The sequence below is a fragment of the Helianthus annuus genome, chromosome 9 (assembly GCF_002127325.2).
Source record: "Helianthus annuus cultivar XRQ/B chromosome 9, HanXRQr2.0-SUNRISE, whole genome shotgun sequence".
Lineage (NCBI taxonomy): Eukaryota > Viridiplantae > Streptophyta > Magnoliopsida > Asterales > Asteraceae > Helianthus > Helianthus annuus.
The window spans coordinates 46,305,590-46,377,678 of NC_035441.2; the positions used below are offsets into that span (position 1 = coordinate 46,305,590).

The 72,089-nt window shown below is 40.8% G+C and overlaps 2 protein-coding genes and 1 long non-coding RNA gene across 3 annotated transcripts; 2 read left to right on the plus strand and 1 right to left on the minus strand.

The window, feature by feature from the left end:
• Nucleotides 1–38,299: 38,299 nt before the first annotated feature.
• Nucleotides 38,300–41,725, minus strand: LOC110875573. Its single transcript, XM_022123769.1, has 3 exons — nucleotides 40,364–41,725; nucleotides 39,008–40,171; nucleotides 38,300–38,635 (listed from the first exon to the last, which is right to left on the minus strand). Exons 1-3 carry the CDS (start codon nucleotides 41,723–41,725, stop codon nucleotides 38,300–38,302), a joined length of 2,862 nt encoding a protein of 953 aa, XP_021979461.1.
• Nucleotides 41,726–68,802: 27,077 nt separating this feature from the next.
• On the plus strand, nucleotides 68,803–70,438 carry LOC110875574. Its single transcript, XM_022123770.2, has 4 exons — nucleotides 68,803–68,959; nucleotides 69,752–70,053; nucleotides 70,144–70,365; nucleotides 70,412–70,438. The coding sequence occupies exons 1-4, from the start codon at nucleotides 68,803–68,805 to the stop codon at nucleotides 70,436–70,438; spliced, it is 708 nt and encodes a 235-aa protein (XP_021979462.2).
• Nucleotides 70,439–70,460: 22 nt separating this feature from the next.
• LOC118481964 lies at nucleotides 70,461–71,241 on the plus strand. The gene is made up of 3 exons (XR_004866463.1): nucleotides 70,461–70,556; nucleotides 70,736–70,850; nucleotides 70,957–71,241. It is a non-coding gene; the product is annotated as an uncharacterized LOC118481964 (long non-coding RNA).
• Nucleotides 71,242–72,089: the final 848 nt, after the last annotated feature.

A 72,089-nucleotide genomic window follows, 5' to 3' on the forward strand; every position in this document is an offset into this window, starting at 1 on the left:
GGATATACCAGTTGTGCGTGATTTTCCTCAAGTGTTTCCTGAAGATTTACCTGGTTTACCTCCTCATCGTCAAGTCGAGTTTCAGATTGAGTTAGCTCCTGGAGCAGCACCAATAGCCCGCGCACCGTATCGTTTAGCTCCAACCGAACTGGAAGAACTGTCGAAGCAGCTACAAGAGCTCTTGGAAAAGGGCTTTATTCGTCCAAGCTCTTCGCCTTGGGGAGCTCCAGTGTTATTTGTGAAGAAGAAAGACGGTACGTTCAGGATGTGCATCGACTACCGTGAACTTAACAAGGTGACGGTGAAGAACCGTTATCCTCTTCCACGCATAGATGACTTATTCGATCAGTTGCAAGGGTCGTGTTATTATTCCAAGATTGATTTAAGGTCAGGGTATCATCAGCTGAGAGTCCGGGATGAGGACGTCTCCAAAACCGCTTTCAGAACTCGCTACGGTCATTACGAGTTTCTTGTCATGCCATTTGGGCTTACGAACGCGCCTGCAGTCTTCATGGATCTTATGAACAGAGTGTGCAAACCCTATCTCGACAAGTTCGTCATAGTTTTCATCGACGACATTTTGATTTACTCCAAGAGTCAGGAGGAGCATGAGCAGCATCTACGTATTATCTTGGAACTTCTTCGAAAAGAGCAACTGTACGCAAAGTTTTCAAAATGCGACTTCTGGCTTCGTGAAGTCCACTTCTTAGGCCATGTGGTGAACAAGGATGGGATTCATGTCGATCCATCCAAGGTTGATTCGATCAGAAACTGGCCAGTACCGCGTACACCGACAGAAATACGCCAATTCTTGGGTTTGGCAGGTTACTACAGGCGATTTATTAAAGACTTCTCCAAGATCGCGCAACCACTCACCATGCTTACGCAGAAAGGTGTCGTTTACAGATGGGGTAATACGCAAGAGACCGCTTTCCAGTACTTAAAGGATAGGCTTTGCAGCGCACCTATTCTTTCATTGCCAGAGGGCACGGATGACTTCGTGGTCTATTGTGACGCATCGATACAGGGGCTTGGTTGTGTATTGATGCAACGTGATAAAGTGATAGCCTACGCTTCTCGGCAACTCAAGGTTCATGAACGGAACTACACGACGCACGATTTAGAGCTGGGAGCTGTTGTTTTCGCGCTTAAGATATGGCGACACTACCTGTACGGTACCAGGTGCACGATTTACACCGATCACAGGAGTCTCGAGCATATCCTTAAGCAAAAAGATTTGAATATGCGTCAACGAAGATGGGTTGAACTACTGAACGACTACGAATGTGCCATCAAGTATCATCCAGGGAAGGCCAATGTTGTGGCTGATGCCCTCAGTCGGAAAGACACTTTACCTAAGCGCGTGCGAGCGCTACAGCTTACCATTCAGTCCAGTCTTCCTGCACAGATACGAGCTGCTCAGATAGAAGCACTAAAACCCGAAAACGTCAAGGCTGAAGCCTTGCGCGGTTCAAGGCAACAAATGGAACAAAAGGAAGACGGCGCCTACTATGTAACGGGGCGTATTTGGGTCCCACTTTATGGCGGTTTACGCGAACTCGTAATGGATGAAGCTCACAAGTCTCGCTATTCGGTACATCCAGGGTCGGATAAAATGTACCACGACATCAGTACTACTTATTGGTGGCCTAGTATGAAGGCCCACATCGCCACCTATGTTGGCAAATGCTTAACCTGTGCGAGAGTCAAGGTTGAATATCAGAAACCATCAGGCCTACTTCAACAGCCCAAGATACCTCAATGGAAATGGGAAGAAATTTCCATGGATTTTGTTACAGGCCTACCTAGATCTCAGCGTGGAAACGATACAATATGGGTCATAGTTGATCGACTCACCAAGTCTGCACACTTCCTGCCGATCAAAGAAACGGATAAGTTTTCTACCCTAGCAGACATTTACTTGAAAGAAGTTGTTTCGAGGCACGGAGTGCCCACCTCTATTATTTCGGATCGCGATGCACGATTCACGTCAGAGCTTTGGCAAGCGATGCACAAATCCTTCGGCTCACGATTAGACATGAGCACAGCATATCACCCTCAGACGGATGGGCAGTCTGAGCGCACGATTCAAACTCTAGAAGACATGCTTCGAGCGTGTGTTATCGATTTCGGCAACGGCTGGGAAAAGCACCTCCCTTTGGTGGAGTTCTCGTACAATAACAGTTACCATACCAGCATTCAAGCCGCTCCATTTGAGGCATTGTACGGACGTAAATGCCGGTCACCTCTCTGTTGGGCAGAGGTGGGGGATAGTCAAATTACGGGTCCAGACATTGTAGTGGACGCCACAGAAAAGATTGCACAGATACGACAACGCATGGCGGCAGCACGCGACCGTCAGAAAGCCTACGCGGACAAGCGTAGAAAACCATTGGAATTTGAGGTCGGGGACCGGGTTTTATTGAAAGTTTCACCCTGGAAGGGTGTGGTTCGATTTGGTAAACGAGGCAAACTGAATCCGCGGTACGTCGGACCATTCGAAATCTTAGAAAAGATTGGTAAAGTAGCCTACAGATTAAAACTACCAGCTGAACTCGGTGCAGTTCACAATGTATTTCACGTGTCGAATCTGAAGAAATGCCTATCAGATGAGACCCTTATAGTTCCTTTTAAGGAACTCACTATCGACGAGCGGTTGCAGTTCGTCGAGGAACCAGTTGAAATCACGGACCGGGATGTTAAGGTCCTCAAACACAAGAGAATCCCTCTTGTTCGAGTTCGTTGGAACTCCCAGCGTGGCCCAGAGTATACCTGGGAACGCGAAGATCAGATGAAAGAAAAGTATCCCCAGTTATTCGAAACCAATGCATCCACTTCTGAGGCTGAAGCTACTACTACTGAATTTCGGGACGAAATTCCAAATCAACGGGGGGATGATGTGACACCCCAGGAAAACCAGTGAACGATGTAACTTACCTAGCTTCCTCAGTGAGTGCGTACCAAATTTCGGGACGAAATTTCTTTTAAGTTGGGGATAATGTGACAACTCGAGTTTCTGACTTTCACTTTCGCATTAAATGCGCGTTGACTTTGACTGTTTAGTAGTTGACTTGTTGGATTTGTAATTGTACGCGTTGTGTTTTAATGAAACGTGTTGTCATTGTGCATACATGTAACTACTTGTGGTTGTAAAAGATAATATTGGAATTATTATTTATTACACTTAGTCTAGATCACGAAACATGGCATACTGTTCGTAGGATTCGAAGGACCACGAAAGATATCCTTCGATTCGAAGGATCAGCTTTCGGTTCGAAGGATCTCGAAACATATCCTTCGACCAAGGACCCTATCCTTCGACATCTTTCGGCCCAGCCTTTCTGATGGGCTTGGCCCATTTCTGTGATACGTTTATATACGTGATACATGCAAACCGGCAGTTATTTTTCAAAACCCTGGTGCTATTGTGTGTGTGTGACGGCATATAGCAAACCTACTCTCTGTTCGAAGGATTTCCATACCGTAATCCAGATTTCCGGTTAGTGTGATGTTGTTTATGATGCTTTGATTTCATGATTTATAAATTGTCTTGCAATATATTGTTAGTATGTTAATCGGATCTGTTTTGATGATGTTCAATGATGATGTCTTGTGGATTGGCCATGATAACCGGATATGTATGTTGGTATTGCAATATGTCGTTTGCGTGTTCACCGGAATATGTATGTTAATCGGATGTAGGTTAATCGAATTGATCATATTGTAATCGGACATGTTTATGTAATCGGCACCTATGTGTAAATCGGATAGTTTGAATGATTTTGTTATTCAGATTAGGGTTCTTAATAAACATGGGAATCATGCTTGTTTGATCTTGTTGATGCTAATTGATTTGTGAAATTGGTGTTAATTGATAATCAGTTAGGAAAAACTTGGAAACTTTGAGAAAAACGTGACTGACATTCCGTAACTGATGTTCATCGAAAGATATTAGTAATCGAAACATAGCTGTGACCGAAAGATACCTGTCCTTCGAAACATAGGTGTTGACCGAAGGATAGCATTGACCGAACCATAGTAGTGTTGACCGAAGGATAGCTTTGACCGAAAGATAGTGTGTTGACCGAAACATAATCTGTGTGCCGAAGGATAACTATGTCGAAACATAGCTGATGTGTCGAAAGATAACCATGAATCGTAAGATGCTAACTGTGTATCGATAGATGTGTCGAAACATATTTGTGATGGTTGTGATAATTGTTAGACCGAAGGATGAGCAATATATCGAAGGATGGGTAAATGTGAATCGAATGATAGTTAATGATTAAATGCGAAATGATACGTGATGTGCCGATATGCAAACTGACTGTTATGTGAACATTAAATTGCATGCGTATCATTGTGAACATGAACTGATTTGTTATACGTGCATACAATAGGACGTGATTAATCACTTGTGAGTGCATAACCTAGCATACCGAGCAAACCAAGGTGAGTTCACACAGCCAAGGCATGGGTTCCCAGGGTGGGAATGGGTTGGATGATTATTTGTGCATACTTTGATATTATAACGAACGATTAAACTGTTGATGCTTACGAACTGCCTTCGCACACACCCTGGTCGGTAAAGACTATGGTCGCGAACGAACTACTCAACTGCCTTCGCACACACCCTGGTCGGTAAAGACTATGGTCGCGAATTGATTAACCGCCTTCGCACACACCCTGGTCGGTAAAGACTATGGTCGCGAACTATACGAACCCAATCTTCGCACACCTGCCTGGGAGGCCGCGATGGAACTAATCATATGGAACGTAACGATTAAACCATTACTCACACAATACGATATTGAACTTTAAACTGTGAACTCGCTCAACTAGTTTGTTGATTATCTGCTGCATGCCTTGCAGGACCTTAGGTACTTATGGAGCTTGCACTGGAGGAGCGGGACGTTGTGGGCAGTGGATTATGAACGCTATGTTTAAACATTTCGAATAATTGAACTTATGGTTTACTTGGGTTATTCACTTATGCTTCCGCTACTGATACTATGTTTGTTTTGAAACATCAATTGTATTGAATGAGGTTTTACGAACTACTTTATTTATGATATGCTATGTTCAATATGATTGATGGCTTGATCCTGGTCAGTCACGCTCCCAAGCGGTGATACTCCGCAGGTGGATTTTGGGGGTGTGACAGTCGTCCTCTGCCATAATGCTTCCTATGTCGTCCTCTGAACTCTCGCTGTCAGAAAGTATCACTACTTCTTCGCTTGTGGCCGCAATCCTTTGTGCAACGACAAGTGATCTTTCGCGAAGCCGCCTACTTCTTCTTAAGTTATTTTCTGGTTCGTTGGCTAGCTCAGCGTTAGCGGGTGCAGGGAGCGTGGACATTAGCCTACACGTAAAAAGGGAGGCATTATACAGAAAAGAGAACATAATATTAATATAAGAAATAAATAATACTAATAATACTACTAAAACATAACAAACAATATATATACAAGTAACGAAACAAAACTATTTAAGTATTTACTGGATTATTTACTTATTTACTTATTTACATCCGAAAACTGTTTTTGTTTGTTTACCAGAATTCTGATGACAATTATCAGAAATCTTAGGAAACTCCATTTTTATATATATATCATAAAATCTGATATATCTAATAAAATTCTGATAAGATCTGATGAAAATTTGCGTTCCATCAGAATTTCTCATAAATCCATCATAATTACCAGAAAATCTGGTAAATGCATCAGGAATGAAAATTGTTGTTTTTAGAATATCTAATGGGTTTATCAGAATCTATCAGAAAATCTGATAAATTCATTGGAATTCATCAGAAAATCTGATGATTTTATCAGAAAGTTATATTTTATTTTTGTGGAATAATTAAATAAACAAATGAGTACAATAATTAACTAAATGAACGGTTAAAATAAATAAATGAATGGACAGAAATAAATAATTGAATAACAGAACGTAAATAAATAAATGCAGAAATGAAATAAATATATATAAGTGGTTCGACGAGCTAACACGATCATAAAAATAAACATCAACAGAAATGAAAATACTGAAATGAAAATAAATGAAATACTGAATTAGAAATACTGAAATTAAATAAATAAATGAATGAAGTACATAAATGAAATGACTTAATTAAAATAACTTAATTAAATAAATAAAAGTAAATGGTTCGATTCCGAACACATAACTGAATTGAATAAAATGGAATAAATGTTAACTTGAATAATAAAATAGGAAGTTAGGATATTAGTAAGGTTAGTTGGTTAGCAAAGTTAGTAAAGTTAGTTGGTTAGTCAAAAGTTAGTCCTAGTGGGCGTATCAGGCTAGGTATTCACAAGTTAGTAAACTTACAAGTATTAACAGGTATTAACAGTTTGTACACCGGTAAAATACTAACTCGAATTCTTTTTATATTAATTTCGTCATGTCCCCGGCAACGGCGCCAAAAACTTGACGCGAGCGCGACTATACACAATTATTTACAGTATTTACAATCGCACCCGGCGTAACTTGGTGTTTTAAATTTATAAAAATGGTTTATACCTTAACATTAAAACACACACAACAAAGGACAAGTGTATCCCGTCATATATGCAGTAAAGTATTGGTAAGAGCCAGATATCGATCCATGGAACACGGGCGTTACAACGTACTAAATCTTTGTCATTAGATTACCAGATAAAAGGAAAGGTGAGTGGTTGTTTAACTAAGATTATCTAGATTATATCTAAAACATAAATATACTGCTATTATCTTGTTTCACAAACAACCTAAACATGTTATCTATCAGATATGTCACAAAAGCACTTAATCAATTTTCCAATTTCGAGACAACTAGTTACCGGGTCTGGATTTCTAGCATTATGATTCTTCGGAAAGTTAACGCGATGGTCACACGTTAACTACCTAAAATCATTCATTAGCGAGCTATTGATATTTACTCATGCGAACCTTTAAAGATAGGTTATTTACCGGGTCTGGATTCCTAACCTCACTTATCAAAGAAAGCAATACCGATGGTCACAATACAGCCACGAGGATAAGCAATTATGTAGATCATATAACAAAAAGTTTCACCTTTACAAGTCTTGAACACAAATCTACCATGTCAGCAATTTCAGACCAAAACTACTAAACAAGGATCATAAACCGCATTCAAGAACATGTAATCAACACCATATAATTCGTTAGAACCCTTACGTGCAAGAAAGTATTCCTAATCACAATAAGATATATCTTGTATAAAACCAATACCCTGGTCTGGTTTCATGTTGTAAACAAAGTCTACAGATAAGTGATTAATCAAGAAATAGTTACCATCCCACTAACCACGGATTCATTACCCAAGATAATCAAACATAATTAGGAACTCAACATCAATGAAACATTCATTATATAGTTGTCACACCCCCAAAATCCACCCGCGGAGTACCACCGCTTGGGAGCGTGACTGACCAGGATCAAGCCATCAATCATATCAAACACAGCATTTAATATAAAAGTAATTAACGTAAGTCACCATGACATGATTGATGTTTCAAAACCAAATACTGTTTTAAGTAGCGGAAGCAATGTAAAGTAAGCCCAAATAAAGTTATAAGTTCAATAACGTTTATGATCCATCTGCCCACAACGACCTGCTCCTTCCTTGTGCAAGCTCCATAAATTACCTAAGGTCCTGCAAGGCATGCAGCAAATAATCAACAAACTAGTTGAGCGAGTTCACAGAAAGTAAGTTCATAACGTAATGCATAAGTATAGCTAGTGGGGGCTTCCCATACTAGTGTGTAATAAAGGTGGGGGCTTCCCATGTATTTCCTGGCTAATGAGGGCTTCTCATTAACGGTACTTACTAGACTAACTTCCGACCATGTGTTCTTCTTTACCGAGAACAGGAAAACGTACAGGGTCACGTAGGCTTTACGTGACGTGCCCTTCCCCGAGGACAGTGGTACGCGTGGGGGCTACGTAGGCTTTACGCAGCGTGGCCTTCCGACCTGGAAGCCAGTGGATGGTATTGGGTTACGTAGGCTTTACGTAACGTGTCCTCCCGACCCGGGAGACAAATGGCAAACATACTGGGTTACGTAGGCTTTACGTAACGTGTCCTGACTATCCTGAGGACGATGGTCTATAGTCTAGAGTATGCGTAAGTACGAGTAATCATTCAACATATCCAACCCAATTCCCAACCCGGGAATCCCATGCCTTGGCTGTGTGAACTCACCTTGGTTTGCTCGGCAGATACACAGAAAGTACAAGTAGCAAGTGAATGGTCACTCACGTCCTATCATGGTTATTATACGAGTCAGGTTCGTATATAGCACGTATATAGTAATCACGTATAGTCATGGCAAACATGCACGCAAGTAAGCAGATAAGACATAGCATGTGAGGATCCGATTGTCTAAGTCCAACAATACCCGGCCCAATAGCATAACAGCCCAATATCATAATCAGTTAAACAAATAGCCAAGTGTCTGGCCCAAATCAGTTGAGCCTGTAATAGTCCAATAGCAACAGTCCACAAATTAAATCATTGGGCCCGTGACAGTGAAGGCCCAAGACAGTGAATGTGCAACGGTGGTCTCGACTCGCAACGGGGTTTCGAGTCGCAACGAGGATCTCGAGTCGTAACAGCTGGATACGAGTCGCAATGACTGGTTACGAGTCGCAATGGACAGTCTCGGTTCATCATGGTCTGGTTACGAGTCGTAATCTGACTCGCAACCGTGGTTGCGGTTCGTGCGGTTTGGTCTCGAGTGGGGTTCCGACCCGCAACAAGCGATGCCGAGTCGCAACCGTGTGTGTGTAACCGGTTTCCATACTTTAGTCAATTAAATCCCGTGATTTCAGCTAACAGTTTGGTCAGTTTCGGTAACCAGATCAATTAACATAATTTTCAACAAATCATTAGCATGATATCGATCAAATAGGATAATTGCAACACAAATTCATAAGAACCCTAATTAATTCCATATGAACAACATTAACAATTCGCATGATCCGGTCCGATTACTAGCATACACATTAACTTAACAATTTAGCATAACATCCATACATGAACACACATCAGTCGATTAGCACACGTACAATCTGATATCATCATCCAAATTATCCGATTCACAACAAACATGAAGCCGATTACATTTATCAACATTTAACCCGATTCCTAACATATTATCTTGTAACCACTATTGTTCATCATACAATTCCAACCGGATAACATCAAGTAACACGTATAGCACAACAGAAATCACAAATCCAAAGGTAATACACTAACCGATTACAAGTGAGGTGTGTGATCCGGGCAAGAGTGCTCCTTGTTGCCGTCGGGTTCAAGCAGCCGAGAGAGAGAGGTAGAGAGCAACGCTTCTAGGGTTTGTGTGTGAGTGCTTGTGATTTGCAACAGTGGTAAAACAAAACCCCTAACTCGGTTTTGTGTGTTGCGAGTGGGGAGTGGGCCGAGCCCACTCGGTTACATAATGGACCGAATGTAAGGTGTAAAGCCCAAAGGCTTGTGTGACCGGTTTATCGTGTGCAGTTTAGGTTCAGTTCAATTAACATACAACGTATATCACACAATACACATAACGACATCACGTAATATTCATTAGCTCAAAGTGTCACATAAACACGTAACGTTACATCAAAGCAAGTCGAAAGTTCGAGTTGTCACATTATCCCCAACTAATTGGAAATTTCGTCCCGAAATTTGGTATGCACTCACTGAGGAAGCTAGGTAAACTGTACTGTTCACTGATTTTCCTGGGGTGTCACATCCTCCCCCCGTTGATCTGGAATTTCGTCCCGAAATTCCGAAGTAGTAGCTTCAGCCTCAGTAGTGGTTGCCTTGTTCCCGAATAACTGGGGGTACTTTTCTGTCATCCTGTCTTCGCGTTCCCAGGTGTACTCTGGGCCACGTTTGGAGTTCCAACGAACTCGAACAAGAGGGATTCTCTTGTGTTTGAGGACCTTCACATCCCGGTCCGTGATTTCAACAGGTTCCTCGACGAACTGCAACCGCTCGTCGATAGTAAGTTCCTTAAAAGGAATGATGAGGTTTTCATCTGATAGGCACTTCTTTAAGTTCGATACGTGAAAGACATTGTGAACTGCCCCGAGTTCAGCTGGTAAATTCAACTTGTAGGCTACCTTGCCAATCTTTTCTATAATTTCGAATGGTCCGACGTACCGCGGATTTAGTTTGCCCCGTTTGCCAAAACGAACCACACCCTTCCAGGGTGAGACTTTCAATAAAACCCGGTCCCCGACCTCAAATTCCAATGGCTTTCTACGCTTGTCCGCGTAGGCTTTCTGACGGTCTCGTGCTGCCGCCATGCGTTGTCGTATCTGTGCAATCTTTTCTGTGGCGTCCACTACAATCTCTGGACCCGTGATCTGACTATCCCCCACCTCTGCCCAACAGAGAGGTGACCGGCATTTACGCCCGTACAATGCCTCGAATGGAGCGGCTTGAATGCTGGTATGGTAACTGTTATTGTATGAGAACTCCACCAAAGGGAGGTGCTTTTCCCAGCCGTTGCCGAAATCGATAACGCATGCCCTAAGCATGTCTTCGAGTGTTTGAATCGTTCGCTCAGACTGCCCATCCGTCTGAGGATGATATGCTGTGCTCATGTCTAATCGTGAGCCAAAAGACTTGTGCATCGCTTGCCAAAGCTCTGACGTGAATCGTGCATCGCGGTCCGAAATGATAGATGTGGGCACCCCGTGCCTTGAGACAACTTCTTTAAGATAGACGTCTGCGAGAGTGGAGAACTTGTCCGTTTCCTTAATCGGCAGGAAGTGTGCAGACTTAGTGAGTCGATCAACTATGACCCATATTGTATCGTTCCCACGCTGGGATCTAGGTAGGCCTGTAACGAAATCCATGGAAATTTCTTCCCATTTCCACTGAGGTATCTTAGGCTGCTGAAGCAGGCCAGCTGGTTTCTGATATTCGACCTTGACTCTTGCACAGGTCAAGCATTTTCCAACGTACGTAGCAATGTGGGCCTTCATACTAGGCCACCAATAAGTAGTGCTGATATCGTGGTACATTTTATCCGACCCTGGATGTACCGAGTAGCGAGACTTGTGAGCTTCATCCATTACAAGTTCGCGTAAACCGCCATAAAGAGGGACCCAAATCCGGCCCGTTACATAGTAGGCGCCGTCTGCCTTCTGTTCCATTTGCTGTCGTGAGCCGCGTAAGGCTTCAGCCTTGACGTTTTCGGGCTTCAATGCTTCTATCTGAGCAGCTCGTATCTGAGCAGGAAGACTAGACTGAATCGTAAGCTGTAGCGCTCGCACGCGCCGTGGTAGAGTGTCTTTCCGACTGAGGGCATCAGCCACAACATTGGCTTTGCCTGGATGATACTTAATAGCGCATTCGTAATCGTTAAGTAACTCGACCCATCGTCGTTGACGCATGTTCAAATCCTTCTGCTTAAGGATATGCTCGAGACTCCTGTGATCGGTGTAAATCGTGCATCTGGTACCGTACAGGTAGTGTCGCCATATCTTAAGCGCGAAAACAACAGCTCCCAGCTCTAAATCGTGCGTCGTGTAGTTGCGTTCATGAACCTTGAGTTGCCGAGAAGCGTAGGCTATCACTTTATCACGTTGCATCAATACACAACCCAGACCCTGTATTGATGCGTCACAGTATACCACGAAGTCATCTGTGCCCTCTGGCAATGAAAGAATAGGTGCGCTGCAGAGCCTATCCTTTAGATACTGAAAAGCAGTTTCTTGCGTGTTGCCCCAACGGTAGGTGACACCCTTCTGTGTCAGTAGCGTAAGTGGTTGCGCGATCTTCGAGAAATCCTTGATAAACCGTCTGTAGTAACCTGCCAGACCCAAGAATTGGCGTATTTCTGTCGGTGTACGCGGTGCAGGCCAGTTCCTGATCGAATCTACCTTGGATGGATCGACATGGATCCCACCCTTGTTCACTACGTGGCCTAAGAAGTGGACTTCACGAAGCCAGAAGTCGCATTTAGAAAGCTTGGCGTACAACTGTTCCTTCCGAAGGAGTTCCAATATCAAGCGAAGATGCTGCTCGTGTTCCTCCTGACTCTTGGAATAAATCAGAATGTCGTCGATGAAAACTATGACGAACTTGTCAAGATAGGGTTTGCACACCCTGTTCATAAGATCCATAAATACAGCAGGCGCGTTCGTTAACCCGAATGGCATGACAAGAAACTCGTAGTGACCGTAACGAGTTCTGAAGGCTGTCTTGGAGACGTCCTCATCCCGGACTCTCAGCTGATGGTACCCCGACCTCAAATCTATTTTCGAATAGTAGCACGACCCTTGCAACTGGTCGAATAAGTCGTCTATGCGTGGAAGAGGATAACGGTTCTTCACCGTCACCTTGTTCAGTTCCCTGTAGTCTATACCCATCCTGAACGTACCATCCTTCTTTTTCACGAAAAGTACTGGAGCTCCCCAAGGCGAAGAGCTTGGTCGTATGAAACCCTTTTCCAAGAGTTCTTGTAGTTGCTTTGACAGTTCCTCCAATTCTGATGGAGCTAGACGATATGGTGCGCGAGCTATGGGTGCTGCTCCTGGAACGAGCTCGATTTGAAATTCGACCTGACGACGAGGCGGTAAGGCAGGTAAGTCTTCAGGAAACACCTGAGGGTAATCACGTACAATTGGAATATCCTCCAATTTCTTTTCCGTTGCTGATGCATCTGAAACAAGAGCCAAGATGGCTGTGTGACCCTTACGTAAGCATTTCTGAGCCTTCAAGAAAGAGATGATGCCGACCACAGCACCACTCTTGTCGCCTTGAACTTCGAGGGGTTCCTGACCAGAACGTGGAATGCGAATGACCTTCTCGCTGCATAAGATTTCTGCCTGGTGTTGGGATAACCAATCCATCCCAATCACGACGTCGAAGCTACCCAAAACTATGGGAATAAGATCGATAGAGAAAGCTTGGCCAGCTAAGATAAGATTACAACCCTGAACTACGTGCGTGGCTTCTAGACTTTTACCGTTAGCTAACTCTACTACATGTTTGGTGGGTAAAAGTGTTGGTGCACGTTTTAGCAGTTGACACATTTTCACAGACATATAGCTTGTATCCGCACCCGAATCAAACAAAACAGTAACGTAAATATTGTCGAGGAGAAACTTACCCATAACAACGTTGGGATCGTTCACTGCGTCGCCCCGACCTAGTACGAATGCACGACCACGAGCTTCATTGCCGTTGTGGTTGTTGTTTCCACCGTTGTTGTTGCCGTTGCCCTGGTTGTTGTTGTTGCGGTTCTGGTTCAACTGAGGGCAATCGCGTTTGAAGTGACCTTCAGCCCCACACTGGAAACACCCCCGGTTTCCACGCTGTGGCTGCTGCTGTTGCTGCTGGTTCTGTGGAGCTGGTTGCTGAGGCTGCTGATTCTGATTCGCAGGCCGTGGACTCCTACAGTCTTTGGCCTCGTGACCCATCTTAAGACACCTTTGACAACGACCCTTGTTACATGGGCCGTGGTGATGCCTGTTGCAGTTGTGGCACCTGGGTTGACTACCCTGATATCTCCTCTGTCTGTGACCACCAGAGGATTGCTGACTGGGACTCTGATAGTGATCAACCTTCTGCTGCTGAGCTTGTGGCTGAACAATCGCTGAACCTTTACTAGAATCTCCATCCCATTTTCTTTTACTATCACCAGATGTAGCAGGAGTAACTGAGGTGGTGACATTAGCAGTAGCATTAACACGCTTGGGCAGTTTATTCTGATCCACTGCCTGATCAGTGATACGGTGAGCAAGGCGCTGGATTTCCTGGATGTTTTCGAGGTTAGCTGACGTCACGTGGCTCTGAATTTCTGGCGCCAATCCCTTGAGATACAACTCAATGCGCTTGTATGGAGGGTCCACCATAGTTGGACACAGAACGGCCAGCTCATTAGACCGTTTAGTATACGCCTCGATTTCCGATCCAACCATTTTCAAGTTATACAGCTCGTCTTCTAGCTTGTGGATATCTTCACGCGTACAGTATTCACGCTTGATGAGTTCCTTGAAATCGTTCCATGGGGTGGCGTTAGCAGCTGCCAACCCTAAGATTTGGACTTGGGCGTTCCACCAAGTCAGTGCTATTCCTTCCAAAGTACCGGTGGCAAACTTGACCTTGCGAGCCTCAGGGCACTCGCACATTTCGAATACTGATTCTAGCTTCTCGAACCAGTGGAGGAGTCCAACTGCTCCTTCTGTGCCACTGAAAGAGTTTGGACGACAGTCCATGAAGTTCTTGAAAGTGCAGACAGGCTGCTGCGCGTGTTGACCTATTGTGTACGAATAGGACGAAGTTAAATACGAGAGTTAATGTAGGATCTAAAGATCCTAGTGTGTGCCTATACTGCAGGATATACTACCTGCTTGAGCTGCTGCAACTGCCGCAGCAACTTGAGCTTGAACAAGAGCCTCTAACTGGGCTTGTGTCATGTTGATTCTTCCAGACATGATCTTCATAGTAACAAGTAGCATACGTAAGAATGGTTCGCGAGTATGGCGATGACAGAAAAGCGTAGGCATATAGGTGTTCTCATGTAATCAAAGCATGTGTATCTAAGCGTAATGCGAGCAAAGTTCTAAGCAGTTCTAGCAAACAGGCAATAAACATAAACTTTATTACCTAAGATGTCGAGTCTTGCACGTGGAGCGAAGCGTCGTTGTGGATCATTGAGAGCACTGTACTGGTTATAGTCCGGTTTTAATAAAAACGTTTTCCCATATTAAAACCAAGTTCTCTATAACCAATGGCTCTGATACCAATCTGTCACACCCCCAAAATCCACCCGCGGAGTACCACCGCTTGGGAGCGTGACTGACCAGGATCAAGCCATCAATCATATCAAACACAGCATTTAATATAAAAGTAATTAACGTAAGTCACCATGACATGATTGATGTTTCAAAACCAAATACTGTTTTAAGTAGCGGAAGCAATGTAAAGTAAGCCCAAATAAAGTTATAAGTTCAATAACGTTTATGATCCATCTGCCCACAACGACCTGCTCCTTCCTTGTGCAAGCTCCATAAATTACCTAAGGTCCTGCAAGGCATGCAGCAAATAATCAACAAACTAGTTGAGCGAGTTCACAGAAAGTAAGTTCATAACGTAATGCATAAGTATAGCTAGTGGGGGCTTCCCATACTAGTGTGTAATAAAGGTGGGGGCTTCCCATGTATTTCCTGGCTAATGAGGGCTTCTCATTAACGGTACTTACTAGACTAACTTCCGACCATGTGTTCTTCTTTACCGAGAACAGGAAAACGTACAGGGTCACGTAGGCTTTACGTGACGTGCCCTTCCCCGAGGACAGTGGTACGCGTGGGGGCTACGTAGGCTTTACGCAGCGTGGCCTTCCGACCTGGAAGCCAGTGGATGGTATTGGGTTACGTAGGCTTTACGTAACGTGTCCTCCCGACCCGGGAGACAAATGGCAAACATACTGGGTTACGTAGGCTTTACGTAACGTGTCCTGACTATCCTGAGGACGATGGTCTATAGTCTAGAGTATGCGTAAGTACGAGTAATCATTCAACATATCCAACCCAATTCCCAACCCGGGAATCCCATGCCTTGGCTGTGTGAACTCACCTTGGTTTGCTCGGCAGATACACAGAAAGTACAAGTAGCAAGTGAATGGTCACTCACGTCCTATCATGGTTATTATACGAGTCAGGTTCGTATATAGCACGTATATAGTAATCACGTATAGTCATGGCAAACATGCACGCAAGTAAGCAGATAAGACATAGCATGTGAGGATCCGATTGTCTAAGTCCAACAATACCCGGCCCAATAGCATAACAGCCCAATATCATAATCAGTTAAACAAATAGCCAAGTGTCTGGCCCAAATCAGTTGAGCCTGTAATAGTCCAATAGCAACAGTCCACAAATTAAATCATTGGGCCCGTGACAGTGAAGGCCCAAGACAGTGAATGTGCAACGGTGGTCTCGACTCGCAACGGGGTTTCGAGTCGCAACGAGGATCTCGAGTCGTAACAGCTGGATACGAGTCGCAATGACTGGTTACGAGTCGCAATGGACAGTCTCGGTTCATCATGGTCTGGTTACGAGTCGTAATCTGACTCGCAACCGTGGTTGCGGTTCGTGCGGTTTGGTCTCGAGTGGGGTTCCGACCCGCAACAAGCGATGCCGAGTCGCAACCGTGTGTGTGTAACCGGTTTCCATACTTTAGTCAATTAAATCCCGTGATTTCAGCTAACAGTTTGGTCAGTTTCGGTAACCAGATCAATTAACATAATTTTCAACAAATCATTAGCATGATATCGATCAAATAGGATAATTGCAACACAAATTCATAAGAACCCTAATTAATTCCATATGAACAACATTAACAATTCGCATGATCCGGTCCGATTACTAGCATACACATTAACTTAACAATTTAGCATAACATCCATACATGAACACACATCAGTCGATTAGCACACGTACAATCTGATATCATCATCCAAATTATCCGATTCACAACAAACATGAAGCCGATTACATTTATCAACATTTAACCCGATTCCTAACATATTATCTTGTAACCACTATTGTTCATCATACAATTCCAACCGGATAACATCAAGTAACACGTATAGCACAACAGAAATCACAAATCCAAAGGTAATACACTAACCGATTACAAGTGAGGTGTGTGATCCGGGCAAGAGTGCTCCTTGTTGCCGTCGGGTTCAAGCAGCCGAGAGAGAGAGGTAGAGAGCAACGCTTCTAGGGTTTGTGTGTGAGTGCTTGTGATTTGCAACAGTGGTAAAACAAAACCCCTAACTCGGTTTTGTGTGTTGCGAGTGGGGAGTAGGCCGAGCCCACTCGGTTACATAATGGACCGAATGTAAGGTGTAAAGCCCAAAGGCTTGTGTGACCGGTTTATCGTGTGCAGTTTAGGTTCAGTTCAATTAACATACAACGTATATCACACAATACACATAACGACATCACGTAATATTCATTAGCTCAAAGTGTCACATAAACACGTAACGTTACATCAAAGCAAGTCGAAAGTTCGAGTTGTCACAATAGTCATGAAGATTCAACATGAAAAAGTACTAAAGATTCATACAAACAAGATCACAACATAAAGATTATTCAAGAAACAAGTTCATTACTACTATTACATAACACTAACATAAACATAAACTAACATCAGCTCATAACTTGCAAAATGATCAGAATACATGTTCAAGAACAAGGAATCGAACCATAAACAAGCAAGGAATTGATGGGTTGGATCGGTTAAGCTTGCATTCGGTCTTGAAGCTTCAAAGTGGTCTGATCAGGACTGCTTCGGAACCCAGAAATCGCCCAGAAACATGGAGAAAAACCCAACATCCGAACCAGTAGCGAATGGCTGTATTTATAGGATATTTTCTGATCAGAACGGTCGTGCCACCAGTCGCACGGTCGTGCGACTGGTGTTGTCAGATGATGTCATTTTGCCCAATCCGATGTCAGCCAAGTGGACTAGTGGACAAGTTGCATTGGTCTTCAGATCGGCACGGTTGTGCGGCTGGTCGCACGGTAGTGCGGCGTCATCATATTGTTGATCAGAAATGTTGGTCAAGCTGTGGCACGATCATGCGTCGGGTCGCATGGAAGTGCGGCCCGAGAAAAGGTTGGCACTCCTGATCGCACTGGCAGCGCTTCCGAGATCGGAGCGGTAGTGCCGTCAGATGGCACGGTCGTGCCACACCTGGCAGTCGTCAGAATTTTGTTCTTTTCATCATAAATGCGTTAGAATTTGTCCGTTTTCATCAGAATTTTCTTTTGTGCTCTGTTTAAGACCTGAAAATATAGAAGTACCAAGTTTGGCACCTAAACATCGTGTTTTCGGTCAAAAATGCTTAAAACGGAAGTGTTTTGGGGTATAAAAACATGTATAATTTAACGTATATCACAATGTAACTGTGGTCGGTAATTAATGAAAGCTCAATCATCATGCTCTCACTAAACACATTGTTGGGTTAAAAATTTATACTATGATTGTGTTGTTGCATGATTGTTTGGTATGATAATTGTTTATATATGTACATACGACCTCTAGACAATTACTTAATTATTTAACGAATATGACCTGACCGATCCAATCTTCTTATTAGAAGGAGAATGCCTCCTCGAAGGAACAATCAACTGCCCACGACCGTGGCAGAATTACAAGAGTGCATCTCACAGGCCATCGCACAGCACGAGGCCCTTCGCTCCAAACACAACGGAGGTACCTCAGGGAATAACCCACCTAGCGGTAATGTTTAAGTCACCTAAGACACATTACAATACGTTTGGACATTTCCAAGTGTGCTTTGCTAATGCTTTCCGTGAATGATGCTGCTTGTGTTGCAGGTTGTACCTATAAGCAGTTTTTGGACTGCAAGCCTCTGAACTTCGATGGCACCGAGGGTGCCGTAGCTTTTGTGAGATGGGTTGAGAAGACGGATTCTGTTTTGCGGATGAGTAAATGTGCTCCAGAGCATCAGGTCACGTACATTTCTGGATTGTTTCTAGATGGGGCTCTGTTATGGTGGAACCTTCAGGTTCAGCCTTTGGGTGAGGCTGCTGCGTATGCATTGTCATGGGATGAATTGAAAGAACTAATGCGAAAGAAGTATTGTTCCCGAGCCGAAATCCAGAAGTTGGAAACTGAATTCTGGAATCTGAAAATGGAAGGTCCAAAGGTAGCTGAGTATGTGCAGAGATTTCATGATTTGTCTCGCGTGGTTCCTTACTTGGTAGAACCGGAGTTTAAGAGGATAGAGCGTTTCATCTGGGGTTTGGCACCTCAGATTCTGAGCATGGTGACTGCTTCCAAGCCACCAACAATTACTGAGGCAATTGACTTGAGTGTGGCACTGACTGAGGAAGCCGTTAGATTGGGAAAGTTCTTGATTTCTGAGGGAAAGAAGAAAGAGACTCATGTGGAGTCGTCTGGAGAAAACAAGAGAAAATTCACAAACTTCAAGAAAGGTACTCAGGCGAACCACAACCATGCCAATAAGCGCAGAGACGCTAATCCGCCAGTTGAGGCACAAACTGGCACTGCAAATGCTGACAACAAAGGAAAAGGGTACATGGGTACTCTACCAAAGTGTGATGTATGTCAGTTTCATCATGCCGGTCAGTGCAGGTTTAGGAAGTGTGGTAACTGTGGAAGGAATGGTCATTCTAAGGAAACGTGTTGGTTTGGAGCTGGTCGTGGAAATGGTGGGCAAGGAGGAAATGGTAATGGCAATGGTAACCGTGGTGGTAACGGGAATCAGAATGGTAATTAGAACCGCGGTGGAAACGGAAACCAGGCCGGAAATGGAAACCCGAACAGAAATGGAATCTGAGGAGGACACAACCAAAACAATAATCAGGGTGGTACTAAAAATGGACGCGGTCAAGGTTGCTTTGGTTGCGGTGATGTCGGGCATTTTAAGCGGGATTGCCCAAAGAATAACCAAGCTTGCGGAAGAGTGTTTAACATTGGAGCTAGGGAAGCCCGCAAGGATCCGAACGTGGTTACTGGTACGTTCCCTATTAATCAACATTTTGCATCTGTGTTATTTGATACTGGTGCCGATTATAGCTTCGTATCTCTAGAGTTTAAGAATATACTTGGGTTAGTAGCAAGTAAGTTAGACGTGCTGTACTCAATAGAATTGGCTAATGGAAAGCTGGTAGAGGCTAATGAGGTGATTAGAGGTTGTGTTATAGAGCTTGGTGAGCGTGAGTTTTCGATAGATCTTCTACCAGTTGAGTTAGGAAGCTTCGACGTTGTTGTTGGAATGGATTGGTTGTCGAGTAACCGTGCTGAGATTGTGTGCCATGAGAAGATTATCCGCATCCCGATGGCGAATGAAGAGACGATTGTGATACACGGGGAGAAGCATGATACGCCTCTGCGGATTATTAGTTGTTTGAAGGCACGGAAGTTTTTGCGTAAAGGATGTGTTGCCTTCTTGGCTCACGTTATGGATAAGGAAGCCAAAGCGCTGAAGCTCGAAGATATCCCAGTGGTTAGGGAATATCCTGAAGTCTTCCCCGAAGACTTGCCAGGACTACCTCCTCAATAACAAGTCGAGTTCCACATTGACTTGGTTCCAGGCGCCGCGCTGTAGCCAAGGCACCTTATTGACTTGTGCCTTCAGAGATGCAAGAGTTATCAACGCAGCTTCAGGAGTTGCTAGATAAGGGATTCATAAGGCCAAGCATCTCGCCTTGGGGAGCTCCAGTGCTGTTCGTCAAGAAGAAGGATGGTAGTTTTCATATGTGCATTGACTACCGGGAGCTGAACAAGTTAACCATCAAGAATCGGTATCGCTTGCCGAGGATTGATGATTTATTCGACCAACTTTAGGGATCAAGTTACTATTCCAAGATTGATCTTCGATCAGGTTATCATCAGCTGCGGATTCAAGAAGAAAGTATACCGAAGACTGCCTTCAGAACTCGTTATGGACATTACGAATTTCTAGTGATGTTGTTTGGGTTGACAAATACACTGGCAGTATTTATGGATTTGATGAATCGGGTTTGCAAGCCATATCTCGATAAATTCGTGATCGTATTTATCGATGATATTTTGATCTATTCGCGGACAAAGGAAGACCATGAGCAATACCTCAGAGCCATCTTAGAGCTGTTAAAGAAGGAAAAGCTCTACGCAAAGTTTTCAAAGTGCGAGTTTTGGATACGCGAAGTACAGTTCCTCGGTCACGTGGTAAATGAGAATGGTATTCATGTGGATCCCACCAAGATTGAGGCAATCAAGAATTGGGTAACTCCGAAGACGCCAACCGAGATCCGACAGTTTTTGGGCTTAGTAGGGTATTATCGCAGATTCATAGAGGATTTCTCCAAGATAGCTCAACCATTGACCTCCCTCACTCAGAAGGATAAGAAGTACGAATGGGGAGATAAACAAGAAGAAGCTTTTCAGTTGCTTAAGAATAAGCTATGCGATGCACCTATATTATCCCTACCCGAAGGCACCGACGACTTCGTGGTATACTGTGACGCCTCGCGTCAGGGATTGGGTTGTGTGCTAATGCAACGCCAGAAGGTTATCGCTTACGCTTCATGACAACTGAAGGTCCATGAGAAGAACTATACCACGCATGATTTGGAATTAGGCGCAGTGGTACTTGCTTTGAAGATTTGGCGACATTATCTGCATGGTACTCGATGTACTATTTTTACGGATCACAAGAGCCTTCAGCACATATTCGACCAGAAATAGCTTAATATGAGACAGCGTCGTTGGGTTGAGTTGTTAAATTATTATGACTGCGAGATCAAGTATCATCCAGGAAAGGCGAATGTGGTAGCAGACGCCTTAAGTCAAAAGGAAAGCATTAAGCCCATAAGGGTTAGTGCTTTAGAGATGATAATTCAGACAGATCTCACGTTGCGTATTCGTGCTGCACAAAGGGAACTCTTAAGAAAGAGAACGTTAAGGCTGAATATCTCCGAGGAATTGAGAAGAAGTTGGTACCCAATGAGGAAGGAACCTCGTATTTCATGGGACGTATTTGGGTTCCGCTTTTCGGTGGTATTAGAGAGGTTATTTTCCATGAAGCTCATAAATCGAGGTACTCGATCCATCCAGGATTGGACAAGATGTACCAAGATCCAAAAGGACTACTATTGGTGGCCAAGACTTAAAAGTGATGTTGCTATTTATGTTGGGAAGTGCTTAACTTGTGCCAAGGTGAAGGCTGAGTATCAGAAGCCTTCAGGTCTTCTGCAACAGCCAGAAATACCCACATGGAAGTGGGAACAGATTTCTATGGACTTCATCACAAAGTTACCCAGGACTCCTAGAGGTCATGATACGATTTGGGTAATAATCAACTGATTGACAAAGTCTACGCACTTCTTACCGATTAGAGAAAAGGATAACACTGGTAAGCTAGCTAAGCTTTACCTAAGGGAGATAGTAGCGCGTCATGGAGTGCCTATCTCGATTATATTAGATAGAGATGGACGGTTTGTGTCAAGGATTTGGCAATCCTTTTAGGAAGCTTTTGGTTCTCAGTTGAATCTGAGTACAGCTTTTCACCCTTAGACGGACGGAAAAAGCGAGAGAACTATTCAGATGCTAGAAGATATGCTACGTGCTTGTGTAATGGATATGGGTGGCAGTTGGGATACTCATCTGCCTCTGGTTGAGTTTTCCTATAACAACAGCTACCATACAAGCATCCAAGCTGCACCGTTCGAGGCTCTCTACGGACGTAAGTGCCGATCGCCATTATGCTGGACAGATGCAGGTGACAGACAGATGGTTGGTCCCGAACTGGTCCAAGAAACGACTGATAAGATCATGCAGATCCGAGAGCGATCTAGGCGGCTCGTGATCGACAGAAGAGTTACACGGATCAAAGATGAAAACCCTTGGAATTTGAAGTGGGTGATATGGTTTTGTTAAAAGTCTCACCTTGGAAAGGTGTAGCACGCTTTGGGAAGCGTGGTAAGTTAAACCCACGTTATATCGGACCATTCAAGATTCTGGGAAGGGTAGGTACAGTAGCGTATAAGTTGGAGCTATCGGCGGAACTAAATGGTGTTCACGATACATTTCATGTATCTAATCTGAAGAAAAGTCCAACTCAAGAGACAGTGGTCATCCCTGCGGATGAAGTGCATATAGACGATACACTCCACTTCACAGAAAAACCCATTGAGGTTACAGATTGGAAGGTTAACAAGACTCGGGGGAGTAGTGTTAAGCTTGTCAAGGTCCGTTGGAATGCACGTCATGGCCTAAAGTTTACCTGGGAGCGTGAATATCGTATGAAAGCAAAATATCCACATTTATTCCCTAACTCCCCTGCAGCTAATAACACAACTTAAAATTTTAGGACGAAATTTTCTTAGCAGGGGGAGAATGTGACAATTGTCAAAATTGCATGTATCCGTACAATAATTAGACAATGATTAATGCTTTAATGACTGTGCTGATTTAAAGTTTATGACATGAATGTTTTCTGATTATTGTTATCATACATACATGTCCATCATATATTGCAAAATGTCATATCATTATTGCATGCAACACTTATTGATTCAATTGATGCACGAAACAAAGTTAGCACAGTTATCGGACAAATCAGAGAAATGCTGACGAAGTTCAGTACATAGGCAGACATGGTATTGAGACATAGAATGAGCCAGAAACCAAGAGTTACACTAGTATAGTGTGTAGGAAAGTAAGGATCATAAAACTGGCTTCCTAGAGATAGTTTAAGTGCCGGAAAGGGCCCAAAACTCACATAAATTGCTGAATTCAGCAAAATTCAGCTTTTAAACAACTTAATATTATGCAGAATTATGGTTAAATGGTCCAGAATGCTTTCCTAAGTGTCGGGAACCACAACTGTCACAAAAGGTAACATAAAGTACACTAACTGCATAGTTTAGCACCCTAACGAACCGGTAACCAACCGAACAACCGGACACTACCCGAAACACCAAATTTTCACTAGAAGCATTGTTTTATCATTTCCGAGCTAGTTATGGTCCCCGAACATCATAACACCCTATGTAGCATCATAACAACTAAATTCCCTAACTAGACACTTAGAAACTAACTTGATAATCTAACTAATCTTTACAACCTAATCTATACTCCCCTCCTATTTACGGCCACCAAAGGTGGCCCACACTTTGAATTTCTTTGCATTTTTATTGGATCTTGTCTACTACTTTTGTGAACATATTAACCCTTAGACTAAAACATGTTGGAAGATTATAAACACTAACCACTAGTTCATCATCTCATTCTCATTTTTAACACACCAACACACTCACTCCCCCTCTCCTTCTCTACCCTCGGCCGAGAACAAGGCCACACACCACCCCCATCTTCACTTCATTTCCATCCAATCTCAAGTAATCACAAGGTGCTAGGAGCTTGTTTAAGGAGCTTGGAGCCTTTGGGGATTGAAGGACCTATTGCAAGTGCTTTTAACCACCACATTCATCATCATCTTCATCTTGTGTTCATCCCTAGCCTTGTGCAAGTAGTAAGACCATCTTAATCCCATTTTACATCTTGTTTAGTTGGTTAAAAGGTGATACAAGTAACTAATCTTGAAGAACACTAAAGATCAAGATCATAATCTTTAACATAAGACTAATAATCATGATGATCTATGTTATTTAAGTGTTATTATGCTTCTTGATTGTTGATTGTTTGTGTTAATGATGTTAAACATCATATGAACTTGCTAGATGGTGATTAAAGACATAATCTAGCAAGATAAGAGGATGATCTTATGAAAGATCAAGATGATCATCCTTATGTGAAAGCATGAACTTGAAGTATGAAATGTTTTCTTGAAAAATGATGATCAAAGTGTAAAATAAATCATGTAAGTGGATGATTTCAAAACTAGTTTTCTCAAGAAACTAAGTTAAAATACAAGATTTACATAAACTTGGTTCTTAAAGAAACTAACCACATTTTTAGTGGTTAATCAAGTGTAGAAACATGTATTTAACAAGAAAAATTCAAGAAGAAATATTTTTAGAATTTTTTTTTACAAGTTGTAAACACATAAAATCTTCAAGAATGATGTTTTTAAATAGACAACCATACTTTAGAGGGTAACTAAGCTTACTAAACATACTACCAAGTTACTACAATTTTTTATAAATTTTCAAGTTCATGAAGTTGTGTAAATAGCTTGATTGTGGCACTTGGTAAGTATTGTTTGATTTGTAGTTGACTGTGAAGATTTATAAAAGAAAATGATATGCTTTGAAAGCATGGAAACCTCCATTTTTAAGGGGAAACTATGGCAAAAGTTTTCCAGAAATTAAACACTTAGAAAAATATTTTTAAACAAATATTTACAAGTATATTTTAACCATGAATTTTCATGTAAAGTTTGCCATAATTTTTGTTACAAAAATTATAAACATTGGAGGTTGGTTTTTGATAATAAAAGGGACTAAATATGTATTTAGGAGAATATATATTTAATCATGTGTGTGATTACTTGTATATTATGTGTATTAGTTATATTATTTTAGGACTTGAAATAATACAACTCACCAAAATACCAAAAATTATAATACAAAATATTACCAAAATTCCAAGAAAATTAAATATACAATTTATATCCCAAAATAGGAGAAACCAAACAAGGAATATAACATACAAAATATTCCGGAATTTAATTCATTATATTTTGGTAAACAGTATTTTGGACACCAAGAGAACAAAAATATGATTTTTACAATTGTTACAAAATTATATCATATTTTTTACAAGAAGAAATCATATTATTTTTGGGTAAAGAAAAATATATATGTTTCCTTAAATTACTAGAAAATATACCATTTTTGGAGAAAATATATATTTTCTTAAATAAACTTAGAATATATTATTTTTGGGTGAAAAATAGATTCATAAATATTTTCTAAGATAATCTTGAAAATATATTATTTTTGAGGTTTATATGAAAATATAAATATTTTTGCCAAGAAGAAGTATAAATAAAGTTCCATAAATGATTTCTTAAAAATATATATTTTAAGAGTATATACTGGTGAATTTTTATTAGAAATATTATTCCGGGAAAATTTAATACAAAAATTAAGTATAAGAATACTTAATAAATACAGTAAAATACGTATTATCGTACGTATAAATATACACCATACACCGGAATACGCCACCGATACTTGGCAAAAATATACAAGTTTAAGAATACAAGTATGAATACACTCATCCTTGGGGAAGTTATACAAGTGCAAATCCATAAATGTGGCAAGTTAAAATATATTATTTTAACTAATATTCCAAGATTTAATAAATTAATTTAAGTTAAAATATTTTTTATTTTAACAAATAATTATATATTTTGGAAAAATATTAAGACACAAGGAAACGCAACTCAAAGATGTTAATTAAGACTAAAATTCAAGGCACTACCTATCCGTCTAATAAACCATAGTACATTTGTAGGTAGTCGTGTGAACAAGTAGCCGCTTTGAGTTACACCGGATTCGAGACGCAAGACAGTGAGTTCATGCCCCCCTTTTCTTTTAACTGTTTTCAGTTTTATAACTTCGGGGATGAAGTACATGTTACAAATTGTTTACAAACGTTTACATAAGGTATGGTTAGCTAAGGAATGAACTGTTAGATCATGTGAGTGGTGGGTACAACGCTTAAGACCATTAATCCTCGTAGTATGACCGAGTGACATGAATGATAGATCTATTTGGGTGTTGCGAGCCCCACCCATGAGGACCGAGATTTGGCCCATGAGGTGACTATGTCTTCCAGCCGGAAGCCCGGTACAAAATCAGCTAAGATTGAGCCTTCCTGCATCACGTCACACATATTAATGGCCTTGCAAACCATTAATTGATCTGTTTCCCTGTTTGCTTTCATACCGGTTTACAAATACATACATACTTACAATGATTACAAAGTTTATTCGTGCACACATACAAAACACATGAACTCGCTCAACTTTTGTTGATGTTTTCAAACTACATGTATTTCAGGGAACTGAAATAGATCTGGCAGTTGTTGGAAGTTTTCAAGTATTGTCTGAAATAAAATATGTCATCCTGTGTCGAAGGGTTTGGGTTGTGTATCTTATCCTGGATAAGATACATAGTTCAAAGCCTAGCTTTTAGTAGTGTCATTTGTTAAGTCCTTATGGAACTTTAAACCATTTGGATGGTTTGTAATATGAAGTTGAAGTCTCGGATTCTGTTAAACAATGATGGTTGTAACATTTTAATTTGAAACTTAAATTATGGATGAACATCTTGGTTTATCATATAGTTGTTTGTTATGGTTGAATGCAATGATATAAGAAAGTCACACATAATCACGCTTCCGCAAAAGTCAGGGTGTGACATTAAGGATAAACCCTAATTTATTGAAATAAAACTTCTTCTTTATTTAGGTAACTTTTAAAGCCACTTTTCCAAGCCTTCAGTGCTCTCCAGCTGGCTTCTAATTGGCTTTCACATTTTGTTACCTGAAACGCATTTAAAAACATTTTATCAGCAAGAAATACTGGCGAGTGAATCCCAGTTTAATCAAAACATGTTTTATCATTTTACAGCATTGAGGACAATCTAGCAATTACATTTGTTTATATCTACTTTAATTCCCACCCACGGTACTGTTAATCCTGACTGGTGGTAATGTGATTACTCACAGTGTAGTAACAAATTTTGTATACAAAACCCCAACATACCGACGAAAATTGTAGAATACAAATACTCAATCACTGTTAATTATAAGGTAAAAACAATTGAGGTTTTGTAAAAACAATTTACAAAAAGAGGAATTACTCACAAAAGGGTTTACAAAAAGAAGGATTAACTCACATTGCTAATTTAGGTATTTCCTTGTGACTTCCTGGTTATAATCTAATAAATTAAATAATGCACACGCATTAGTATAATAACCCAAATTTACACTAGCTATACCCTCCCCGAGACAGAACTCCAACGACTGAGTCAGGCAGAGCCTTGACATGCATTACGGAGCACTAGATCGATCGGGCAGCGTATCTAATACGTAACCGGGGGTTATAATCCTTACAACGAGGCAGAGCTTCGCTAATTAGGGGGTATTATACCCGATAATTATTTTTTATATTCAGAATTTGAGAGAGAGATCGAAATTTTGAACGATTTAGAAACTGAAGCCGATGGCCTCTATTTATAGGGATGTTCGGCTGCTTTCTTGCGCCCCGCGACGAAAACAAGAGGGGCCGTTGTGCCCCTCTAGAGCCACTAGGGTAGGCCCTAGCTTGGCTGACTCAAGGGGTAGCTTCGACACGAGTGGGACGCGTGGCGGCTCAGGGTTACACGTGGCGACAGCTCCTGCTGTCTGCATCGCGCCCCGCGAGCGAGCAGGAAACTTTGTTTTTATTAAATTTTTGTAAACATAAAAGTATTTCGGGCCTATTTTTCGTATACGGGGTGTATTTTAGGACATATAGGGGTGTTTTAGGGATTTTAGCAGGGTTGTTATATTCTAGCCCTAGTCGTCGACAAGCAAACTGAAGATAGGAAAATTGAAGACTTTCCTATCATTCATGACTTTCCCGAAGTTTTTCCTGAAGAGTTTCCAGGTCTTCCACCGCACAGGCAAGTCGAATTCCAGATTGATCTAACACCTGGAGCAGCGCCTATAGCTCGTGCACCATATAGGCTAGCGCCAGCCAAACTGCAAGAGTTAAGAAGAAAGACGTGACTTTTCATATGTGCGCTGACTATCAAGAGTTGAACAAAGTGACCGTTAAGAATCGTTATCCTCTTCCGCGTATCGATGACTTGTTTGACCAGCTACAAGGGTCTAGTTACTACTCCAAAATCGATTTGAGATCGGGCTATCATTAGCTGAGAGTCCGAGACGAAGATATCTCAAAGATTACCTTTAGGACTCGGTACGACCATTACGAGATTCTTGTCATGTCGTTCGGGTTAACCAATGCACCTCTAGTTTTCATGGATCTTATGAACCGTGTGTGCAAACCCTATCTCGACAAGTTTGTCATCTTCTTTATAGACGATATCCTTATCAACTCTAAGACTCAGGAGGAGCACGCAGAGCATTTACAACTTATCTTGGAGCTTCTGATGAACGAGCAGCTTTATGCAAAACTATCGAAGTGTGACTTCTGGATTCGGGAAGTGCATTTCCTTGGGCATGTAGTTAATGAAGTTGGAATACATGTCGAGCCAGTTAAAATCAAATCCATTCAAAATTGGCCTGCGCCTAAAACTCCAACCGAAATCCGTCAAATCCTTGGCCTGGCAGGTTATTATCGTAGATTCATCGAAGGATTCTCCAAGATTGCCCAACCTCTCACTACTCTGACGCAGAAGGGTACCACTTACAGGTGGGGTGATGCCCACGAGTCTACTTTCCGATTGTTAAAACAGAAACTCTGCAGTGCACCCATCTTATCCTTACAAGAAGGTACTGACGATTTTTTCGTGTATTGTGACGCATCTATCCAAGGTATCGGTTGCGTTCTGATGCAACATGAGAAAGTAATCACCTACGCATCTCGTCAGCTCAAGGTTCATGAAAAGAACTACACTACCCACGATTTAGAATTGGGAGTCGTAGTTTTTGCCCTCAAAATCTGGAGACACTATTTATATGGTACTAAGTGTACGATCTACACCGATCACAAGAGTCTTCAACATATTCTCGACCAAAAGGAGCTCAACATGCGTCAACGTCGTTGGGTTGAACTCCTAAATGACTACGACTGTGCGATCAGGTACCATTCATGTAAGGCTAACGTGGTAACCAATGCCCTCAGTCGAAGGAAACCAGACCCAAGCAAGTTCGAGCCTTGCAACTTACCATTCATTCTAACCTTCCTGATCAGATCCATGCTGCACAAACCGAAGCGTTGAAGAAGGAAAACCTTCAAGTTGAGTCCATGCGGGGCATGGAAAAGCAACTTGAAACCAACTCGGATGGTATTCGCTATTTCATGGAATGGATATGGGTTCCATTGCACGGAAATTTGAGGGATCTCGTTATGGATGAGGCTCATAAATCTCACTACTCTGTTCATCTTGGCTCTGATAAGATGTATCACGAGCTAAAGACCCTATACTGGTGGTCAAATATGAAAGCTAACATAGCCACCTACGTGAGCAAATGCTTGACTTGTGCTAGGGTCAAGATAGAATACCAAAAGCCATCAGGGTTACTGCAATAACCAGAGCTATCAATGTGGAAATGGGAGCAAATTTTCATGGATTTCATTACCGGTTTACCTAGTACTCAAAACGGGAATGACACCATTTGGGTGTGATGTGCTGAAAATGGGTCAAATAAAACTAACTAAATTACCCTAATTCTAGACTCTCTAAGCTTTAAATTTATAAAACTAAGACTCGACCTAAACCCTAAAACACACAACCGGCAAGTGAACCGGTCGATGTAGTAAAGCTAAAGTAAGTCCGAGTATCGAACCCACGAGACTCTACTGATTACGCTACGACTCTATCTAGACTAAGACTGACACGACATACTAAATTGTTTATTAATTTGGGGGGGGGGGGGGGTTTCTAAAAATCCTAAATGGAAATAATAAAAGAATGCTAGAAAGCTAGACACGAACTCGAACGAAGGGTTTGACCAGTGACGATGAAGACTACCTAGGCTAGACGCAGGCTAAATCAGAATGGATTCCTATTTGATAATTTTGTGGTGTGGAACCGGGATCTTCTAATGCTAAACCTATTAAGACACCACTAAGCCCCTCAAACACTCTCGAGGCGATTCTTGCGGCACTACCTAGGATGTTAAGCTCACCGGTTTTCTAGATTTCTTTTCCGTCCTCTAGTTTCCTGAAAGTGCTTATGTAAGACGCTCTACTTTGCCACGCGAACGTCTAAAGCAACTATGGGTTTAATCTTGGCTTAATAGACAATGGGTTGTTAATTCCTTATAACTACTCCGAGACCTATTAATATCCTCGAGCCTTTCCGCGACGAGTCTAGCAGCACACTTGATTTTAATTAATTACCGAATATTGTTTCTAAGGTTACTAACGTGTTTTCACCCTAAAGGATTAATGACCTATTACGTGATATAGACACTCACCTGAACCAAGAACCCTAATCCGACTCTATTATGTGATAAAGACCGTCACCAAGAATCGAATGAAGCAATAAACAATAATCAAATAATCACAAGCACGCATACGTACCAAGATAAACTACCATAGCGTTTACAATACAAGAAAGATCCACAACCACGACAAAAATCAAATAAAAATCCAAACTTTATTATGCCATAGTCATTAGCCTAGGTAGTTAACGGTTTTTAGCCGGAAAACATAATCAAGAATGCAAATAAAGTCGTATTAAATTCTGAATTCATCATGTTACACATAAAAAACGAACAAAGAACGAAAGATTAGGATGGTAAAACCCGTGGTCTTCACTCCCGAACGCTTCTAAAGTGTACCCGAATGATTCCAAGCTTCCAGGATGCTCCAAACCCTTCAACAGCCTTCAATCAGCAGTCAAAACTTGCCCAAGGTTGTCCAATTTCGTAGATGATCCGCTGTAGACGTTTTTCAATCAATATATAACCCAAAAACCCTAAATTTTCATGCACGCAACTTCTGTTGCCGACACAGGATCTTCAGGCGGCCCGCCTAAAGGAATCTGATGAGTTAACGCGGGTCGCCTAGGGTTTAAAAGATCAGAACCATTCTCCATGTCTCTCGCGGCCCGCGTAGATATGTTGCTTAAGTTGACGCGGGGCGCGAGACATTCAAATTTCCAGAATTCTCTTTTAAGTTCATGCGGGGCGCGTAAAGGGTGATTATAAGTCCACGCGGCCCGCCTGGGAACTCCAAAACTGTAATTTTTGCTTCGTTTCAGCTCCCGACTCCTCGGTTTCTGTGCCAGCCTTCCGCCTTTCCAGATTTATGCTCGTTTTCGCTCCTTTTGGCTGTAAAGACCTGGAAACACAAATAAATCAAAAGTATGTACATTCTAAACTAAACCGACACTGAAACTAACTAACTAACGACTAAAACCGACGCGAATACCGATGTATTTTGCAATACATCAAATATCCCCACACTTATCTTTTTTTTCGTCCTCGAAAAAGAATTATGCAAACGGAATCATAGTCAGGGTAGTCGATCGGGACAAAAGCTTAAGTTATTTTATTAAATCGATACCCGTGTTAGTCGCGATTGCAAGTATAATGATCCTCTTAAACCCAACCCGGTTTCAAGCCCTTATCATGCAATTTAGGTTCAAGTTCGGTCAATCCACCTAGGGTCTCACGCTAAGGATTGCAAGTCCACCTACTCCCCCCTCAAGCTTATAGGACAAAAGGAACCACCACTGGGTTATTTCCTAACCGCCTTATACCAAGATCAAGAGAGTTTAAAATCAAATCTATTCTTCCCATTTTTTTTCTTTTTTTTTTCATTTACGAGCGTAGACGTTGCTTTCCCTAATCCCAGAGGTATTCCGGCTGTAGAGTCGCTATCCCCAACCACAGATTACATAGGCCTCGGTACTTTTTATTTATTTTGCAAGGTCGATTTCACACATTCTAGCGGTATTCCGGCTGTAGAGTCGCTATCCCCAACCACAGATTACATAGAATGGCTACTTTCATTTAGTTTCTAGCTCGCTTATTTATTTATTTATATTTTTTTTTCTTTTTCCAACGAGATAATGACCAAAAACTCTAACGATCTTAGCTTATAACGGCATCCCTTATACTATTATTGGCGGTTTCAATTTCCCCACTTTCCCTAGATGAGAACCCACTAGTAGACCGACAATTAGGTATAATTAATATCAAAGGAACCCGAAACCGAATCAAGCCTACCCGCGCATCCCAAACTAGACACAAGCACGATTATTTTATCTCATATTATTATTATTAGACCCCGATCAAAAACCTGACTTTTCTATCATTTTCCGTTTTTATTTTGCAAACTTCTTATTTCAAAAGACATTTTTCTATTTTTTTCAATTTTTTTGGATTTTTCAATTTTTTAATTTTTTTGTATTTTTTCCATTTTTTTCGACTCAAGACTCACTAACTACAAGTTCCCATCCCCACACTTGAATGTTGCATTGTCCCTAATGCAAGGATGTAAACCTGACTCCTAAAACCTAAAAGCAAAAATAAATATACAAGTGTACAAGTGGAACGACTTAGCTGAATCATATGTGAGACTGTCAGTATGTCAGTCGATACCACACATGCCCTCCAATCCAAAACGCGCTCAGCAAACTGTACTAACTCGGACACGCGAACGGAAGCGGCACCAAAATCAACCTAACACTCAAACATACCAAACCAAAATAATATATACTATCAAAGTATCATCAAACAAGTATCAACCAACCCAAAACCCGACCAACCAATATATCATATCAATACAGACCGAGATATAAGGATCAAAAACAGCATAAAATAAAACAAAAGATATAAACGCCACGAACACCGCTGCACATCCTCATATATCTCCTGCCTAACCCTGCTCTCCACCAGCAGGCTCCTCCTGACCACCAGCTGGACTCTCCTGCTGTGGCTGCCTCGATGATGGTGGCTGTATGTGGAAATGATCATAAATAGCCTGAAACCCCTCATGCATCTCCTGCCTAACCTGCTCCACTCTGTCATATAAACCCTCCAATGTCAGCGGCACTGGCCGCGGCTGCCTGACAGGGCGCTCACGTGCAGGTAACTGATGCCTCTGCAGTAGCGCCCGAATACGCTGTGGGGTGGCGGTGTGTGATGCCTCCTCGGTAGTCGGATCCGGTGACGGCGGCGCTGGCAAAACCTCTGTCCATGCTGGCGGATCAGTAACCGTGACTATCCTAGCCAGCTGTAAACTCCTCAGCTCCATGAGAGATGGAGCTGGTCCCTCAGTCATCCTCTCAGCTGGAAAATCAGTAAACACACCCAGATTGGCCGCCAGCATCGTAATATACGGCCCACCATACAATCTGGCCGTACCTCCCCCCTTCTTCGGCCTCGCTAGGGACCATGCCAAAATACTCGCCAAGTTGGCTGGCCGCCTCTCTACCATGCACATCAAACAGAACAGACTGTGCTGATTCACTTTATCTCCCTCGTGCTTTCCTATCAAAGTAGATGCCAAAATCTTGTGCACGAACCTATACACAGGATCCCTGATGTCTGACGCCACCAAATTGGTCGAAAATGGTGAGATAGCAATGGTGCGTCAGAACCGCTCTAAATCCTCCTTCAGCACACACGACTCTGCCTCGTCTCTCACAACCTGCCTCAACAACCCTCTAAACTCATCTGAACCAACCTCCTCAGCCGAATAGAACCCCGTTGCCTCTGCAAACTATATCAAACTCATATTAAAAACCTGTTTGCCCAACGCAAACGAGACCACATCCGGCTCTTCGAAACCCCCTGGTGCCTATAGATGAATATGGAGTGAAACTCCATAGTAAGCTCAAGATACTGAGGGATCTCGCACTCTAACACCCACCTGAACTTCTCTCCTAGAAGCTCCTGAATCCTCTCGACCTGTCCCAACCGACCAACCAAGTCCCAATCAATCCTCCTAAACTCTAACAACTTCAACTTTTTTATCGCATTGAATTTCATGTACTCGAACGACCCGATAGTGAAACGCAGCAATGGGCTCTCTACCAACCTGTCACTCTGCCCGTGTGGGACCCCAGCATCCCTGTATATGATCTCCCGAAGTATCGGAGCACCCGACTGCTCCTGTGCAGCCGCCTGAGCTCGAGTATTGCGCCTTTTGCGCTTCATACCAGAAGAAGATCCTGCACCTGACATCCTGTTCACAACAGATCAAACAAACATGCAAAACAGGTGAACAGTTAGTAACCACAAGCTATTTTTGGTATTTTTGAATTTTTTTTAACTTTTTTGGAATTTTTCTGTTTTTTTTTTTAATCAAATAAAAATCCAGTAATATAAAAATGTGCAATCGGACGACGGCCGTATAGCATTTCATTCGCGGCCGTTGTCCGATACAAGTGCTTATCACATAAACAACTCGAAAATAGGCCAAACCTCGCCCGAATGGAGATTGAGTACGAGCGAAGCGGCCTAAAATCAAGCGATGCAATAGTACGCGCAAAATGACACTCACAAGACTCAACATGACTCGATACGCACAAGACACACTGAACGACCCTACACGACGCAAAGACTAGACTAATGACGCAAACTTGACACATCGACTCTAAAATCGACACTTTTTAACGCAAAAATACATAACTCTACGCTTTACCCCCTCCCGGCACCTTGCTCGCCCTCGAGCAATCCTAAGTGCCGAAAAACCAAAACACTCCGAAGCGTGGAAGCAATGGAGGCAAACGCGCGCAAAGCATGTGAAAATGGTGATTTTATGTGAAAATCGCGCGAAATGCCTCCCCACACTTAATGCTTATTACACCGAAAATTTTCGCCCACGACATAACTCATTTAAACCAAAACCAACTGCCCAAAAATTTAATTCGCGTTCAAAAGTTCCCCCTTGTATTTCTATCACAATCCCAACATCACGCCTCTCAAATCATGCAACAATCAAAACAAGCCACCCCGAGCTGCCCGCACCCTTGCAAATATTCAACTAAAACAGATTTAGAGTGATGCGACCTAAAGAAGACGGGAACTGACCCAGTAGTAACACATATTAATTCAACCAAAACACTACAGACCCGACTACTCTCGACTGACCCAGCCAACAAACAGACCCAACAGACTAGCGACCCTACTAGAGACTCTACAAAAACTGACCTGCAATTAATGACGACTAATAAACTGACTCGACGACAGAACTGACTCGACACTAACTGGACACGGACAGACTCGATGATAATTAACACATAACGAACCACTGACTCGACTCAACAACGAGAACCATATATGACTACAGAAATGTTTTGCAGGAAACATACCTTACACGCGACGACTCGAACAGTGGTGAGATAGTGTATGGCTACAGTGGTGCAAGGTGTGTTAATGGTGATGGTCGGTGGTGTTGGTGATGGTGGTCGGTGGGTGGTGAGTGAAGAATGGAGATGGTTATTAATGGTGGTGATCGGTGGGTTTAGTGTTTGACTGTGAAGGGGAAAAAGGGTGGTAACAGGTGGTCGGCGAAGGTTAGAGGCGGTGGTCAGCGGTGTTGTAAATGGTGGGGGTGTAACCGGAGGTATGGATGGAATGGATGGGTGGTGGTTTCGCCGGTCTTTGAGGTGGTGAGTGTATAATCGCCGGTCGGGAGGGGTAATATGTTATTAGGGTTGGAAATGGATCAGATTTGGGGGTTTTCATGAGGCTGCCGACTTATGTTAATCACGCGGCCCGCTTAAAGATTACAAATAGATGATACGGGCCGCGAGCTATTAATTAATTTTTTTTCAAAATCTTTTGAATTCCAGCGGCCCGCGTAAAGATTAATGTCAAGTTGATGCGGGCCGCGAGCCTTTGTTTCTTTTAACTGATTTTTAAGTCCAAACGGGCCGTGAAGAGTGTAAGAAAACCCCCACGCGGGCCGCATGGACAGCATAAAACTGCTGTTTGGATGACAGCAGCAGCAGTTTGGATGCTTTTCAAATTCATTTAATTCCCATTTTGCCCCTGGCCTTTTTTTATGCCGTTTTTAACAGTAAACGTACTTGGAGTGCAGCTCCCATGTCGACGTCAGCCACGTGAAGGCAATGAAACCTGCAAAAATACTCACGACACACACAGGACGCAAAAACACGCAAAACGACATAAAAGACGCGAAACCACACGACACTAAACTAAAGACGCGACACGGACAAGGACTCAATGTACAAACTCTACACTTGAGTTTTCACTCAAGACCCTATGTGGTGGTGCTAGGTGGGTCCAAAAGAGGAACGGTTTCCTCTTCGGCGGTATCGATGGGACCCCCTATGTAATGTTTCAACCTATGCCCGTTTACCTTCCACACATGCGAACTCGCTTCATCAAACAACTCGACGGTGCCGTACGGGAAAACCTCCTTCACGACGTATGGTCCGGACCATCTCGACTTCAACTTTCCGGCAATCAATTTCAACCTCGAGTTGAACAATAGCACTTGATCGCCCACTTTAAACTCCTTCAACTTTCGCAACTTCCTATCATGCAAAGCCTTTGACTTTTCCTTTATACTCCAAGAACGATCATACGCGGCGTCACGAAGCGCCTCTAACTCATGAATTTGGAAAAATCGTCTCCTAGCGGCCTCGGTCAAATCTAAATTCACCGTTTTGAGCGCCCAAAGAGCCCGATGCTCTAACTCGACCGGTAAATGGCACGCTTTCCCATAAACGATCATAAACGGTGTCATCCCTAATGGCGTCTTGTAGGCGGTTCGGAAAGCCCACAACGCATCGTCCAACTTGTCGGACCAATCCTGCCGACTCTTCCCTACCGTCTTCTCTAAAATTCTCTTCACTCCTCGATTCGCGTTCTCCACTTGACCGCTCGTTTGCGGGTGATACGCGATAGACAAGCGGTGCGTAACTCCATACCTCTCCAACGCCTTCTCCATAACCGCATTGCAAAAATGCGTGCCGCGATCACTAATAATGGCTCTAGGCGTACCAAATCGCGTAAACAACTTCTTCAAGAACCTCACCACCACTCGTGCATCGTTCGTAGGCGAAGCTTGAGCTTCCACCCACTTCGAAACGTAGTCAATCGCAACGAGGATGTACCGATTTCCACTCGAAGATGGAAATGGTCCCATGAAATCGATGCCCCAAACGTCAAAGACTTCCAACACTTGAATAGGATTCTGGGGCATCTCATCCTTGGATGAGATGTTGCCGGTCCGCTGGCATTGGTCACACTTTCTCACAAACTCGGCCGCATCGTCTACTACTGTCGGCCAATAGAAACCACAATCAAACACCTTCTGTGCGGTCACATGCGCACCATGGTGTCCTCCAGTCAATCCCTCATGCACGTGCCTCAGGATCCCCGCACCTTCTTCTCTACTAACACACCTCCTCAGAACTCGATCACCGCCTATCCTAAAGAGATAGGGATCGTCCCAAATGTACTTCCTAGCGTCCCTCGTCAGCTTCCGCTTCTCCTGCAAACTCAAACTCTCCATCACAAACCCGTCGGCCAAATAATTGGCTATATCGCTATACCACGGGAGGTCCACGGCTCCTACCGTGACAGCATCAATAGACTCGTGAGGGAATCTATCTCCTATCGCCTCCTCACGAATCTCCTCACGCTTCGGGTCCTCTAAGCGGGACAAGTGGTCTGCCGCCACATTCTCTGCCCCCTTCTTATCCTTAATTTCGATGTCGAACTCGGAAAGAAGCAGAATCCATCGTATAAGACGCGGCTTCGTGTCCTTCTTCTGAAACAAGTGACGCAGAGCAGAATGATCAGTGAACACGACGGTTTTCGAAAGAACGATATATTATCGGAATTTATCGAACGCGAATACCACCGCCAACAACTCCTTCTCCGTGGTGGTGTAATTCTCCTGGGCATCATTCAGCGTTTTACTTGCGTAGTAAATCGGGTGAAAATGCTTCTCCCGTCTCTGCCCTAACACCGCACCAACTGCGTAGTCACTCGCATCGCACATTAGCTCGAATGGTAAGCTCCAATCAGGCGACACGAGGATCGGCGCACTCACTAACCTCTCCTTCAGAAACTCAAACGATCGAAGGCACTCCTCATCAAAGACGAAAGGAACGTCCTTCTCCAACAATCGCGTCATGGGGCGAGTGATTTTGGAAAATCCCTAATGAAGCGCCTATAAAATCCCGCATGACCGAGAAAACTACGAACCGACTTGACACTAGTCGGCGGAGGGAGCTGGCTAATCGTATCTATCTTCGCCCTATCAACCTCAATACCAGCTCTCGAAATCTTGTGCCCTAGCACAATCCCCTCAGTCACCATAAAGTGACACTTCTCCCGGTTCAGCATCAACTTCGTCTCCACACATCTCTTCAACATCCTCTCAAGATTCGTCAAGCACTGATCGAAAGAACTACCATACACTGAGAAGTCATCCATAAAAACCTCCATCGAACTCTCGACCATATCCTGAAAGATCGCAATCATACAACGCTGGAATGTAGCAGGAGCGTTACATAATCCAAATGGCATGCATCGGTACGCGTATGTGCCATATGGACATGTAAAAGTGGTTTTCTCCTGATCCTCTGGTGCAATAGGAATCTGGAAATAACCCGAAAACCCGTCGAGAAAGCAATAGAACTGCTGACCCGCGAGACGCTCAAGCATCTGATCAATGAATGGGAGCGGAAAATGATCTTTACGAGTGGCGTCATTTAACTTTCGATAGTCAATGCACACACGCCAACCCGTAACAGTACGAGACGGAATAAGCTCATTCTTCGAATTCAGAACAACCGTCATCCCCCCTTTCTTCAGGACGACCTGCGTAGGACTCACCCAAGCTGAATCAGAAATAGGATAGATCAAACCAGACTCCAACAACTTCATCACCTCCTTCTTCACTACCTCCTGCATATTCGGATTCAACCGACGCTGCGGCTGCACTACAGGCTTGAAGACATCCTCCATCAGAATGCGAGGCGTGCAAAAAGTAGGGCTAATGCCCTTGATATCGGATAGCCTCCATGCAATCGCATCAGTGTGCTCTCTAAGCACCTCAATCAACCTCGCCTTCTCCTCCTCTGTCAACTTTGAAGAAATGATGACAGGCATACTCGGCTTCTCTCCTAGAAACGCGTACTCGAGATGTGAAGGAAGAACCTTAAGTTCTAAAGGCGGTGGAATCTCTACAGGAGTACTCTCATCACTAATCGCATCGAGCTCTAACGGCTGAGCACTGAACTCGTCACTCTCATCAAATTGCTCCTCCTCTACCTCATCTACCTCATCCTCAGAATGCTCGTCAACCACTCCCTCACCTACCAGATCGGCTCCACTAATGTACTCAAGACACGTGTCGACGCAAGATATGAATGAATTGAGAAAGTAAACGGAATGACACGGCCCAACATCATCATCACGGCCGCTAGGATGCTGCATCGCTCGGTCGATCTCGAATGTGATAATCTCGTCACCCGCACGAAGAGAAATCTTACCGTTAAAGACGTCGATGATCGCCTTTGCGGTTCGAAGGAATGGACGGCCTAGAATAATAGGAACTCTCTCATCGGCCTCCATGTCGAGCACAACGAAGTCTACTGGGAACACAAACCTATCAACCTTAACCAACAAATTCTCTACTATCCCACGAGGATACTTGACTGATCGGTCAGCCAAGGACAATGACATGCGTGTGGGTGTAAGCTCTCCTAGACCAAGTCGCTCATACAACGAGAATGGCATCAGATTGATGCTGGCCCCTAAATCGGCTAAGGCGTGAGCAGGGGTAACGGCTCCCCCAAAGAGACATGGAATCGTGAATGTGCCAGGGTCGGTCAACTTCTCTGGTAGCTTATTCAAGACTACCGCAGAACAACCTCCTGTCAATGGAATATTCGAAAGCTCACCGATTCTCTCCTTACGCTTCAAAAGATCTTTAAGGAATTTTGCGTACTTAGGCATAGACTGAAGTGCCTCGATGAACGGAAGATTTATCTTCAACTGAGTAAACATCTCGAGGAATTTCCCGTACTCCTGAGCATATTTCTGCTGCCTGGCACGGGCGGGGAACGGAAGGCGAGAATAATCTATCACCGGTGCCGGCCGACCCCTCGTCGGCTGCTTCTCCACTCTCTGCTCTACTGGCGACTCCTCGGCGTGTGCTGTACTTGCTGGGGCTAGCCTCGTGTGCACCTTGCCTGGAGCCTCCATCTCGATCTCCTCATCGACCTCCTCTTCTACCTCTTCAACCTCTCTTTCTCTCACTACCTCTCCCAAACTCTTCCCACTACGGGTCGTAATCGCCTTCGCTGACTGATTTGCGGGATTCGTGAAAGTGTTTCCCGAAAACTGACCCGGCGGGTACTCCTGCAACTGTTTAGCAAGCCCGCCTACTGTCCTCTGAAGATCGAGGAGGGCGGCCTGCTGATTCTTCAACTGGAGCTCGTTGTTTTTATTAATTTGCTCCTGATTTTTCATGAACGCATCGGTCCGCGTCATCATCTGGGCGAACATCTCCTCCAACCTGTTCGTGCTAACCTCAGGAGCCTTCCCACTACCCTGACTCTCCTGAGTCGGTCCTCCACTCGAAAACTGACCACTCGAACCTGACCCACCAAACTGCCCTGAACCAGAATGCGTGTAAATACCGGGCCCTCTACTCTGATACTGACCAGATGGAAATCCAGGAGGATTTCCAGACGAACGATAACCACTCGAATTACCACTACCGCGCCAGTTGGAATTAGAATTATTGAACGGATTCGTGGGACCCCTAGACTGACCGGCTATGTACTCTACCTGCTCAAGAGTGATCGTAGGACAATCTATAGTATCATGTCCTCCTCGACAAACCTCACACCTATCGACTTTCTTCTTTATCTCATTCAACTCCTGCCTCATCTCTTGCCTCAACTCCTCCTTCGCTCTCTCGACTGCAGCAGCTACCGATGAATCCAAGCTAACTTGGTTTACCCCTCGACCGGCCGAGGTGGTACGCACAGGAATGGAAGTCCTGCTGGTAGTACTGTAGTCCATATCGGAGTGGGCAAAACTCTCAAACAAATCATTGCACTCCGCCACTGTCTTCTTTCCCATAAGCTGACCTCCTGCTGAAGTATCGAAACGAGCTCTAATCTCAGGAGTAAGTCCATTGTAGAACTTCTCTACTAAGGCCCAGTCAGATAGACCATGCTGAGAACAACGGGTAATCAGGGTCTGAAAACGCTCCCAAGCTAAGTAATAAGGCTCATCTGGCTCCATACGAAATGAATGAATCTGGTCACGAAGGCGAGATGCCTTGGCTGGCGGAAAATACTTGGCTAAGAATGCATCGCGAAGGCCTGCCCAAGTAGTGAAAGTGCCAGCAGGCTGGGAATCGAACCAGACGGCTGCGCGTCCGGCAAGTGAGAACGGAAAAACCTGAAGATACCTAGCATCAAGATTGACACCCTCGATGGAGAAGGTGCTGCAGAGACAAGTGATGCGATTGATATGCGCGGGGGCGTCCTCGTCGTCACGACCATGGAACTGGCACGAATTTGTGATGGCGGTCATAATGTAGGACGGAATCTACCAAGACCGATCGTTCGGGATCTCGGGAAGGGTGATGGGGGAATTACCACCGGCGAAGCCGGTGGTAGCCTGGTCGTAAACTGTCCTACGGGCCATGTGAGCTACGGGTGGTGGACTAGGTGGGCGGGTGGATGGCGGGGAATTGTGGGGTGAAGACTTTGGTGTAAAATCGAACGCTGGGGTGGACTGTGAAAATGAAGTAGAGCTAGAAGCACGTACCTCGGACGTAGAAGGTGAGAAGGAAGACTTGAGTGCAAACGGCAACGGCGGTGGTCCCTGCAAGCGCGTATGGGGCATCCACTGCAAAAACCGAAAACAAACAAGTAAGAAGACTCTACTAAATGACTCGACTACTATAAAAGACACTAAATTACTTAGACACCTACGACTCAAACAAAGTAAACAAATAGCACGTAATATGTTAAGTAAGTCCAAACAAAGTAATCAACGCAATCGCCAAGAGTCCCCGGCAGCGGCGCCAAAAACTTGATGTGCTGAAAATGGGTCAAATAAAATTAACTAAATTACCCTAATTCTAGAATCTCTAAGCTTTAAATTTATAAAACTAAGACTCGACCTAAACCCTAAAACACACAACCGGCAAGTGAACTGGTCGATGTAGTAAAGCTAAAGTAAGTCCAAGTATCGAACCCACGAGACTCTACTGATTACGCTACGACTCTATCTAGACTAAGACTGACACGACATACTAAATTGTTTATTAATTTGGGGGGGGGGTTTCTAAAAATCCTAAATGAAAATAATAAAAGAATGCTAGAAAGCTAGACACGAACTCGAACGAAGGGTTTGACCAGTGACGATGAAGACTACCTAGGCTAGACGCAGGCTAAACTCAGAATGGATTCCTATTTGATAATTTTGTGGTGTGGAACCGGGATCTTCTAATGCTAAACCTATTAAGACACCACTAAGCCCCTCAAACACTCTCGAGGCGATTCTTGCGGCACTACCTAGGATGTTAAGCTCACCGGTTTTCTAGATTTCTTTTCCGTCCTCTAGTTTCCTGAAAGTGCTTATGTAAGACGCTCTACTTTGCCGCGCGAACGTCTAAAGCAACTATGGGTTTAATCTTGGCTTAATAGACAATGGGTTGTTAATTCCTTATAACTACTCCGAGACCTATTAATATCCTCGAGCCTTTCCGCGACGAGTCTAGCAGCACACTTGATTTTAATTAATTACCGAATATTGTTTCTAAGGTTACTAACGCGTTTTCACCCTAAAGGATTAATGACCTATTACGTGATATAGACACTCACCTAAACCAAGAACCCTAATCCGACTCTATTATGTGATAAAGACCGTCACCAAGAATCGAATGAAGCAATAAACAATAATCAAATAATCACAAGCATGCATACGCACCAAGATAAACTACCATAGCGTTTACAATACAAGAAAGATCCACAACCACGACAAAAATCAAATAAAAATCCAAACTTTATTATGCCATAGTCATTAGCCTAGGTAGTTAACAGTTTTTAGCCGGAAAACATAATCAAGAATGCAAATAAAGTCGTATTAAATTCTGAATTCATCATGTTACACATAAAAAACGAACAAAGAACGAAAGATTAGGATGGTAAAACCCGTGGTCTTCACTCCCGAACACTTCTAAAGTGTACCCGAATGATTCCAAGCTTCCAGGATGCTCCAAACCCTTCAACAGCCTTCAATCAGCAGTCAAAACTTGCCCAAGGTTGTCCAATTTCGTAGATGATCCGCTGTAGACGTTTTTCAATCAATATATAACCCAAAAACCCTAAATTTTCATGCACGCAACTTCTGTTGCCGACACAGGATCTTCAAGCGGCCCGCCTAAAGGAATCTGATGAGTTAACGCGGGTCGCCTAGGGTTTAAAAGATCAGAACCATTCTCCATGTCTCTCGCGGCCCGCGTAGATATGTTGCTTAAGTTGACGCGGGGCGCGAGACATTCAAATTTCCAGAATTCTCTTTTAAGTTCATGCGGGGCGCGTAAAGGGTGATTATAAGTCCACGCGGCCCGCCTGGGAACTCCAGAACTGTAATTTTTGCTTCGTTTCAGCTCCCGACTCCTCGGTTTCCGTGCCAGCCTTCCGCCTTTCCAGATTTCTGCTCGTTTTCACTCCTTTTGGCTGTAAAGACCTGGAAACACAAATAAATCAAAAGTATGTACATTCTAAACTAAACCAACACTAAAACTAACTAACTAACGACTAAAACCGACACGAATACCGATGTATTTTGCAATACATCAGGGTGACCGTGGACCATCTAACAAAATCTGCTCACTTTCTCGCGATCAAAGAAACCGATAAGTTTACCAGAATCGTCAGTATATACTTGAAGGAAGTAGTCTCTCGGCAGGGAGTGCCGATCCCCATCATCTCCGATCGTGACCCTCGATTCTTGTCTGATCTGTGGCAAGTTATGCACAAATCATTCGGCTCACATCTAGACATGAGCATATCCTATCACCCACAAACCGATGGACAAACCGAGGCACCATTCAAACTCTCCAAGACATGTTGCGAGCATGTGTTATCGATTTTGGTACCAGTTGGGAAAGACACCTACCTCTGGTGGAATTCTCTTATAACAATAGTTACCACACCAGTATTCAGGCTGCACCGATCGAAGCGTTGTACGGACGGAAATGCCGCCTCTTTGTTGGGCTGAAGTTGGAGATAGTCAAATCACTGTCCCTGAACTCGTGCGTGAAACATCGGAGAAGTTCGTTCAACTCAGAAACCGAATGGCGGCAGCTCGTGACCGTCAGAAAAGCTACGCTGATAAGCGTAGGAAGCCGTTGGAATTCCAAGTTGGTGACAGGGTCTTGTTAAAAGTCTCACCTTGGAAATGTATTGTTCGTTTCGGTAAACGGGGCAAGCTCAATCCGCGTTATGTCAGACCATTTGAAATTTTGGAAAGAATTGGCACACTGGCTTATAGACTGAATTTACCTGAAGAACTCAGTGGTGTGCACAATGTCTTCCATGTATGGAATCTGAAAAAGTGCCTATCTGATGAGACACTCGTAGTTCCATTCAAAGAGCTAAGGATTGATGATCAGCTCCGTTTCATCGAGGAACCAGTTGAAATCATGGATCAGGAGATCAAAACATTCAAGCGCAACAAGATTCCTATTGTCCAGGTTCGTTGGAACTCAAAACGTGGCCCAAAGTTCACTTGGGAACAGGAAGATCAGATGATGCGCAAGTATCCTCAGTTGTTCAAAAATAATGCATCCAGTGCTAAAGTTACTGCTGAATTTCGGGAGGAAATTCCAAATCAACTTGGGGATAATGTGACATCCCGCGAAAACGCTCAACCACATTAGCTTCTTCAGTGACTGCATGCTAAATTTCGGGACGAAATTTTCTTTCAACTTGGGGATGATGTGACAACCCGTACTTTCGAGGTTAGAGTCGTCTAGTTTTAGGATCTTAAATTACATGTCATTACGAATTACATTTCGTTACGTGTCATTTTTATACGCCACATGTCGAATATGATTTAGCATATATAAGTTATATCATAATCCAAGCTAACTAGTTAGCAATTCATGCATACATATTCCTTTAGGTACATGAAACAAACGACTTGAAACCAAAACCGTTAGCATGACCCAACCCGCTACCCTCGGCCCATTACACCGCCGACCCAAACCCTACCTTTCTCCTATTCCCTTGCGGCCCACACAAACCCAAACTGCCACCCTTGATCTTGGCCCACATTGAACTCAAGCCCAAACAGCCCCAAGACACCCTCATGTACGTGCATGTGTGTGTGCGTGTAACAGTGAAAAAAAAGAAACCTAGCTATCTCCTCTCCTCTCCCTCTTGGCGATCGATGGCAGCCAGACACCCCCCCCCCCGGTCTCTACCTTCACTCTCCCGATGCTCTCTCTCTCTCGCATCACTCTCCTTGCAGTTAGTGTATTTTTTATTGTTGTAGTTTGAAGTTTTATTTTATACATGGCTGCGTTTTCAGTTTTTAATGATCCTTGGTATTTATGAGAATACCTGTGAACTAGTACATGCTAGAAATCGTGTTACAATGGTGGTTCGATTGTATAGGTGTTTGGGTAAAAAAAAAGGGTTTTGTTTTCGAATTGAAACTTACGTTTGGTGATAGTTTCTAATGTTCATTCATGATTTGTATTGAGTTATTTTGGCTGCGTTTATGTTTAAATAATGATTTTGATGTGTTACGATGATAATGTGTGGTCTAGTGTTCATGAGAATCAAGAATGATGCGTAGTATTATCGAATATGTTTGTATAGGCATATGTATATGAATTAGGGCTTATATTCTTGATGTTTAAGCATGATAAATCTGATACAAACAACTTATAACCTGTTGTGATTAATGTTTATATATAGTGTATTCGCTAGATAATTGTTTGCGGGATCGGGTAACGAAAACGGGAAGCTGTCCAACAGTTACAGCTGACTTTAATCGGCTGTAACCGGGTCATAACATAATGAAAATTGGATTTTCTTGAGTCCAAACGTAGTATTCTCAAGTACGCTTCTAATGGCGTTGCAATTATAATTTTTAGACGTTGTTTGATATTTTAAACAAATTATTTCATTTCAGTGGTCAAAGCTGCATTTTTTTGTAGATTTTGTGTGTTGTGTTTACGTCATATCTCGGTGAATACTTGGAGTTTTGTCATGAAATTTATACAGTCGATAGTCTTAGGGTCGGTACGAATCTCCAAGTTCGATCGGGTCAATCGAGTAATCAAGGACTTTTAAATAAATTTTTCCATAGGCTGTAGTCAGAAAGTGACGAATCTGCCCACTGCTTAGTAAAAGATTTTTCTAAATTATTCGGTAAAGAGTTAGGCCTCAAAACTTTAACACAAGAACAAACCCACCGAGAGCCACGTCCCATAAAAAGACCATAATTTTTGCAACATCGTAAGTATGGTAAACAAGCTTCCTAAGACAGCCAAATTTCAGTGATTTTGCTATGCATGATTTATAAAGCATATAAGAGTCGAACTTGCTATTTTTGGTGTCCGCACTTGCTTAGTGATTGTATAAATAGAGTATGTCATCTCATAATTTTTACGGAAGATAAACAAAAATAAATGAAATAACAAAAACAAAATGAAAAATAAAAAATAAAAAAACATATATGCAAGTCTTTTAGAAAAACAAGAGTTATTTTAAAAGAAAATGTTAAGTACGACGGGTTAGGGTTTTAAAACACTGATACTTTGTTTTGTTCTTATTAAGTACGCAAGTTTTTAATAAATACACTCATTTTAAAATCATTTGGTTCATGTCCTTGGTCAATGTGTGGCTGGCATATTAACCTAATACGCTTCCTTTGCCCAACGTCTTTGTTGACGCTGGTGCTTGAACTTTCGTTCAAAACGGAACAAATATGTCGGTCACTCAAGAACCTAAAACCCTAACAACGTGGATTAATGGCCATTTTAATCCCTAATAATGATGAAGAACTATTCTGTGAGTGTCTGTGTTTTTGAAGATGTTGATAAAAAAGAGAAGTTTGATATGAAAAAGGCATATATAGTGATGCTTGAAGCAGGCGTTATTATTAAATGCGCCATCCTCTTTCACAAATATGCCGCTTTCGTAGTGTGATTTTTTTAAAACGGTAAAAAAATCAAAATAAAACATAAATTTTAAAGCAACCATACAGCACGATATCATATTAAAACAGTTCCAAATAAAGTATCATAAATCTAAAATTCAAAACGAAAAGTCGGGAATAACCACTCCACATTACAAGTTAATATTTTTAGGGTTAGAAATCTATAGATAGATTTGTTACTTAGATTTTAGTTATGGGCCATGTAGTTGGTTTGGTAATGGATAATTTTAATACTTGGAATAAATTTTGAAAATAATTTGTAGTATAGCCTAATAAAAGTTATACATGTATTATATATAAAAAAATAATAAATAAAAATGTATATTTTTATTCGAATCGAATTTGAAATTGTAAATTGGTATTCGATTTACTTGACTCGAATTGAATCTAATTCGAATTCTAATTCCTATAATCGAAACGAATTCTTGATAATAGAATCGAATTTAAACGAATTTCGAATTTTTTTAATTCAAAACGAATTCTGAACACCCCTATAATAGTGTAAGATCATCATTTTCTATCCGAGAATTAGATAATTTAAATTCTACAAGGTACATGTATAAAAGTAGAGTAAACTGCCAAAATAGTCCATGAGGTTTGGTACTTTTGCCACTTTAGTTCAAAACTCAAACCTTTTTGAATCTGGGTCCCTGTGGTTTTAATTGTGGTGCCTTTTTCATCTAAAAGCAAAATCTGGTCAGATTTTTCAATTAACATTCAGTTTTTTTTTTTTTTTTTTTTTTGTCTTTTTCCTCCCTTTTAATAAAGGAAAAAATGGTCAAATTTTTTTAAGAGTTAAATGCCCAGATAATCCCTGTGGTTTGCCCTTTTTTAACCTTTAGTCCCTAAGTTTCTAAAATTACAGCTACAGTCCCCAACTTTTCAATTTCCGTTCCCGGATAGTCCTTGTGCCTAACATCAGTTAGTTTTCTCAGTTAAGAGGGTGTGAAATGACAAAAATACCCTTTCCTTAAAAAGGGTAAACCACAGGGACTATCCAGGCATTTAATAAATAAAAAATAAAAATCTAATTAATAAGTCAAATTTCAAGTGGGCCCACAACCTACCCCACCCTCATCCTACCCCTTATCATCATCTTCTTCTTCTCGACATCCATCACCCACCTACAAATCACCACCATTCCCAACCATCACCACCACATTCATCACCCCCGATCACCAACCATTATTCATATTCCAATGCCTGAGCTCGGCTCGAATCAAGAACAGGCAAAAACCCGAACGCCTTATGTCACACCCCCCCCCAAAATCCACCTGCGGAGTATCACCGCTTGGGAGCGTGACTGACCAGGATCAAGCCACCAATCATATCGAACATGTAATTAATGTCAAGTATAATAAATGTAAACAAATCATTCAATACGATTGATGTTCCAACAAAACATAGTTTAAGTTGCGGAAGCGTAACAATGAGAATCCAATGTATGTAAATAGTTCAAGTGTTGTAAGTTTATCAAAACATCCACGATCCATGCACCACAACGACCTGCTCCTCCCTGTGCAGGCTCCATATGTACCTAATGTCCTGCAAGGCATGCAGCAGAAAGTCAACAACTAGTTGAGCGAGTTCACAGTTAACAGTTCAGTAATAGTATAGCGTGAGTAGTAGTATGTTCGTTCGTTATGTCACGTATCGTATTAGTTTCCATCGCGGCCTCCCAGGCAGGTATGCGAAGATATTAGGGGATGTTCATCCCAAGTATTCTAGACTAGGTTTATCTGTATCGCGGCCGACCAGGCAGGTGTGCGAAGATTAGTAAACTACAGTTCGCGGCCTTCCAAAGGCAGGTGTGCGAAGTCAGTCATAATATCGCGGCCAACCCTTGGCAGGTGTGCGAAGATCAGTTCAATAAGTGTTACTAGTCTAGTCGTAGTTCAATCAGCGGAGTATGTACCATAGTTCATCAAATCACATCACTACGTTCCAATATAGATAAGTACCAGTAAACAATCAAATCCCATTCCCACCCTGGGAACCCCATGCCTTGGCTGTGTGAACTCACCTTGGTTTGCTCGGTATGTTATTGCTTCTAGGGTTTATAAATCTCTAAGTCCGTAACACACGACCTAGGATGTGTTGCACATGATACGATGTAAGTGTTTGCATCAAATTAGGGTTTGCAAATCGTTGGCATTCAAGCAGTTGTGTCTTGTGTGTTTATTGTGTACACGACGATATTACATATAATGTTCACACACGCCGAATCATACCGTTGCACACCATTATTCACATAGAATCATACGTCATACAGGCTTAACAGGACTAACATAATATCATGTAGCTACTTGTTTCAATTTGACAATTACACAGCATCATACAGTTACACAATATCAGACAAGTGTGTGTGGGGGGGGGGGGTTTCCCCTGTTTGAAACTCGAATAACACATGACATAGCATACAACCTCGGGCATATAACCAACATACAAATTCGGACATGTATGATCATATTAATCTCGGTCCAATAGTTAGTTCATTAAACTCGGTCCAATATATAATCATTAAACTCGGACACATGAACTTAATATACTCGGCCCAAAGGGAACTTAATAAACTCGGTGCAAGGGAACTTAATAAACTCGGACCTACACATACTCGGACCATTTGATATACATTAAACTCGGTCTACACAAATCAATATACTCGGACCTTCCATCATCAATAAACTCGGACCTTAATCATTCAAGAAACTCAGACATGTCACAAGATTAAAGGTCGGACTCTCCATAATTTAAGAAACTCGGACATTATGCATGTGTTTAAACTCAGACATACTTGACTGATTTAAACTCGGACCAAAGCAAGAGCATAAAATTCGGACCTTGTGCTTTCTTATTTACAAACTCAGACAACTTGTAAAAATCAAAGCTCGGACATAACAATATCACTTAAACTCAGACAGTTACATGCGTGAACTTCAATTTGCACAGAATCAATATGATCAGAACAGTTACGTATGCGAATATGAAACCCTAAATTCATTCATTTAGGCTGCAGAACTATAATCGATCAACCGATGCTTTACAACGAATAATCATTACAAGAACAATCTAATGAGCATACAACTATTCCTATTTGTTTCTCAAAAATCAGGATCCACAAACATAGAAGTATTATATGTAAAGCTAGGGTTTTTCATGAATCACCCAATCAACAATTAATCACAACAATGGTTAGACAATTACCTTGATTCGATTCTAGATGGATTGGTAATCAACTTGATGCAAAACAACTTGTGAATCCAAGAATGATAAGAAGATGGTTGTAGAGAGGATTAGAGGAGGTGAAAGTACGTGTTTTGGTTTCTTGTGATGATTAGGGAATGATTAGTGAAAGAGATTAGGGTTTTAAGTTGTTAAAGTTTCACTATACGCACAAAACACCCTAAGGAATTATCTATCACATATTTCATGCACAAGATATACAATTTACAGTTTCACCACCACCTTTAAGTATTTGACAAATCATTCACCAGCAATACATAACCATGCATACTCACACAATACAATTCATCGTATTTAAAACGCATACAATTTCGTAGCAATTTATTTGTGCAATCAATCAACTAAGCAATACAAGAACGTGCAATAAATGCGAAACAGAAATCTTGGAAATTCGAGTTGTCACATTATCCCCAACTTGAAAGAAATTTCGTCCCGAAATTTGGTACGCACTCACTGAGGAAGCTAGGTAAGTTATATCGTTCACTGGTTTTCCTGGGGTGTCACATCATCCCCCCGTTGATTTGGAATTTCGTCCCGAAATTCAGTAGTAGTAGCTTCAGCCTCAGTAGTGGTTGCATTGGTTTCGAATAACTGGGGTACTTTTCTGTCATCTGGTCTTCGCGTTCCCAGGTGTACTCTGGGCCACGTCGGGAGTTCCAACGAACTCGAACAAGAGGGATTCTCTTGTGTTTGAGGACCTTACATCCCGGTCCGTGATTTCAACTGGTTCCTCGACGAACTGCAACCGCTCGTCGATAGTGAGTTCCTTAAAAGGAACTATGAGGGTCTCATCTGACAGGCACTTCTTCAGATTTGACACGTGAAATACATTGTGAACTGCACCGAGTTCAGCTGTTAGGTTTAGTCTGTAGGCTACTTGGCCTATTCTTTCAGTGATTTCGAACGGTCCAACACACCGTGGATTGAATTTGCTTCGTTTACCAAATCGAACCACACCCTTCCAGGGTGAGACTTTAAGTAAAACCCGGTCCCCGACCTGAAATTCCAATGGCCTATTGCGCTTATCCGCGTATGCTTTCTGACGGTCGCGTGCTGCCGCCATGCGTTGTCATATTTGTGCAATCCGTTCAGTAGCGTCAACTACCATTTCTGGTCCTGTAATCTGACTATCCCCCACCTCTGCCCAACAGAGAGGTGACCGGCATTTACGTCCATACAATGCCTCGAATGGAGCGGCTCGTATGCTGGTGTGATAACTGTTATAATACGAAAACTCCACCCAAGGGAGATGTTTTTCCCAGCCGTTGCCGAAATCAATAACACATGCCCGAAGCATGTCTTCAAGAGTCTGGATCGTTCGCTCAGACTGCCCATCGGTCTGAGGATGGTATGCTGTGCTCATGTCTAATCGTGAGCCAAAAGATTTGTGCATCGCTTGCCATAATTCTGACGTGAATCGTGCATCCCGATCCGAAATGATGGAGGTGGGCACCCCGTGCCTCGAAACAACTTCTTTAAGATAGATGTCTGCGAGAGTGGAGAACTTATCCGTTTCCTTTATAGCCAGGAAGTGTGCAGACTTGGTGAGTCGATCCACGATTTCCCCATATTGTATCGTTCCCATGCTGAGATCTAGGTAAGCCCGTAACAAAATCCATGGAAATCTCTTCCCATTTATACTGTGGTATCCTGGGTTGCTGAAGTAAGTCTGAGGGTTTCTGGTACTCTGTCTTGACTCTCGCACAGGTCAAGCACTTGCCAACATAGGTGGCGATGTGGGCCTTCATGCTAGGCCACCAATAAGTAGTTCTGATGTCGTGGTACATTTTGTCCGACCCTGGATGTACCGAGTAGCGAGACTTGTGTGCTTCGTCCATCACAAGCTCTCGTAAACCGCCATAAAGTGGGACCCAAATACGCCCCGTTACATAGTAGGCGTCGTCTTCCTTTTGTTCCATTCGTTGCCTTGAACCGCGTAAGGCTTCAGCCATGACGTTTTCGGGTTTCAATGCTTCTATCTGAGCAGCTCGTATCTGTGCAGGAAGACTGGACTGAATAGTAAGCTGTAGCGCTCGTACGCGCTTAGGTAGGGTGTCCTTTCGACTGAGGGCGTCGGCCACAACATTGGCCTTGCCTGGATGAGACTTGATGGCGCATTTGTAATCGTTCAGAAGTTCAACCCATCTTCATTGACGCATGTTCAAATCCTTTTGCTTAAGAATATGCTCGAGACTCCTGTGATCGGTGTAAATGGTGCACCGGGTACCGTACAGGTAGTGTCGCCATATTTTAAGTGCGAAAACAACAGCTCCCAGCTCTAAATCGTGCGTCGTGTAGTTCCGTTCATGAACTTTGAGTTGTCGCAAGCGTAAGCAATAACCTTATCCCGTTGTATCACTACACAACCGAGACCCTGTATCAATGTATCACCATAAGCCACGAAGTCATCTGTGCCCTCCGACAGTGAGAGAATAGGTGCACTGCAAAGCCTATCCTTTAGGTACTGAAAAGCGGTCTCTTGGGAATCTCCCCAACGGTAGGTGACACCTTTCTGTGTCAGCATAGTAAGCGGCTGCGCGATCTTCGAAAAGTCTTTGATGAATCGTCTGTAATACCCCGCCAAACCCAAGAATTGGCGTATTTCCGTCGGTGTACGCGGTGCAGACCAGTTCCTGATCGAATCTATCTTGGATGGATCGCATCCCTGTTCACCACATGGCCTAAGAAGTGGACTTCACGTAGCCAGAAGTCGCATTTAGAAAACTTTGCGTACCATTGCTCCTTTCGAAGAAGTTCCAAGATAAGACGTAAGTGCTGCTCGTGCTCCTCCTGACTCTTGGAGTAGATCAGAATGTCGTCGATGAAGACAATGACGAATTTGTCCAGGTAGGGTTTGCACACCCTGTTCGTATGGTCCATAAATACGGCAGGTGCGTTCAATAATATCAAACCATCCATCATATCAAACATAAAGTATAGTAGTTTAAATAATTCATAAAACCCAATACAATTGATGTTCAAACCAAACTTTGTTTGAGTAGCGGAAACATAATAATGAAAACCCAAAATAAGTTATAAGTTCAAATATCGTTCATTGCGTCTCCTCGTCCTAACACGAAAACTTGACCTCTTGCCTCGTTGCCATTGTTGTTGTTGTTTCCCCTGTTGTTGTTGTTGTTGTTCCCGTTGCCCTGGTTATTGTTGTGGTTCTGATTCTGGTTCAACTGAGGACAATCGCGTTTGTAATGACCTTCTGCCCCACACTGGAAACATCCCCGATTTCCACGTTGTGGTTGCTGCTGCTGGCTCTGTGGAGCTGGCGGTGGGAGTTGCTGATTCTGATTTGCTGGCCGAGAGCTTCTACAATCCTTAGCCTCATGACCCATCTTGAGGCATCTTTGACAACGTTCCCTGCGACATCTTCCGCTGTGGTGTCTGTTGCACTTATTACACAGTGGGTGAATTCCCCGATATCCACCCTGCCCCTGACTGCCAGATGATTGCTGACTCGAGTTCTGATAGTCATTTGTCTTGCGCTGCTGAGACTGAACAGAAACCGATCCCTTGCTGGAATCCCCCTCCCATTTCCTCTTGTTGTCACTGGGAGTAGCAGAAGTGGTGACAGCAGCAGTGGTAGCCTTGACACGTTTTGGCAGTCTGTTCTGATCCACTGCCTGATCTGTAATACGGTGAGCGAGGCGCTGAATAGCCTGAATGTTGTCAAGATTGGCCGATGTCACATGGCTCTGGATCTCTGGCGCCAATCCCTTGAGATACATCTCAATGCGCTTGTACGGAGGGTCTACCATAGTTGGACACAGCACGGCCAGCTCGTTTGACCGTTTAGTATACGCTTCGATCTCAGATCCAACCATTTTCAAACTGTACAGCTCGTCTTCCAACTTGTGAATATCTTCACGCGTGCAATATTCCCTTTTGATAAGTTCCTTGAAATCGTTCCAGGGTGTGGCGTTAGCAGCTGCCAACCCTAAGATCTGTACTTGCGCGTTCCACCAAGTCAACGCGATTCCTTCCAAGGTGCCAGTTGCATACTTGACCTTGCGAGCCTCAGGGCACTCGCACATTTCGAATACTGACTCTAGCTTTTCAAACCAATGGAGGAGTCCCACTGCCCCCTCGGTGCCACTGAAGGAATTTGGACGACAGTCCATGAAGTTCTTGAATGTGCAGACAGGCTGCTGCGCGTGTTGACCTGCTTGTGCAGCTGCAAGTGCCGCAGCAACTTGAGCTTGAACGAGAGCCTCTAGCTGGGCTTGAGTTATGTTAATTCGTCCGGCCATTGATCTTCACATCAAAGGCAACATAAGTGAGAAAGGTTCGCGAATAGTGTGATGACAGAAGAGTGTAAGCACATAGGTGTTCTCAAGCAATAACAAGTAGTGAGCAAAGTAATGTAAGCATACTACGAGCAAAGTTCTATGCAGTTCTAGCAAGCAGGTAATAAACATAAACCTTATTACCTAGGATGTCGAGTCTTGCACGTGGAGCGAAGCGTCGTTGTGGATCGTTGAGAGCACTGTTCTGGTTATAGTCTGGTTTTAATAAAAACGTTTTTCCCATATTAAAACCAAGTTCTCTATAACCAATGGCTCTGATACCAATCTGTCACACCCCCCCCCCCCCAAAATCCACCTGCGGAGTATCACCGCTTGGGAGCGTGACTGACCAGGATCAAGCCACCAATCATATCGAACATGTAATTAATGTCAAGTATAATAAATGTAAACAAATCATTCAATACGATTGATGTTCCAACAAAACATAGTTTAAGTTGCGGAAGCGTAACAATGAGAATCCAATGTATGTAAATAGTTCAAGTGTTGTAAGTTTATCAAAACATCCACGATCCATGCACCACAACGACCTGCTCCTCCCTGTGCAGGCTCCATATGTACCTAATGTCCTGCAAGGCATGCAGCAGAAAGTCAACAACTAGTTGAGCGAGTTCACAGTTAACAGTTCAGTAATAGTATAGCGTGAGTAGTAGTATGTTCGTTCGTTATGTCACGTATCGTATTAGTTTCCATCGCGGCCTCCCAGGCAGGTATGCGAAGATATTAGGGGATGTTCATCCCAAGTATTCTAGACTAGGTTTATCTGTATCGCGGCCGACCAGGCAGGTGTGCGAAGATTAGTAAACTACAGTTCGCGGCCTTCCAAAGGCAGGTGTGCGAAGTCAGTCATAATATCGCGGCCAACCCTTGGCAGGTGTGCGAAGATCAGTTCAATAAGTGTTACTAGTCTAGTCGTAGTTCAATCAGCGGAGTATGTACCATAGTTCATCAAATCACATCACTACGTTCCAATATAGATAAGTACCAGTAAACAATCAAATCCCATTCCCACCCTGGGAACCCCATGCCTTGGCTGTGTGAACTCACCTTGGTTTGCTCGGTATGTTATTGCTTCTAGGGTTTATAAATCTCTAAGTCCGTAACACACGACCTAGGATGTGTTGCACATGATACGATGTAAGTGTTTGCATCAAATTAGGGTTTGCAAATCGTTGGCATTCAAGCAGTTGTGTCTTGTGTGTTTATTGTGTACACGACGATATTACATATAATGTTCACACACGCCGAATCATACCGTTGCACACCATTATTCACATAGAATCATACGTCATACAGGCTTAACAGGACTAACATAATATCATGTAGCTACTTGTTTCAATTTGACAATTACACAGCATCATACAGTTACACAATATCAGACAAGTGTGTGGGGGGGGGGGGTTTCCCCTGTTTGAAACTCGAATAACACATGACATAGCATACAACCTCGGGCATATAACCAACATACAAATTCGGACATGTATGATCATATTAATCTCGGTCCAATAGTTAGTTCATTAAACTCGGTCCAATATATAATCATTAAACTCGGACACATGAACTTAATATACTCGGCCCAAAGGGAACTTAATAAACTCGGTCCAAGGGAACTTAATAAACTCGGACCTACACATACTCGGACCATTTGATATACATTAAACTCGGTCTACACAAATCAATATACTCGGACCTTCCATCATCAATAAACTCGGACCTTAATCATTCAAGAAACTCAGACATGTCACAAGATTAAAGGTCGGACTCTCCATAATTTAAGAAACTCGGACATTATGCATGTGTTTAAACTCAGACATACTTGACTGATTTAAACTCGGACCAAAGCAAGAGCATAAAATTCGGACCTTGTGCTTTCTTATTTACAAACTCAGACAACTTGTAAAAATCAAAGCTCGGACATAACAATATCACTTAAACTCAGACAGTTACATGCGTGAACTTCAATTTGCACAGAATCAATATGATCAGAACAGTTACGTATGCGAATATGAAACCCTAAATTCATTCATTTAGGCTGCAGAACTATAATCGATCAACCGATGCTTTACAACGAATAATCATTACAAGAACAATCTAATGAGCATACAACTATTCCTATTTGTTTCTCAAAAATCAGGATCCACAAACATAGAAGTATTATATGTAAAGCTAGGGTTTTTCATGAATCACCCAATCAACAATTAATCACAACAATGGTTAGACAATTACCTTGATTCGATTCTAGATGGATTGGTAATCAACTTGATGCAAAACAACTTGTGAATCCAAGAATGATAAGAAGATGGTTGTAGAGAGGATTAGAGGAGGTGAAAGTACGTGTTTTGGTTTCTTGTGATGATTAGGGAATGATTAGTGAAAGAGATTAGGGTTTTAAGTTGTTAAAGTTTCACTATACGCACAAAACACCCTAAGGAATTATCTATCACATATTTCATGCACAAGATATACAATTTACAGTTTCACCACCACCTTTAAGTATTTGACAAATCATTCACCAGCAATACATAACCATGCATACTCACACAATACAATTCATCGTATTTAAAACGCATACAATTTCGTAGCAATTTATTTGTGCAATCAATCAACTAAGCAATACAAGAACGTGCAATAAATGCGAAACAGAAATCTTGGAAATTCGAGTTGTCACACCTTATCATTTAAACAGATTTGTTCATGTTTAAATCAGGTTAACAAATGTTCCATGGTGCCCTAATCATTTAACTAGCCACAATTATCAATCATTAGACTACAAACATCACTGTTGCGATAAAGATCCGGGTTATTATCACGAATCCAGTCGAAAAAGTGGAGTGCAAGTACTTTTTCGCAGCTCAAAACCTTAAAGATCTCGTAAATGGAGGGCTTAGAGAGTTTTGTGTTTATTGAATTTAAGGTGGATCCGTTAGTGGTCTTGATTACATCAGATAGAGGAAGAGGAAGATTATAGGGGGTAGGGTGATGGTGGGGTAGGGTGATGGTGGGGTAGGTTGTGGGCCCCACTTGAAATTTAACTTATTAGTTAGCTTTTTATTTTTTATTTATTAAATGCCCGAATAGTTCATGTGATTTGCCCGTTTTAAGGAAAGAGAATTTTTGTCATTTCACACCTTCTTAACTGAGAAAACTAACTGACGTGAGACATAGGGACCATCCGGGAACGAAAATTGAAAAGTTGGGGACTATAGCTGTAATTTTAGAAAGTTGAGAACTAAAGGTGAAAAAAGGGCAAATCACAAGGACTATCCGGGCATTTAACTCTTTTTTAATTTGTTATAATAAAACACTAAAAAGACCATTTTGCCCTTCATTATAAGGGAGGAAAAAGACAAAAAAAAAAGGGAGGTTAACTGAAAATTTTGACCAGATTTTGATTTTAGAAGAAAATGTCAACAAAATTGAAACCATAGAGACCCAGATTCAAAAGGTTTGAGTATTGGACTAAAGTAGTAAAATTGACCAAACCTCAGGGACCATTTTGGTAGTTTACTCATAAAACTATTTAGAAGTATTTTGGTTTGTCATTGAAAAAAAAAAGTAAATTGCTTTTTTTGGCCCCTGCGGTTTAACCAGTTTAACCATTTCCGTCCAAAAAGGAATCTTTTAACATATCAGACCCCGAGGTTGCATTTTATAACGGTTTTGGCCCCTGACACTAACTTGGTTACTTTTTTGCAGTTAAGTGTAAGGGTAATTAGGTCATTATATACTTTAGGGGATGTTTTTGATAATTACAAAGTTCTTTTAATATTTAAAATATTATTAATGCATTTACTCAAGTTTTTTTTTATTATTTCGTTATTTTCACGATTATTATTTAACAAAATACATTTTAAATAAACAAATAAATATGTATTTTCATTAACCGTTTATTTTTATAAAAGTCGTTTTAAAAAATAATTTGTTATTTTACATTTTGTTTAAACAATCTATTGTTTTTAAAAATTTTTCTTTTTAAACCATTTCTTTTTAAATTCGTTCTTTTTAAAGTCGTTTGTATTTTGAATTTTTTTAAACACTTCATTCTATACCATTTTTAAATCATTTATTTTTTAAACACTTATAAACTACTCAATTTCTAGATCGTTCATTATTTACATTTTACAAAACGACGTGTATAAAAAACAAAAGAAATGTAAGATTTGAAAAAAAAAAAAAAGAAACATTCCCATAAAAAGTCTGCAAGAGATCGTTCATTTTTCAAACTTTTTTATAATGGTTTATTTCTTTTTTTTCAAATTTTCCATTTCTTTGGATCGTTTATTTATTTATTTATTCAAAATTCGTTATTTTTTCACCTTTCGTTTATTAAATTCGTGCATTTTCACACTTGTTAAGTTATTTTTTAAGGTTTGATTTTTTTTTATAAACATCATTTTTTTAATCTTTTTTTAAACCACTCGTTCGTTTAAAATCGGCCGTTTTTAAATTCATTCGATTTTTGACATCATTCATTTTCGGGTTATTTTTCCCTAACGGCTATAGGTAAACTGAATACAAAGTTTAAAAAATGAACGATATAAAAAACGGTTCTAAAAGGAACGGTTTAAAAAGAAACGCTTTTAAAAATTAATCACAAAAAACGAATTGTTTAAAAAAGTTAAAAAAATGATTTTCAAAAGAATGATATAAAATGAAGCGTTTAAGAACAACATTAAAAGACAAAGAACTTTAAAAAGAACGATTTTAATAAACAAGCGGTTTTGAAATGAATAATTTTAAAAATGACAGACGGTTTAAAAAAAGGTTAAAATGATTTTAAAAACGACATTTATAAAAAACGCGTAATGAAAATACATATTTATTTGTATATATAAAACATATTTTGTTAAATAATAATCGTGAAAATAACAAAATAATTAAAAAAAACTTGAGTAATTGCACTAATAATCTCTTAAATATTAAAAGAACTTTGTAATTATCAAAACAACCCCTAAGGTATATAATGACCTAATTACCCTTACACTTAATGGCAAAAAAGTAACAAACTTAATGTCAGAGACCAAAACTGTTATAAAATGCAAACTCAGGGCCTGATATGTTAAAAGATTTCTTTTAGGGCTGAAATAGTTAAACTGACTAAACCACAAAGACCAAAATAGTAATTTACTCTTGAAAAAAATGTTGATTATGCATTACTTTAACCTTTAATTAATGTTATAAATTAGAATTTTTTATTTTAAAGCATTACACAGTGTCAGTGTAGGTATATGAAATAAAGTTAATAAAAAAATCATTTTATTATTACCATCGTAAACGAGTAAAACTAAAAAATAATAGAAAAATGAAACGAGTTTGTCACTTCATCTTGAATAAGAATGGCAAAAAAGCCCAAACTCGACGGGTGTACCCGAAATCGAAACATACAGGTCGGGTATACCCGAAGCCCAATGGGTATGGGTCAGATACGGGCTTAAAAAAAAGAAAAAATTCAGGTACGGGTACGGGTACGGGTGTGGGATTTAGTGATACCCACCCGATACCCCGCCCATTTACCCGAATAATACCGGAAAATATCGTATTATAGATTTCCATATATATATATAAACTTAGTACATGTACTTATTACCTTCTCTATAGTCATATGTGGATATGTATTTGAGAGGTGCTTAGTGAACAAATAACTTATTTTGGAGCATATATATTCGATATGGAAGCTATAACTCTTTATTATGTAGATGTTTATACAATTAAATGGTCTTGGTACAAGTACTTAATTAAGTAATTATTTGGATTTAGTTTGGTATATGCGGTTTGAATATGATATGTAAGTTCTTAATTATATTTTCATTTGTTATGGTCATTAAAATAGTAAATTATATAAACATTAAAGTAAAAATTGCACATTAGTCTCAACGGGTATTTTTAAGAAATTAACGGGTATACCCGATACCCGAGGGTATGCCCGATACCCGACAAATACCCGACGAGTAACGGGTCGGGTATGAGACAAAGAATTACAACCGGGTATGAACCTGAGATTACCAATACCTGGCCTAAGCCCGGCCTATTGTCATTTCTAATTTTGAATCAACTTTTTTTGTAAAAAAAAAAAGAAAAAAAAGAAAAAAGGAAGTTACCTTTTAAAAATTTAGGAGGGTGGGACCGCACCCACAAGGCCACTTGCTACAACGTCTTCTCTCATTTTATATAAGAAAAGTTATATTATTGTTTTAAATTTATTATTTATATAGAAAATTTTAAAAAGACACAGGATGGAGCGGTTCGTTTTAGACTTTCAGCCTCTATTTTAAATGCCCTTTGTGCTGCACGTTCCCTCCTCCGTCTTCACACAATTCAGGAGGGGTTTGTCTAGGACTGTCAATTATATCACATGTTAGTGGGTTAAAATATCCAATCTGAACCCTACCTACCTATATTATTATTCGGGTAAAAAATTTCAAAACTAACCTACACATATATAAATGTAGTTAACCTAAACCCAACCCATTTAACCCGTATTTAAATAAGTCATACAACTTGACGATTTATAAGTTAGTTTTTGGGTTTTAAACGGGTTATCGATAACATATTTAATATTGAGTGAGAGTGTGACAAGTATATAATATAATGTGTCAAAATTAACATTATGACTAACCATGTAATGTAAAACAGAAACAAAAAAAAAATATATAAAAGTTTTTTTTTCTAAATAGTAAAACGGGTTAACTTATTTTTATATGGGTCAACCCGAAACCAACCTGATTTTAATACGGGTCAACTCGAACCCGACCCATTTTTTAAATGGGTCATGTTAGCCAACCCAAATCTGTTTTTTTCCGTGTTGGGATCGGGTTAGGTTGACGAGTCGTGTTAGAAATTGCCGCCCCTAGGTCCATCTTTATAAAATAATTTCTCTCTCACATAGTGAGGTATCTTTTTTAAAGAAGTAAATGAGGGGATATGTTTAGACACCCTTAGTATCGATGATCTAGTGGCTTAGAAGCGTTTCCACCCGTAAAAGTGACATAAGTTTAAATTCTTATAAGTTTAAAGTTATGTGGTATTTAAATGTACAAAAATGTTTTTTTTAGAATAGTAACCAATTTTCAAAAAACTTTATTTTTTTTTCTTAACTAGGATTCCGACCTGCCGCAATGCGGCGAGGAATCTTTATTTATAACTAAGTCTATCTAGGACCCGCATGTTATGTTAAACTTGTCAAACGGGGAAAAAATAGACGATGTAAAAACGTTCACCCACACACGCACGTTGCGTTGTGTTAACTAGCAAAATCAGAACGGAACGTAAAAACGTTAAACCAAAGACGCACGTTGCGATGTGTTAAGTCACAAAATTTAGAACCAAGCATAAAGCGAAAAATTTGCGGAAAATGAAAACTATAAAGGACCAAGTTGAAAGTAAAAAAAGTTATGAGGATAGATTGCAAAAGATAAAAAGTTTTGGGTTAGAAGTAATAAAACAAATAGTTTTGGGTTAAAAGTAATTTATGAAATACTTTTGGGTGAAAAGTAAAAAAAAAAATCAATTTTTTTTGGAAAACCCCCAAAGCCAGCGTTACGACAACCATATGCATAACTATTTTTTCTTTGAAAAAACCCCAAAGCACACCCCGCGTTGCGGCGGGACGTAAAACGATGTCAAATAGTACTAATGTCATACAACCGTCATCGACCACCAACACTGACTCGACCTAGGGTATGCGTGTTGCGACGAACCTGTCAAACATGGGAAAATAGAGATAAAAACGTTGAACCACACATGCACGTCGCGTCGTATTAACTCGAAAAAAATTAGAAATATACGTAAAACGAAAATTTGCGAAAGACGAAAAGTATAAGTGATAAAAGTTGCGAAGTTAAATTGGAAATAATCAAAAGTTTTGGGTTAAAGTTAAAAAACAAATTATGTAGGGTTAAAATTGAAAAAGGTAAAAACCTTGAGGTTAAAAGTAAAAAAATCAAGTTTTTTTTTTTTGAAAAAGCTCCCAAAGCTTAATATACAACTGATGATACACAAAAAACTTGGAAACTTATATATAGGGAATAATTTGGTCATTCAACATTCACATTTTATTAAAAACTTCACGTGTATCATAGGTAACCCTCGTGATGTGACCTTTTGTTACTTTTTTCCCAATTTTTAATGGTGAGATCTAGTGATGACCTGAATTTAACATATATTTTTATTTATATTTATAAAAATATTAGTATATTACTTTTTTAATGACAATATTTACTCTTTGCTTGGATTGAATCCAAGACCACCCGTAGTGGGGGGTGGGCGTTTTCCGTCCGTAACGTCCCATTGACCACCTCTCGGGGAGTTTTTTCGAAAATTTTTGATTGGGCGTAGCCAGAAAAACACCAGATTATTGAAATTTTGACAAATAAGGCCGTTGGGCAACAACTAATATAACGGCTACTTAGGTTTTTTAGTTTTTTAAAATTCAATTACTATGTAGAGAAAGTGTAATGTACATTACGACTTAACGTACATCACGTACGCGACCAAATTACGCATGTTATGTTGAAAATCACGCACGTTATAAACTCAACAAAACCTAATCACGCATGTTGAAACAAATAATCACGCACGTTATCACGCATGCTCTACCTCCTAGTTCAAAAATCGCATCCCCTGTTCTACGATCTGAAACCACTGTTACTGTCATCTGACTCTAATCGAATCAAAGCTTGGTCATGTTCATGCATCCTCTGTTCTACGGTCTGAATCAAAGCTTGGTCATGTTCCTGCATCCTCTGTTCTACGGTCTGAATCAAAGGTTGGTCATGTTTTCTTCATGCTCTGTTCTACGGTTTGAATTCGAGGGTCGATTTTTTGATGAAACTTTTGAAATCAACGATGAATTCGAACCCAATTCGATGAAATTGACCGAACAATAGCCTATTTTGAAGTGAAACGAAAAGAAATTTGAAACAAATTGGACGAAATTGATCAAACCCAGGCGGTCTGAAAATTTTGAAATAATCACGCATGTTATATGAGATAATCACGCATGTTGGTTTTTTGAGTTTATAACATGCGTGATTTTCAAATGAACGTGCGTAATTTGGTCGCGTACGTGATGCACGTTAAGCCGTAATGTACGTTAACCTTCCTCTTACTATGTATATACACATTCACAACTATAATACCATAAAAATACACACAACTCCACACCATCTTTTTACAAAAATGGATTCCCCCGCGTCTTCGTCATCCGTTACCAGTTATTATTATAAAGAATTTTTAGCTGACGCGGGTGAGTCCACCGACGAGGAGGTCGACCAAGAGGCGGTTACGAGAGTGTGTCAACTAGCGGCGCGGTATATGAAACATGTTAGTTGCCCTCCATGCCATTTTTCCCAAGAGAATATATGAAACGAGACCGACTATCAGCAAGCGCTCGTTTGATGAAAGTCTACTTTGACGAAGCGCCGACTTATCCAGACTCAAATGTTTTTAGGCGTCGTTTCCAGATGTGTATAAGTTTATTTCTGCGAATTGTCGGAGACTTGGAAAACAAGTTTGATTACTTTAAGCAAAAACCGGTTGCGAGAGAGACGCTTGGATTTACCGTTATTCAGAAGTGTACTTTAGCGTTACGTGTGCTTGCGTACGGAAATACAACGGACATCAACGACGAGTATTTTTGTTACGGTACACTAAAATCTTTTAAAAATTACATTCATTCATATTTTTTTAGTTAGTATAATAAATTTCTATGGCGCGCGTTATCTGAGAAAGCACACTTGGTACGATCTACAACAAATTTACGAGGTGCATTCTAATGAACATGGTTTACCAGGCATGATTGGGAGTTTAAATTGTCCAACCGTATGGCAAGGTCAACACACACGAGGCGACCAAAAAGGACCGACGGTTATTTTTCAAACGGTTGCCTCACACGACCTTTGGGTTTGGTCGGCTTACTTTGGTGTCCTGGGGTCATGCAATTACATAAACGTTTTTGAACAATCGCCATTGATAGAGGATGCCATTTCTAGTAGAGTGCCGAAGCATCCTTTTATGCTAATGAAAGCTACTACCCACACGGATACTATTTCAGTGATGGAATATATCTGAAGTATTCGATTATCGTGAAGACGGTTAGGAACCCGTATGTTGAAAAAAGAGCACATTTTAAAAAAAGTTCAAGAGTTTTCTCGAAAGGACATTGAGAGATGCTTTGGGGTTCTTCAGCAGAGTTGGCATTATCTGAGAAATCCTTGTCGTGCGTGGATAAAGAAAAAAATGAGAGATGCTATGTATGCTTATATAATCATTCATAATATGATCTAAGAAGACAAAGGAAAAGCGATATATCAAAATTATATACCGACACTATTCTCGAAAATTCGCAAGCAACAATGAATGAAAGAGTGAACAATGCGAATGAAATGCGTTCCGAATCAACACATTCCAGGTTAGCGATAGATTTGGTCCAACATGCATGGTTGGTTCGGTATATTCCAAACGAGGCTGAAGATGAAGATGAAGAGGAAGGCGAAGACGAAGACGAGTACGCCGAAAGCGAAGATGAAAATTAAGTCGAACAATATTATTTGTTTGTGTTTTAGTATTTATGTAATTTTTATTTATTTAATAAAACATTATTTGTTTTAATTTTTAAATAAAAAAATAATTGGGTAATCAATGCTTGAGGCATTATAACACTACACCCATTTTAACTTTAAGTCCCATAATGCCCCTTTGCTGACTAGGCTCATACATGTCGGATCATGCCCAAGACAGAGACTTGTAATTCACCTACCACTATACATGGTCTAAGAGACAAGAATTTCTACCAAGTGGGCTAGTACCACGTTCTCCGTCACATCACGCTCGCACCTCTTAATTATGTGTGTATGTGTGTGTGTGTGTATAGGGCAAGGATCCGTTAGAAACTACCCGTCATTGCGAGAACCACAAGAAGCAATGTGAACACAACCAAAACTACTTAAAAAAGTTAAAAAACACAATTTTTTGTAATTTTTCGTTAAAAATTGCAACTTTTTATTGATAATATTTTTTTGTTAAAGTCGCAAATTAACTAAAAAAAACTTTTTTAGCATTTAGTTGTGAGGTTTAGCTTTACAGTTTAGTTTTTAACATTTAATTTTGGTAGGGTGGGTGGGGGTTTAGGTTTTTTGGGGGGTGGGGTAGGGGTTTAGGTTTTTTTAGGTTTTCGTGGGTGGGTGGGTTAGGTTTTTTTTTAATGGGGGGAGGCACTACAAGAAAAGTGACCATTAGATACTAAATTATTAGGGACTGATATATCAGTCTCCAATACGCAATATTTGAGACTGATTTATCAGTCACTGATAATATTAGGGACTGATTTTTATGCACCATATATTAGTTACTAGAAATCAGTCTCTAATATCTAAACACCTTATTTGAGACTGAATTTCAATCGCAAATATGTTTGCATGGTATAACGTTTTGGAAGGACGAATATTGACAACTAAATTTTAGTCTCAAATATGTTCCCTCTATAATGAAAAATGACACATCTATGTTGGAGACTAATATTCTGTCTCCAATATAGATGGAACATATTAGGGACTGAATACAAGTTATTAATATTTTTAAGATATCCATAATTAGGGACTGATATTTAGTTTTAAATACTTTTTCATATAGGAAATTATTGGTGACTAATTTTCAGTGTCCAAATATGTTAAGACTTTTCGAAAACTTATTAGGAACTGATTTTCAGTCTCCAAAGTTTTATACAGATATAAGAAACAATGACTGATAATTAGTCTCTAATAATCGATACAAATCATTATATTTTAAAGAAGAAATCATGGACTCAAAATTAGTCCTCATATTTATTGTAACATACTATATTGGGGACTAGTATTTAGTTTAAGAAAAGAAAATTTTTTTATAAACAAGCCCAACCCGAGCTTCGCTTATCAAGCTCCAGCGTAGTTAAGTTTGGGCTCGACTCGGCTTGTTTACACTCTAGTGAATTCGATCAACTGTTATAAAAGAACTAAAGACTAGAAATCAGTCTCTAAAGTACTTGTAAAAACCATATTGGACACTATCTTTTAGTGCACAAAGCTTATTTGTAGACATAAGATCATGGATAACTTAAACACTATTTAAAAAAAGCATATGCATTATACGTTTAACAAAATACATGATATTTCCAAAATTAGTCTAAATGAACATAAAATAAGTTCAAAGTTCAAGAAAATACATAATAAAACTATTAGCATCTAAATCAACCTATTGCAGCACATTAACAACCTTCACATGTCCAAGTAGCACAAGCCTCTAAAACACGTCATTGAGCCTAATCCAAACCAAAATCGGCTGTTGTACAACTTTGCCAAACTTTATTAAATACTACGTGTGATTCCTTCCTTGATAATTATACTTTTACCTGCAAACATAATATTTATAGTAAATGATTAGATAACGTAAAACAATTATACTATTACATATATATAAATAATCAAAACTCTTACAAAATTTATAGAATGAACATTATCAGTCATCATTGTCTGACTCATCATTTTCAATTTCATTATTGGGCTTATCAGCGTCTGACTCATCCAAATTTGTCTCTGAACCAAAATCTTCCATGCTATGATCAGAATCATCTATCTCATCAGTAATAAAACCATCTATAGTGCCATCAGAATGATGTTGAACATCAACAGTTTCAACAATTTCATCTTCAACGTCTTCACGATGAAGGTTGACATCTACTAACATATCTTCGTCATTCTGATTTTCTGGAATATCCCACAAGTGCCTATGGGTAATTCTTTCAATGATTTTCCATTGTGAATTTGGTTTAAGTATATCATTTATATAAAACACTTGTTTTGCCTGGTTTGCTAAAATGAAAGGATCATCCTTATAAGCATTTCGGGACGTGTCTATGCTTATAAAATGAGGTTCAAATATCACGTGCTTTCTTCGTCGATCAGTATCAAACCATGTGCATTTGAATAAAATAATATGATAACCTCTTATGAATGACAATTCGATGACTTCATCAAGGTATCCATAGTAATCGTCCTCGATATCATTATGAATGCCCGGTATCATTAGATATATCATATTAGGTATTATTAGCGTAGCTTTGTGGGGGCGGGAGGGGGCGACCGACCCCCCGAACTTTTCTTTCAGTAGTGGGGAGTAGGTAGTTTTCGTATAGAAATTTTTGGGTATATACGTTTTTGACCCCCCCGGTTTTATAGAAATTTCTGGATTTATTTCAGTTAATATTGGTCACACTTACAGCTAACTAAAGTGGACTACAGCTTTAGAATCATGTGTTTTGGATAATCATTATGCAAAGGAGATGTTAGTTTAGAAATTCCTTGTCTAGTTAGTGTTTATGGACTACAGAAAGCACTTAATCTTCATGACTAACATGACCAGGTTATTTTTTTTGTGTTCATTCAGCAGCCACATGTTGGTTTATACTGTTGTGTTCTTTCATTTGTAACTTAAATTTTTTTAGCAACTTACTTTTAGGTGGCTTGTTTTATTTATTTTTGGACAGTTTTTGCATTATATCATGAGTTCTAAATAAATGTAGAATAAAAATTAAACCGTGAAACCAAACCAGAACCAAACCGTTGGTAACGGTTTGGTTTGGTTCGGTTTTATATTTTAACGGTTCAGTTTTGGTTTTCGATATTAAAAAACCGTTACTAACGGTTTGGCTCACGGTTTAACCTAAAAACCGTCAAAACCGGACCGTGAACACCCCTACTATTTAGTACTACACATTTCATCTTTTTATTATGGTCTAATATTAGTTGATTTGTTTATGTTTTGGTTCAAAACAGGGGTTGTGTAATGTATATAGCTTTTGTTATGTTAATTGACTATTATTTTCCTTGTAGTACAATGTGGATGTTTATGTTAATAATGATGGTATTTACAAGAACGAGGGCTGAAGAAGATTCTAGAGTATCAACAAATCAGTTGGTGGTCGAGGGAAGTGCATCCACTAGAGTGCCGATCAAGAACCGTAGACGCAAGTCTAAAGACATTACAACTACTGGTAAATATCATAACGCTTGATTATTAAGCAATATTTCCGCTAAAGTTAGGAGATTGGATTTCAACGTGCAGGTCTTGAGTTCGATGCCAGTTCTGGACCACTTTTGATTTTTTTTTTCTTTTTAATTTAAATGCCAACTTAATTTGAAAATAAATGTAGGAATCCATTTCAAGACATGTTTGAATTAGAGAATTCAGTAAACAACGGTTTAAAGTGGGTTGGTTTTAACTTTTAACACTTTAGTTTCTAATTTTTTTCTCACAGATTAGAGAGGGTTGGTTTTGCTTATATGTTTAAGTGTAGCATGTAAGATAATCATGTGATGTAGGGGTGAGCAAAGTCCATTACCCGACCAGACCCGACGAATACCTGACCTGAATCGATACCGAAAACCCTTTATAATAATACCCAAAATAGCTCTTTAAATAATTAACCAGAGTTCTGGTTCTAATATCTTTCGGGTACGTCGGTCAACGGGTATAAGACCGACGCAGACCATATGTTCCATTTACTTGTTTTAGTTTATGCTTTTAGGCTGCTGTGCCAAATTAGAGTTCCAGAGCAGCTATGAAATCTTCAAATTACAACCCACAGCCCAGCCCGGTATTATATAATTACTTCAGTCTAGCAGATTTAAGTTAGATTTTTTTGGGTTTTTAATCCGAACCGACCCGAACCCGATTACGTGTGAATTATAAGCACCGAACATTGTAACTACCTTCTTCAGTTCGAGCCGGTGTAGGCAATTTATGAATAATGTTTTTAATGATTATGAATAATGTTTCTCTTTAGATTCACCTGCAGAACCACGTGTAGATCCACATGTAGAACAATCAACAGAACAACATGCCAATCCCCCAAAGAGGCGTGGTCCAAGTATAAATCATAGCGTTACCAAGTATTTACAGAATATGCTAGAGGGTTTCAAAATTCCTTTGACACTGGATAAGGCCACAAAAGCCTTCATTGGGACTTCAGTAACCGATTTTGCAACCGAGTTAGGAATAATTGTTCGCGATGTCTTCCCGATGAGATTTCACAAATGGGATTCGGTACCGGAAGATGTGAAAACTCTAATGTATGAGAAATTAGAAGTAAGTTGTATATATCTTGCTTTAAATCATTGAGAAGCTATTATGACCTTACGTTTTCATTTCTATGACTAATATATGTATTCAATGTAGGGAAAATTCGAGCTGCTGCACACAGATAACGTTTTAATGGAGTATGTAAATAGTCGACTACATATCCAATGGAAACGCAGCAGGGGTGTTTTGAGTCAGCATTGGAAGAACAATGGAGGAAAAACGAATCCAAGGTTGGCAAGATCTAATATGCATGGTGATTGTCGGAATCAAGACGATTGGAATCATCTATGCGACTATTCGGAGTCAGAAAAAACCAGGGTTAGTATACTGATTTTAATTACAAATCATAATTTATATTCACTAGTTATGTTCTTATTTTTTCGGGTTCTGACATGTATGTTGAATTTTAATTTTGTAGACATATAGTGATCAAATGGAACTCAACAGAAGAAAACAAGTAAATATAAGCAGGGGGCTCTCGGTCGATAGCCAATCATGCATTCAAAATTGTAAGTTTACACTTTTCTATTCGTAATTTAATAAGTTACTGTTATCTAGTAGTAGAATGTTATAGAAAATTTTACTTGTTTGAATAAGCAACTAGTAAGTTTATATATGTTATAAAAAGATTGATTTCACTTTTTTTAGAATATATTTATTGTTCATTACATAAGTTTTATAATGGCAGAGAAATCCCGAGACTCAGTTGCCACCTAGCCCATTAGAAGTTTACTACAAGCTGCACTATAATGCCAAGAAAAAAGAAAAAAGGATGGCTAAATGAAGATTCACATATTATATATGTAAGCATCTCCCTGTTAAAAGCTTTTGAATTAGAATTTTTCGTCAAATATTTATTTGGGTCTCAAAAAGTTTTAAATGTTATTCTTCTACCTTCTATTATGTTAGGATAATATTTGTAAACATAAAGAGGCGGCCATGCCTAGATTGAATACCGAAGGAACCATCGTTACTACTGCTATGGAACACGACGTGGAGAGAAAAGCCATCAAAAGTGTATGTGGTAGGGCTAAAACAATACAATCAGCATTGGGAAGTAGGTGTTGGTCCTGTGTTAAGGAAAAAAGATAACTGGATGAAATCGGCAGTCGAATCATCTCAACGAGATTCAACTGAGAACGAAGATTTGAGAAATGAGGTTACTGAACTCAAGGAGGAATTGAAACAGAGTAACGAAAAATACGAAAGAGTGACAGAGTTCTTGAGCCGAAAATATCCAGATTTCGAGAGCACAATATCTACAAATGATGCTGGTGAAGATGATGGTTCGAATGGACTACACAACGAAAGTGACAACACTATCTAGGCAGTTTGTTAAGACGCTTATTACTTTTTTCTCTAATACTCTTCTAAATTTCAGAATTGATGAACTGGTGTTATTTTGATTTTCATTGGCTATTGTTATGACATTAATGCTTGAGTTTATTGTGAGTTTAATAAAGCTAGAATTATTTTGACGAATAATATTAATGTTGTTTTAATGAGAATACTTTAATATAAAAAACTATAATTTCTATCGGGGACTACTTTTTAGTCCTAGAATATATTTGTTAGGAATTGCAAATGCATGTTAGGGACTCAACTAAAATTGTATTTGCAACTATTTTTCAGTATGTAAAAAACCATATTGAAAGTGATACATAGTATTAGAGACTAAAAGATAGTCACTAAAAAAAGATATTTGGGACTAACTTAAGCGACTAATTTTCAGACCCTAAATAAACATATTGGAGACTAAAAATATTTGTTATCTTAAACTGATTATCAGTCCCTAAAAGTACATATTAAGTACTAAAATAACATAGTATGTGAGACAAATTTTTAGTACCTAAAAGAAGCATATTAAGGACCGAAATCATGTGGTACTTGAGACTAATTTTTAGTCTCTAAAACATCTTATTGGATACTGATTTGACATGGAATCACAAACTTAACAAAACTTATTAGGGACAATACATACATGTTTATAGGACCGATTTTCAGTCCTTAAAGTAATACACCTGGGACTAAACTATCGTAGT

Coding starts and splice junctions, on each gene's coding strand:
- LOC110875573 (XM_022123769.1), bottom strand. CDS start 41,725: ATGACCGCCATCACAAATTCGTGCCAGTTCCATGGTCGTGACGACGAG. Junction 40,172..40,363: donor AGATGGAGGCTCCAGGCAAG/GTGCACACGAGG, acceptor ATGTTTACTCAG/TTGAAGATAAATCTTCCGTT. Junction 38,636..39,007: donor CTATTTCTGATTCAGCTTGG/GTGAGTCCTACG, acceptor GCGATCTTTCAG/GATATGGTCGAGAGTTCGAT.
- LOC110875574 (XM_022123770.2), top strand. CDS start 68,803: ATGTGGATGTTTATGTTAATAATGATGGTATTTACAAGAACGAGGGCT. Junction 68,960..69,751: donor TAAAGACATTACAACTACTG/GTAAATATCATA, acceptor GTTTCTCTTTAG/ATTCACCTGCAGAACCACGT. Junction 70,054..70,143: donor TAATGTATGAGAAATTAGAA/GTAAGTTGTATA, acceptor TATTCAATGTAG/GGAAAATTCGAGCTGCTGCA.